We start from the raw sequence: 72,089 nt of genomic DNA on the forward strand, positions 1-72,089 counted from the left end.
TAGCAGAAAATATAGAACAATAATTAAAAAGAAACAATCATGGAAAAGGACCAAATATCAACCCCTAAGTGAATCTGTTCCCAATCTTTCCTTGATTTTTACATCCTTTATGTCCTTTACTGTAAAAATAAAGATTGTTGGGGCCCATCTTGCATCTCTTCCTAGAATTGCTGCTACTTGACACATGCGTGATTGGCTTCAAGGTTACTTCTTAGAGCCATGCAGGCCCTGAGGGCCTGCAGTCCCAATGGGGTGGCACCAAGCACTCCTTGGCTTCTGAAGGTGGTATTCCTACTGATGATGAGCAGATCACTGACTGGGCTGGAGAGGGAGGTGTTGATGGCTGCAAAGAAGAAATTGGACCCATACAATATACTTCCCTCAAAGACAGCTTCAGGCACCAAGGAAGACCCTAACTTAGTCCCATCCATCACCAACAAGGGAATTGTGGGTTGCATCTGTGCAGAGGACAAGAGTGCTGTCATCTGGTCTGGCTGCACAAAGGCGACACTCAGCAATCCCCAAATTGTGGAACCCAATACAAGCTGGTTCCCCACCAGTTTGCCTACTGAGCCTCTGCACTCTCTCACTCAGAATATGCTGTAAAGTTTCTCCTTTCCAATAAATTCTAGCCATTTCAGTGGCTCCCCGGCTTAAAAAAAAAAAGATTGTTTTTATTCTGTTATGTAAGAACAACATATTCAGCTGCATTCTATTTTCCATCTTTCAAAATCATGTACTATTGATTAAAATTTTGTCTTTTTTATTTTCAAATCCCACATTCTACTTGTCTCTTCTTTTTAGTCAGTAAGCATGCTGTGCTCTAATATCCCTTATTAAGACATAAAACCTCATAGTTAACTAGATGTCTTTAGCTTTTTCATTAATTTATTATATCACATATATTACCCTGAAATTTTCAATCTGGATAACATTTGCACCACTTCTCAAAACTTCTTAAAATTTTCAGTGACCACTGTCTTGCTGCATCCTGGTACCAATTTGCTTAAGCACCCATCAGCATTTGGCACATATCATCACTCCATCATTTTAACACCCCCAAGACACTTTTCTAGTTAGTATTCACTTTTAATTGAAATTCTACCTTACATAACCATTTTTAACCAACTATAAATATTTTACTTATTTTCAAAATATCTTCCTTGTTCTTTTTGTCTTCCTTAGATTCTCTTTCAGAATGTAAGAGGAATGATGCATCATATTCACTCCATGGCTTCATTTATCATCAATACATCAACCCTACTCTTGGCATTGAGCCTTCTTAATGCCTCCTCTCATATCAGAGAGATATCTACCTATCTCATGGGTTTGTCCACTCAATCTGTATATAACTTTACCTCTGAAAAATCACAAAACTCTTTCTTGTTTCTCAGAACTGTAAGGGCATCACTGTTTACCAATTGGTCAAGTAGAATTTATTAATCAAGAGTTTATTTTGCCTCCCCTTATCTCTCTTTGAAATTTTAGAGAAATTTACCCTATAATAACAGTATTTTCATCATTGGGAAACAAAGATGGAGGAGAGTCAAACATATTCCCCTTTTCCCTCACTATTATAGAATATACTACAGGAATTTCTCTTTGCAACCTATTGCAGAAGGTTTTCTAGATGCATGTACAAATTTATAGCATCTTTCTTATGTTTTTTCTGAGATCCTCCTAAAAAGCATTTAATGTTATAGCATATCCACTTCCCAGGGAATCATATCTTTTCTCACCTCAGTTCAATTTGCATCATCTGCATTGAAATTGTACTTCCAAAGTAAAGCACTAAACTGTTAGAGTCTGTAAACAAGTCAGGATGGCGAATGTTAGAGTCTGTAAACAAGTCAGGATGGTGCCTGGAAAATGTTAGAGTCTGTAAACAAGTCTGGATGGTGCCTGGCAAAATGCCAGAGGGAGTGGTTTGAGAAGTAACAAAAGCGAGCCATTAAGTGTGGAGATTCCTGATTGGTTGACTGTTGTATCTAGTTTATGCTAATTAAGATAAACTGTGTAAAATGTATAAATACCTCTGTTGTCCTGCAATAAACGGCTTCCACTCCTGCTGTATCAACGTACACAAGTTGTTCGTCACCCCCCAGTTATTTTGCTGCAGCCGGACTGTGGCACTAAACCATTCCATCTTTCTCAGATTTTATTTTCAAAAGAATTGGGGATAAGACATCTCCATATCTCCCATTTTCTTAAACATTATTCTTTGGCTTCCCATGTAAATGAATCTATCCAATTTTATCTCTTGCAACCCACATCACTGCTTGAACCCCTTACCTTTGCTTGTGAAGGATTTTTCAAGGGCTTTCTTACAGCCTATTATGTTTTCAACATTCTCCTCTTTGAAGTGTTTCCAAAAATCTTGTTAGAATGTTATCGATAAACTTCCAAGTTGATTTTGCCCATTTCTCTGTATTAAATTTTTCAAATGCTCCTATTGTGTTTAGAATAAAGTCTAAGCAATGGAGAGCTTTACTCAACCATAGACAAGAATGATATCAAATTATTTTCTGGTAAATGGATGGAACTGGAGAACATCATGCTAAGTGAAATAAGCCATACTTGGAAAGCCAGATGTTGAATATTTTCTCTATATGCAGAAACTAGAAAGAAATAAGGAAATAAATATCATGGATTCCATGAAAATAGAGGGGTGATCTGCAGAGTAGAGGAAGGGAATGGAGGGTGGGGAGAGATGGGAAAAGGGAGGAATTGGGAAATTAAATTGACCAAATTATGCTATGTACATATATGAATAAACCACAATGAGTTCCACATTTATGTATATCTATAAAGCAACAATTAAGGGAAAAATAAATAAATGGAACAAACACAATTATAGTAGGAGAATGGGAGCAAGCCTGGTGGGGTGGGGGGGAAGTCTCATTATAGAAGGCTGAAATGGAGTGAATTATATTTTATGTGTATATAAATATGTCAAAATCAACCCCTATCATGTATAATTATAATGCTATAATACATTATGAAATAATTTAAAAACAAAGCAAAACAACAATAACAAAAACTCAAAACCATTTTAAAACTGTTTATGGCAAGACCTTGTTCAACCTTGCCTCTTCCAGCTTTATGTCCTTCTTTCTTACCATTCTTTCTTTTTACCATTATAGTTAAGCTTCATTGATCTCTCATAGGTTCCTGCAAAATAGCATTATCTGAAGATGTTCTCTGCTTCAAAACTTTCTTCTTTTACCAGAGCATTTTTCTCACCTCCTCTCCTAGTTAATGCCACACCTAACTTTTATATATTTATTCGTAGATGATTTCCACAGTGTTGCCTTCCTTAATATGCCTTTTACAATTTCCACTGGTTTTATAAGAGGATTATTGAGCCTCATGAGTTTTCAAGCTCACAGAAGAGTTCTCTTGGCATGTACATCAGTCTTCCCTTCTTATTGGAATATTTGACTTTAATACTATCTTGAATTATCTTTTATATGTAGTTTGGAAGAATACTAATAGCCAATGTTACCTTCTCTGATTCCACCAGCTTTAAGAAGACATAGTCATTTTCTCAATTGTTCTTACTTCCATTCAATCAAGAAAATTCTAGCCAGGCATGGAAGTGCACACCTGTAATCCTAATGACACTATAGACTGAGGCAGGACAATTTCAAGTTAAGCCAGCCTCAGCAACTTAACAAGACCCTACTTCAAAATAAAATAAATAAAAAGTGCTAGGGATTTGGCTTACTGGGTAAGAGCCTCTGGGTTTCATCCCTAGTACCAAAGCGGTGGGGAGGAGGGGGGAAAGAAAAAAGAAAAATTAAAAAAAAATAAAATAAAAAGTATTTCTCTTTTCCTATCAGCAGCCAGCATAAGTATTTTGGTTTAATGTTTTTCTGCTTTCTGAGAGATTAAACAATCTCTTGTTAAATATGGTAGGTTCAGAGAAAAAAAACTTCTAATCTTTATTCATCAATTACTTGTATGGTATCTATAGATTAGATTTATGGTGATTTAAAAATAGTCTATTTCTTGTCAATATCGTGGCATCAAGAAATACTGAAACATTCATTAGAGTGCCTTCAACTTTATAGTTCTTAAAGATTCAGATAAAGAAAGTGCATATGAAATGAGTTAATATGTTATGAAACTGACAAAGAAGTACAGAAGCAAGCAAGTGAAAGATTTAAAACAGCTTTGGATTGGAACAGCAGTCCTTAGGTGGTCTAATTCGAGCAGAACATCGCCACAAGGCATAGGACCCCGGCATTGTTAGAAACCTCTCAAGTCATCTGCCATTTTGTCAGATGGAGAGCTTCCCCACCTCGTAGACGAAGCTCATCACAGCCTTGACAACGTTGGGTTCCACATCATTAGTTTCCATTTGATTCTATAGCAACAAAATAAGAGAAAATTAATTATAGTAGATGCTGGAAACCAAATAATGGAATTAAAATCCCAGCATTCTCATTTAATGGCCAAGAAACAAATTACACTATTACAGCAGAACAGCTTTTTTAACCTCCTGTGCTGGTTTCTGTATTTTGTACAAATGTGGATCTTATACTCTGAAATAAACAACTTTCTTAAACATGAATTCTAGGACATTACATTGGAGAGTTTAGTCAGTGATTCCCTCCAGTATGTGTACCTTCATGAAGAAACCACTTCCACATTTCTGGGGGAAAACTACTTACCTCCTTCTGTTTGCTTAGTAAACGGAGTAACCCCTTTACTTCAAAAATCATCTTTTCAATGGACTCAAGCTGGTGAGACAGACTGGAAAACACTGGCACCATCAGACAATTATACATTCCATTCCAATTTCACTCTAAGGCTGATTGAAACAGGGAATTGTAAACGGATCTCATTTTAAATGGAGCTGATCCAAATTGCTGGCTCAGAATAAGGTCAAAATCAGAAAGAGTGTGAAAGAGAAAGGCGGTAGGTAAATAACATAAAGAATCTCTGTTATCCTAATCCTTCCACCATAATTATGAAACTGCAAAATGACAACTCTTGCAAGAAAGTACTTTACATAAATGACTTGTTTTCATTCCCTATCCTTCATTTGCTAATAACAGTCTACATTAAGAAACTGCATTATAAGCTTTATTAGCAATTTGAATTCAAGGGTATGCTAAATTGCAAATAATATACTCAACAACAATTTCAAGCCTACCATACTTTCTTCTAGTTTTATCTTTGATAGAAAGGGTAACATTTTCCAAATGACAAAAATATTAATATTTTTTATTTTCCTTACATATGTGGTATGGTGGTGATTTCCTTCAATTTGTTCTTGAAACTCTGAAGAATGCCTATATATTCTAGCACCGCCCTGAGAGGGTTCCAGGGGAGATGGTCATGGATATTTATAGTGTGCATTTCTTTGACAAGATATTTTTACCTGGTATGTGGCCTATTATCTAAATCCCCAACCTGTTACCAGGTGATCCTCACATGGGAAACTGGTTTATAATAGCAGGTGCCTTTGGAGCTCCTTTTTTATTTGTTTCTAGTTTATTGATAACACTATAATGACTCTTCAGAATAATCCTACCTGGGAGAAGAGTTAGGGTGAGGTGTGTCACTCAGGTGAGAGAGCAGAGGAAGCAGCACATCCAAACACATGAAATAACAGAAGCATTTTCTTAACAATATTTTCTTTTCAAATTTTATTGTAAATTGAAAATGTGTAATTGTATATACTTATAAGGTAAATGTATTAGCTATGAAAATTAGTTGAAATAATTAAATTAAGCTAATAAACATATCCATTGCCTCAAATATTTTTTTGTTAAGAACATTTGAAATGTACTGTCAGTGATTTTGCAATGTAATGATATACTGTTGTTAAATGTTTTAAACACACTGTGCAATATATTTCAAAACAAAACAATACTCCTCCTGAGATTCCATACTATTTGACCACCATTTTCCTCATTCCTTCCACCCCAGCTTCTCCATACAACATTCTAATGCCTTCAGAAACATTTTCATTGCTTATAGATTCCAGAGAGAATAGAACAGTATGTCTCACAAGGCCAAGGGGAAGCGTGGAGCTGTCCAGAATATGCATTCACATGTTGAGGAAAAGCAGGAGACAGAGACAGAGATCTGAGGGCCAAAGTCTGTACTGGGATCTTGGGTATTAGCCAAGCAGCTTTCCTGAGGGAGTTCTGACTGGTGGGTTAGGAGCAAGCAGCAGAAGCTCAGTGGAGTCATGCTGTGACCAGAGGTGGCCACTGCCATATCTCTCAGTCCACAAAGGACATGGGTGTCAGTGAGAAAATCAATTAGCTTGTTTCTAACTATTCCACAGGGAAATCATCATCATCAGGCACTTACATAAGGAAATTTCTGGATCCATCACCCTGAAGAACCTAGAGGAGGTAGAAGCTGCCTCATGAGTAGCTGACCCTTATTTCTTATATGAAGAAGTCTGCTTTATATTCAAAATGGATTCTGAGACAACATAGAATTATAAGAATTCAATTATATAGAGAAGATAAGGTGTAATTTGGATGCTCTAATGTAAAGCATTTTTATAAAGCCTTGAAAAATACTTTTAATTTCTAGAAGTCTCTTATTTGCCATTTCCTATCACATTTGAACTACTCGATTTCTTTTGTTTCACTGTATGATTTACCTTCCAGATGTGAACCTATTTGTATATAACTTACAGAATTTCATCATATTGGAATAAATAAATCTGTTTCCCTGCAACTTCCTGAAGAGATATTTTTTTTTTCTATTGAAGATCAGCTATCAAGTGTTTCCTTCTCTTTCTTCATCCATGTATTAAAATTCAACCTGCTTTCTTTGCTTAGTATTTCACAGACAAAGAAAAACATAAGAATTACTTTATGCATTGATCATGATTATTGCATTGTTATTTACACTATGAGTAATTCTGAGATGTGTTTTAACTAAGCTCAAGAATCAAGTGGCCTCATATCAATAGGAATGAATATAAAGCCAAGTATTGACAGGTAAGCATTGTATTGTAAAGATTAGAGTGTGTGAAAACTGACTGAAAATATCTAAAACAGAGAAATCATGAGTAAGTTACCTTGTTATAAGAAAAAATAGATAGCATATATAATTAAAGGAAACTGGGGCTGGGAATATTTGAAAATTGAGATCAATGTCCAAAGGAATATGGAATAGGCATTATTTTCAAATGTCATATCCATTAAGCAACTTTATCTTCATGATAAACCTATATAGTAGGTACACTTATTCAGAATTGTTAAATAATCTATCAGTTGTCACTTATGACCTATATTTTATCACTGTGTTCTCACTAAACAATAATATGATTGGAAAATAGTCTTATAGAAGAGCATTTCAAGTGTTTCCCCATTAATATTTTGACTCCTTTTTCCTTCAAGATGTACAAAAATGACCATGGCATACTAGATAGAGCTTTAAGTTTACATATTGTCCATTGCTTTTGTTGCTTTTTAGGGGTAATCTACTTCCAAGTAAGAAAGTAACTTAGGCAGAATAAAACAGACCTGGGAAAATTAGCATCTGGGAAAAATATTATATATAATTCTTTGGAAATACACACTCTGTCATATGATTAATGGTATTTCCTGATGAATTCCAGGTGACTTACATTCATTTGGACTATATGATTTTTATTAATAAAACAAGCCAATGACTACATATTTCCTTTCATCCAAACTAAGCTCCCCCCAAATAAAATCATGGCTGGTATTCCTGTCTTGATGGAGAACACACCAAATTTTAATATATGTAAATAGAGCCAGGGAAAATACATTCTCAACAAACTATTTAGATCAATTAGAAATGTAATATTTCTGACCTAATATCTAAATTCTTTTCATGAAGGGTTTAAGGGTTTTGATTTAGAAATTTAACCCAGAGTTTAAATGATGTGATCTACTCTACTAAAATAGAATGAAATTTCTAAGTGATACCATGACACTGCTCAGTGTGAACAGCAATGATGTATGTTCATATGTTGAATATTTCCTCTCAATGGGAAGAAGAGAGCAAGGTCCATAAGAAAGAGATTCCAGGAGAAATGGAGGCTTAGGCCTAGCACCACATAATGTGAGATTACACTCCTATGTGGAAACATAGACAGAGAAGAGAAGGTCTTTGGAGGTATAACTGCCTACATAATCTTACCAACAGTTAACCTAACTCTATCAATACCTTTAAGATTTTCAAAAAGCAAAAGTAAAATGTTTTCATATAAATAGTTCTCTTCGCCTTCACACTAAAATTTAATGGTAGTTTAATAATATTATTTTTCTTGTTTTCCCATTAAAGAAACAGAAATTGTGTTTAAATTATTGGTCTATTTTTTATTAGTTTTTTATTTTGTTTCTTTGTTATTGAGTCATAGGGTTTCTTATATATTTTGGAGAGTAACCCCTGATTAGATGTAAATCTTTCACAAATATTTTCTCCTATTCCATAAATTCTTTTTTCACTATTTTTATTATTTCTTTTGTTGTACAGTAGATTTCTAGTTTCCCTTTTCCCATTTTTTTTTGTTGCCTGTGCTTTGGACACACATTTTTTTTTTCTCTTTGCATAGAAAATATACAAATGGTCAACAGATATATGAAATATGCTTAATATCATCAATTATCAAATAAATGCAAATCAACATTATAATGAGTACAATGAGAAAAAACCTGACACCTGTTATGATGACTATTCTCTATTATACTCTCTCTTTCTCTTAGTATATATAAATATGTATATGCATTTTGAGGGCTGAAATCAAGTCAAGATGGTGCCTCGCATTTTGCCAGGAGGAGTGGTTTGTGAAGCAATGCCAGCGAGCCATTAAGATGATGAGGATTCCTTATTGGCTGACTGCTGTATCTAGATGATGTTAATTGAGTCAAGCTGTGTGTAATTAGTTAAGTATATATACTTCTGCTGTCTGGCAGAGAAGCGGCTCCTGCTATCTCGGGTGCCTGCTACTTTGAGTTTTCGCTCAGTTCCTGCCGAGTTCACTCGCAATAAAGTAGTCCCCGCTTGAACCTTCAAGTTGCTTGTCACCTCCCGGCTATTTAGCCCAGCTGGACTACGACACGTGCATATATGTATATATAGTATATATCAGTGTATTACTTTTATGTATATATAATATTTGCAATATATAATGTATATTTATATTTTACATGTATAAATACACTAAATATAAATATGTGTGTGTGTGTGCACACAAGAGCATGCTCACTCTCTTCCTTCCCCTTCCCTTCTTTTCTATTCTCAGAAGAGACCATAGAGTTCACCCCTAATGCTAACCCACCATGTAAGGACACAGAAAGAAGACAGCTGCCTAAGTTAGGATGGGAGCCCTTGTGAGGAAATTAATCAGCTGAAAACCTTAATTTTTGACTCTAGGATGCAGGACTGTGAGAAGCAATTTTTTTTTTTAAGTTACCCCAGTCTCTAGTATTCTGTTATAGCACCTTGAGCTAAGATTGCCTGGGTACAAAATTTGTGAGAATCATTGCAAAATGAAAATGGAAGGCTCCTTGCTCAAAAAGCAAAGAGAATGTACTATACTAATACTATATACTAAAATATAAAATATTTTTGTTTTCTTTTGATGCTTCTCTGCCAAATTGTCAAGGTTGTGTTTTATTTGCTAAATAATATTCTAATGGAAGAAAATGCAGAATTTTAAATTAATACCATAAATTTTATTGTTCATATTTATATGTTGTGAAATACTAGTTATAAATATAAATATAAGAGCACTTAACTTGTATATGGAATCATGTATGCAGTCCATTCTAAGTGCTCTGCAAAACTATTTTCATTTTACTTTTTGGTTAGCACATTTTACCCTAATACTCTACTTTCAGCTGAAACAAAAAAAAAAAAAAAGGAGTCCAATGGATTGACCTATTTTTCTCTTTCCTTATGTTATCATTTTCAACATGAATGATTAGCTAGGGTAAAGTAACATGGATAAGAAAGGACATTACAGGGTTTATTGGACATCCATGTTTCTCAAAATGCTATTGTCTTCTATCTTCAAAATTGCTTCTGGATCAAATGAAAATTATGATCTTCCAGGATTTTCTATGTTTCTGGTTATACAATCATAGGCTTAACACAGTTAGTGCTTGCTCTGAGTTTGATTAACTCCCATACAGTGTGCTCCACTGAAATTTTATGATCATGGGATATCCCAAAGACTACTTATGGATGGATCAGTAAAGAATGGCAGAAACAAACACACTGTTTGTAGCTCTTGTGCTCATGTTCCATCATTAGGCTTCCCTTATAAAATAGAACTTCATTGAAAACTATCAGATGCCACCAGCAGAGTATTAACCCAAGCATGGGGCTTTTCTGAACCATGGACCTCTGTATAATTGAAAGCCTATGACACACACTCTGCTTGCAGCTGTTTCATTCCTTCACTTGAGTATGGTTTGGTATGAACATTAATCTCATTAGGAGCTTCCAAGTCTCATCTACAAGAAAATTCTCACTGTCTTGACAAATCTGGTACATTGCAAACTGTTTAAATTCATCTCTGGCGCAAGTGTTACATTGAAATTCCAAAAAGACATTTTAAAAAAGAATCTTTCATTTTTCTAAAAGATTGAGAAGACAAGAAGATTTCTGATTAGATTTAGTTCAGTGTTGAGCATTACAGTCTCAAAAAACTTGATACAAATCTTGTGAAATTGCATACATTATTGAATTTCCTTAATTTTGGCAAAATGTAGATAATGCACCAAATTTATTTGGTTCCTGTAAGAATTATTTCTCAGCATCTGTAAATTACCTAGCACAGTGTTTAGAATATAGCAAAATTTAAATAATCATCTTCATTATTATTATTTAAAATCAACCTGAGGATTTTTCAATACAAGCCAAGCTTTTTCCTCCCGTCTAAATGACAAACAAGGACCATTGAAAATGATGAGATAGGTGTGGGGAAAAAAATCTCATAGGAATTTAACTAAATCATTGAAATCAAATTTGCAAAGGATTCAACCATAGATTTAACACAGCTGAAATGAACATTAGTAAACTATCAGAGTTGAATACATCACACAGAATAGAGACCACAGTAAGACACATTTCCTGTGAAGGCACACTGGATTTGCCATCTGTTTAATTTCTTCTGCTCAATTTTCCCTTACTCCACACACATAATGCTTTAAAAAACAAAGTGTCCTTTTGTTTTATTTTTAGACACTTGCAGATTTCTGACACTGGTCTTTTTCTCCATCTTAATCATTTTTATCCTCCCATTGTAATAGTCTCTTACTGTTCCTTATATTAATTCTTTTGAATAAAATTTTCATCTTGCATATTCTTTCCCTTGTTGTCTAACTTCATTTTAGTGGTTGTAAGTGGGCACTTCACAGGGGTTTTTCCTCCATCAAGAATGTTTGTGTCCCTCTTTTTTCATCTAAATGGTTTTTCCTCAACAAGCAATCTCAGTTAAAATATAATTTCCTTAGGGAAAGTTAACCCTATGTGGCAAATGAGATCCAATTTCCCTTTTATGAATTCTCAAAGCAAATAAGAATTTTATCCTTCTGTCATGAATCTTATAATATTATTTTAACTGTTTGTCTAGCTTATTAATGTCATCTGTCTCCACCAGACCACTACCTTCAACATTAACGACAACTTCCATGAGACAGGGATAATTGCTACTTTTTATTTTACTCCTGAAATTTATTTGCATTTCCTGAAATATAATAGATCTTCAACAAATGAGTTGATTGTATTAAGAAAATAAAGTGTAAAAGAAAATCAGAGAAATAAAGATTCAGAGGAATAAAGACACATTGTCAAAGCTGCCATTTTAACAAAAGCAATTGTTTAAATAAATGAATGCTAAACAAGAAAAATATACGATAGAGACTAAAATAAGTTTATAAGGAAAACATATTGAATTATAATGTAACAAAAATACTCTTTTAAACAAAATCTGTAGAGAATTTTTTCCAGAACTTACTAAAACAATATTTTATTCATATACAAGTGAAGGCTTTGCATATTTTTTAAAATCCCAGAAAAGCACAGTGTCCCTATAATAGCATCTTACTAATATGGTTGAATGTACCAATGAGTTTTTTTAATATTTTTGATTATAAATCACCATATATCACTTTTGTTCTTGATATGCAGCTAAATATGTTAAACCCTGGATATACATAATACACAGCTACTAGAATTTTATAGCAGATAAACACAGTTATACCACAGTATTAAGAATCTTCATTTGGTGTTTCTACCATATATGCATATATCAAAAGATGTACTATAAACACACACTATTTTTGTCAATTTAAAGTTTATTTTTAAAATTAATGTATTAATAATTTATATTGAAGTTTTCTAGCAGGGTTGTTTAAGGTGTATCATCATAGACATTCATGTCCCCACAACCACACACAGCATACAGAATCATTGTGTTACTCCAAAACTATATTTTTTTCTGTCCCTGAATTCAGTGCCTTCCTCCACCCTCAAAATCCTGGGTTGCTGTAGTTGTGCCTTTTCTGTATTCATATGGCTTGTGGGGTTTTGGCACTGACTTCATTCCTTCATCATGGTGTCTTTGATATGTTGGTGTTGTCAAATGTTCCAAATGTCTTATTTTTATTGTATTACTATGTTTATACTTGAGCATTCAGCTATTTTGGAGAATTTTGGATCATTTCCTGGTTTTTTTAGTTTACAAATAGAGTTGTTGTAAGCACTCACATACAGGTTGTTGTGTGAACATAATTTCTCATCTCTTAGAGTAAATACTTAGCAATATCATTTTCATTTTCCCTGATGAGGATACTTTAATGTTGGTAGAAAATGTTTAAAAAAATCTTTCAGAGTTGATGGTCCATTTTATTCCTATTGGCAATGTAGGATAGTTTGGGTTGCTCTGCATTCGGGTTAACATGTAGTACTGTATTGATTATTTTTTAATCATTTTAATAGATGTGTAGTAATATCTTACCACAGTGCTAATTTGTGTTTCCTTGAAGGCTAATGAGGTTTAAATCTATTCATGTGCTTTTTTGCCATCTGTATTCTCTTTGATTAAGTATCATTTAAGGTTTTTACTTATTTTTAAAATTGTATTGTTTGCTTCTTACTGTTATGTTGAGAATTTTTTTTCACATTAATTCCCAAATATGCAATACTACAATCACAAATAAGTTAAAAAGTTAAAATGCATTATTCCTTTCATTCTTCAAGTAAATTGTATTGTAAATTTGGTTTCTGGCTTCATAAATTAATACATTCCAAATACTAATTTAATTACTGTCTTTAAGGAAATGCTAAACGGGAATTTGTAATATGTTTTTTAAAAAGTCATCAATTCTCCAAGCTCTTAATCCGTGAAAGAAGATGGAAGACTGTCCTCTTATAAGTCCAAAAAGTTTCCAGTTGCTTAGAGAGAACTTTATAGCCTGTCTATGGACAAATTCATGAGTTTAAAGTAGATCAAGGTATATACTTTGATCAATAAATTGTGGCAACATTGGACAGCATTGTACCTTCTGTCTAGAACACAAATATAAATGTATATTGGTTGCAAATAAAATAATTTTCCCATTTTAAAAATTGTTTGAAAATAGAATTCTAATGGCAGCATCATATTTTTATGCTTATATGATTTATGTATATAAATCCTATTACTCAAGCATTAAAGTTATTCCCAGTTATTTTGCTTGTTTGTTATTTTAAATAATAATATAATAAACATTAAATGAATAAAATTGTGCAAATCTTATTTTGTTTTTCCATATATACTCAAAAGTAGAATCACCTTGACAGAAAGGAAATTCATCTAAATAATCTGCCACTACACAGTAAAATAGAGTATTTCAGTGAAGCTATCTTATATATCATTTGTCCTTCTTTCAAGTCTCATGAATAATTAATTTCCGTTAGGAGATCAAGGATAACGGAGATGGGTAAGATATCCAGTTCTTTACTTTCTGATAGAAACAGACATTTTGAGCTTCTTTACTTACTCTACAAATCCCTTTAACCAGTAAATGTCATTGTCTACTTCAGAGGCAGTTTAGAAACTGCTTAGTAAGATTTAGTGATAGCCTAAAATGGATTTGACTCTCTCCCGTAAGAAAAAACGTAAATACAATAAATAATTGCTCTAATGCTAAAGGACAAATGCTATGTCCAATGCTCTGTTCTTCTGAGACAGTGGGACTGCAATTAGGAATGGCTATTGGATTATTTTAGATAATCCAACAGAGGTACAAATGGCACTCTAGAACAGAGTTTGTATATACATGTTTCTTGATATTACCTCAAAACCTTGTTTTAGTTTGTTCCCACACACAAAAAAAAAACTGTCATTGTTGGACTGCAGGACCTGTAATTGATGCCTATGACTCTTTGATATTTGTTTCTGATAAGTACATAACATTTTTTCATATTCTTTCCTCATATTGAAAGTTCTTAGGTTGTAACAGAAAAATGTTATCTACATGGGTTAATTACTTAGATAAGTGCCCAATTTATTAGAAACTACATCTGAAAGCTGAGATCAGACTTGAAAGTTTCAGTATGCTTGTTTGACTGAGGTATTTGAGCTTCCACCTTGTCCAACATTGGTTGTAAATCTTGTCCAGAGCAGATTATACTATTTCAGCTCTTAACTCTATTAGTTCCTTTTGGAACACAGAAGTGCAAAGGCAAGCACAATTTTTTTTTAATTAAAATGTCTGCTGGACATTTTCAAACCTTCAAAAAGGTTCGTGTCAGCTTCTACTCTATAAATGTGCAAGTCTACTTTTTGATCATTTTGTTGGCAGCTGTTTTTTCACCTGTAATTCAGCATATGATTTCAGAAGCACCTGGTATCCCTAAATCTATCTGGAGATTCCTGATGTATGCAAACAGATGTCTATCTGATATCTTCCCTGATGGGTGTGTATTATGAAGAGATGTATTGTTGTTGTCTGGTTTGGATATATCCATTCTGTACATCACTATGGAGAAACACATATAATTGAAATAGGCACCTGAATACCACTAATACTCTTGTTTTCTGAACTCAGTGTTAAATGCAAACATTAAAATATCAGCATACATAATGGGGAAAGAAATATATTTAAATATATGCATCCAATACATTACCACATAAGAGAATCACTTATTTCACAATGGCAGGCTCCAATTTACATTAGTTACTTCGAGTTTTAGACTGACTCTTCATCTTGTTGGTGTGCTGGGAGAGAGTCTGTAAAAATTACAACTATGTTTAACATTATTGCTAGTGTGACTGACTTGTAGGAGTCTGTTCACTGTTCTAGAAGTCATGGTTCAATGTATTTGTTATGTGCTGGAGGAATGAGAGATACCTGCATTAAAAATAATGCCATTTCTCTAAGCCTGGCTGTATTTGATAAGCTCTTCATTTTCAGGAATCTGTCATCCCTCACCCCAGTGTAGCTCTAGACTTTCTCTGTGTTGGTTAATTAGGCATTACCTATGGAATTTGTTTTTAAAATGTCACATCCTCAGATGTTTTGAAGTAGTAAAATTCAGGTAGGACCAAGAAATGTGTCAGTTTTATAAGATACAAAGTTGATTCTGACTTTTAAAGAAATTAAAACTGAGGAGAAAGCCCATGTTAAAAAACAATTTAATTTAGAATTTCTTGTAGTAGTGAAACAACTGAAGTGTACTTCTGCTTTTAATTCTATCCAAATCCAATGGTTTTCTCCCTGTTTAGGATAGTCATCAACCTGAGAGCCTTCACCTCAGCATGATCCAATGCTCCCTAGAATGTGTGTCTTTGATATGGCACATCGAGTCACTTGCTATTGGACTTCCGCCTCCCTGAGATTCCTCTTTCCCCAACAACATCTCTTTCCTTCTGCCATTCTCAGATGAAGGCTATTTTTATAACCATGTTCTCCAATTCTTGAGACAGGAAGACTAAATGGAGCCAACAAGTGCTTCTTTGTTTGTTTATTTCCAGTGGTAATCTCAGGCCATCGTTCATCTACGGTCACTCACTATCCCTAGTATTTGAAACATTCTCAGAAAAAGTTGTTGTATGCCACTGATAAGTATTGATAATGGTTGAAAGCAAACATGTTGATACATTGACGAGTAATATCTATCGTAATTAGTATATACTTTACTAATTTGCTGATAATGATCTTGTGAGTGTACTCTAGCCAAATGTGCACTTTTATAAACACATTAAAGTCTAAGACCGATTACTTATCTCTTTGACTGGTTACCCATTGCTAGATATATAAAATTTGTCTAGCATAGTTTTCTTTTCACAAAGTCAAGTTTAGTTGATTAACTGATGTTTATCTAGGTTGATACAAATTGACTGCTTCAGATATTCTCTAATAACCTCATGGTATCAAAATGAACATGTCTTTTTGGTTATTGAAGTCAACATTTTCTCCCCTTTAAAAATATGACAGTAAATTATGCCTTCTTCCGGTTTTCATGTACATTTGTCCCTTACTATTTTGTGTTGAAAATAGAATGATAGTTTAATAAATCCATCTGGGAATTTAGCAAATTACTCGGGATGAATGCTGATTGCTCGTCTGATTTAAATGAGCTTGTTTTCTTTAATGAAGAATCTCTGTCTTCTTTTTGGTTCAGTCCCCGTCTCCTTTGTTATTGGAAGAAATCTCTGTGATACATAATCACAATTGAACTTATTCATAGCAGTTTTAATTTAAAAGATTAAGTGACTGTTGCTAGAGAAAGAAAGAAAAGGAGGTAGAAGAAGAGAAATAGGAGGAGGAGCAGAAGCAAGAAATAGGGGAGAGGAGAAATGAGGAAAACAACACCTGTGCTCCTTTGAACTCTTTAATAAGTACCTCAGAATCCAAAATAAACTACACATGATAAAAGATTTGTTTCCATAATATACTACTGGCAAAAACCATTAGAAATCAAAGTGTGTTCTAGGATGTGCTTTATCCTCACTGAGATATATGAGTTTGACAGTGGCTAGAGAGTGAGTGATGAGATTTTCTGGGAATCCACCATGTGCCTGGCACTGCACTGTGTTTCTTGTGCCATCTGTACAGTGACACAGCAATTTTGGCCCCATTCTTCCATTTTATGATTAAAGAAAAGAAGGTTGAAAAAGGTTTTGCAAATTGACGAGCTATGTTTGAGATTTGAAATCAGATGGAGTGTATTATCATCTTATTTTCTCACATTCTCTCCCTTGCCAGACAACTTTACTGTTATTTTTTTGTGTGTGTGTGTGCATATTTACTCATTGAAGTATAATTTATACACAGTAGAAGGCACATATCTAATGTGTTCAGCAGGATGAATTATGACCTTTTACACATCTGAGTAACAGCCATCCCCAAACAAGATAGATGCCATTTCTATCACACCAGAAAATCCCTTGGTGCTCTTTTTGAGTCATCAATTTCACATTTTTAGGAAGTAACTACATTTGGGTTTCTGTGTTCATAGATTAATTTGGTCTGTTATTATATTTTATTTATACATTATGAAAATATGAATGTCCTTGTCTGCCTTTTTTTGAAACATAATGGTTTCGAGATTTATCAATGTGTTTTCCTTATTAAACATTTATATCTTTTTTAGCTGAATTTTAAGTCGTTTTATGAATATGACATTCTCTTATGATCATTTTTTTCCATTTGTGAGTAAATATAAGAAGAAGAATTGTTGGGCTATTCAAGTCCATGTTTTGCTTTATAATAAATTAGCAAATAGGTTTCCAAGGTAGAGGTTAACATTTTACACTCTCACCCACACAAGTGCATGTAGAGGAGTTTGCAGTATGGGAGAACTCCAAAGCTATGCACCATACATTTCCCGTATTTAGCATGCCTCATTCTGGAACAGAGGAATGTACACAATTTATTCTGACAGGTACACAGTTCTCTTTTGTGTAGGGAGAATAGAGGGTCTACTCCCAAATGTAAGAACTTAGATATAGGTGAGATAAAATTAATACCCTTGGGAAGGAAGCAGTGAGCTTCAGGGAAAAGAAGACAAGCTATTCTGCATTCATCACTTTAGACTCTGAAGAACAAAGAGTTCTTGGGAGAATTGAGACATGAGCTCCACAGCAAGTCAAGTCCATTTTTCAGAAGGCCCAACAAGTGTTGAGAAATCCAGGAATAATTTCCTTTCAATGCCAATCTACAAATTCAACACAATCCTAATCAAATATCCAGCAGTCAATGAAGACATTGAGAAGTTAATTCTAAAATGTTTAAAAGAATGGGAATCCCCAAAATTATTTTGGGAAAAATGACCAAGATTAAAGGAGTTTGCATGCATGTAACTCTCAGTAGAGCTAAAATAATCAAGGCAAGATGATATTATTGGAATATAAATATCTAAATGAATAGTACAGAATAATGAATCAAAATAGACTCATATGGTATTTCAACTTCAATAAAAATGACAAGGTTTTATTTTTGAATTGGAAGGAAGAGATTATTTTAAAAATATGGGTGGGAACAGCACAATAACTGTTTTGTTTTGTTTTGTTTTGTTTTTAGTTTTGTTTTGGGGGTACCTTGGAGCAAAACCAGGACTTCACACATGCCAGGTAAGTACCCTTCCACTGAGCAACACTCCCTGCCCTACAACTGAATATCCAGACAAAAAAACAGCAAAAAATATCTCTTTGCTTTTTTAACTTTTCTCATTTCAAATTGTTATTTTTAGATCTACATTTCAGTAGAGTGTATTTTGACATATTATACATACATAGAGTATAACTTATTCCATTAGGATACCATTTTTGTGGTTGTGCATGATGTGGAGTTACAAGGGTTGTGTATTTATATATAAAGATAGGAGAGTTATGTCTGATTAATTCTACTGTCTTCCTATTCCAATCTCCCCTCCATTCCCTTCATTCTCCTTTTTCTTATCTGGTGAAATTCTATTATTCCCCTCCATATCTTACTTTGTTCTGGGTTAGCATTCACATATCACAGAGAACATGTGGCTTTTGTTTTCTGGGGGTGTTGTCTTATTTCACTTAGAAATATATTCCATCCATTTGCTGGCAAATGCCATAATTGTGTTCTTTATGGCTGAGTAATATTCCATTGTGTATATATACATTTTTTTATTCATCAGTTGTAAGGCATCTACATTGTTTCCATAGCTTGGCTATTGTGAATTGAACTGTTGTAAACATTGATATGGTTGTATCACTATAATATGCTGATTTCAATCCTTTGGGTATAAAGGAGTGGGATAACAGAGTTAAATGGTGATTCCATTCAAAGTTTTCTAAGGAAGCTCCATACAGCTTTCCATAGTGATTGTACCAATTTGCAATTCTCCACATCCTTGCCCACATTTATCATTACTTTTATTCTTGATAATTGCCATTCTGACTGAAGTGAGATAATATCTCAGTGTAGTTTTAATTTGTATCTTTTTAATTGCTAAAGATGTTAAACATTTTTTTCGTATATTTTTTGACCATTTGTATTTCTTCTTCCGTGCAGTGTCTGTTTAGTTATTTGAACATTTATTTATTTAGTTACTTGTTTTTTTTTTGTTTGTTTGTTTGTTTTTGTTTTGGTATTAGGTTTTTTGAGTTCTTTGTATATCCTGGAGATTAATGCTCTGAAGTGCTGATGATAAAGATTTTCTGCTGTTCGGTAGGCTCTCTGTTTACATTTTTTTAAAAATATTTATTTATTTATTTATTTTAGTTTTAGGCGGACACAACATCTTTGTTTGTATGTGGTGCTTTTCCTTGATGTGAAGAAGCTTTTTAGTTTGATAGCATTCAATTTATTGATTCTTGATTTTACTTCCTGCACTTTAGGAGTCTTATTTAGGAAGTCGGTTCCTAGGCAACATGGTGAAGATTGGGCCTACTTTTTCTTCTAGAAGATAAGGGGTCTCTGGTCTAATATCTAGGTCCTTGATCTGCTTTGAGTTGAGTGTTGTGAAGGGTGAGAGATAGGGGTTCAATTTTATTCTACTACATATGGATTTCCTGTTTTCACGGCACCATTGTTGAAGAGGCTATCTTTTCTCCAATGTATGTTTATGGCACCTATGTCTAAAGAGTATGAGATAACTGTATATATGTGAGTATATCTCTGTGTCATCTATTCCCTTGGTCTTCATGTATGTTTTCTTTTTGATACTAAACAGATATTCACACCAAACCTAATCGAAAACATTAAAATATCTAAATTTCTACTGGAAAACTAAGAAAAATAGACTAGCCTTGAATCCTTTTAAACAGGTAAATTGCTTGAAAATAGGAAAAAAAATACAAATCATAAAAGAAACAAATTATAAAATGGGACATCAAAATTTAATATTCCATTCTCTAAAAGGCACACTTAAGAAAATGAAAAAGCAAGCCATAGATCAGGAAAAAATACCCGCAGAGCACATATCTGGGAATGAACTTTAAAAGAAACCTATGTCCTTTATCACTTTACCAGCTTTCTCATTATTAGGGCAAGAGTGATGGTTTCTTAGAGAGTTCTACATCCTAATTGAATGCAGAATTTAAACTTTATTTCAGATAAGGGCATTGAAAATGTTTTGCCTTTAGCCTATACAATGCTGTTCAAGTGGAGGAAACAGGATCTAGTTGCTATAGTTTGGATATAGTTTAAATATGTTCCCACAATTTCATATACTGGAAGCATGGGTCCAATTCTAGCAATACAATGAGGCAGTGGAAGAGATAGGGTCAAGTGGATTATAACTAGGTAATGGTGGCACCATCCTCTGAAGAAATCAGTTTTGGTCTATGGAGTGAGATTGTTTTCCAGAGCAGGTTGTTATAAAGTGAGACTATATGTATACTTCTCCCCTTCTGCAGGCACCAATTCTCTTTCTGTTTCTCCATCACGGTGTAATGCAGCCAGTCTATTCTCAACAGGATGATGGCATTATGCTGTTTGGATCCTCCAGCCACAAGAATTTTCAAGCCAAATACACCTCTTTACAAATTAGGTAGTTTCAAGTATTTTGTTATAGCAACACAGACTGAGTGTTAAAATAATGATTTTATTATTTGCACATTTACTAACTTGGGAGTCAAAGTTGAAGATCACCGGGAAATTCTAGCATAAGATCATTTTTAAGATACATGAAAAAACTCATTCTTGTTTAAATTTTGGAAAAAATCTCTTTGAAAATGTATTTTTTAAGTATGTTTTTTTTTAAATTCAGCTCCCTTAACATAAACATCTATGTTTACATTTTTTCTCATCTTCCTACATTTTTAAAAATCTAATAGTGTGTGTGTGTGTGTGTGTGTGTGTGTGTCTGTGAGTGTGTAATGATATACAAAAAACTAAGATATCTTTCTACTTCCTATTTCCTAGTAATTTAGTTTTGTAATATAAAACAATACTAGAACAAGTTCTAAAAGTGGTATATCTAACAATTTTACACTGGGGATATTAGGAAAGAGAATTATGGTAGGTTACAAAAAAAGTAATTTTAGAAAATTTACAAAAGCACATTATAAATTCATTCTATAACTTTTGTTCCAGAGAGCCCTTACTCATGTAGATCATACATGTCATTATTAATATCACCGAGCCTACATTTAAAAATATTTGAGAAAAACTGGTCTATTCACTCTTGTAACCATTTTTTTTTCTTCAAATAAATAGTTTAAATAGTTACCACATAAAAACAATAAGAGACTTTTAAACTAAGTACCATTGGACACTGCTGGGAGTGCTTGTCCACCTTCCTCTATTAGATGTGAATAACTTTTAAGATTTAAACATAGACCCAGGAAGAGCTCTTTATATGAAAGAAATCAAAACTAGCAACTAGGATCATCACCCTCAGGAATTTTGAAGCTCAGATAATTAGTTTACTACAGCTGTTGAATTTCATATTTTTGAAGGCAATGGCACTGATAACAGCTGCAAAACATTCACTAGTTAAATTAATTAGCTACTGGAATGTGAGTGGTAGAACAAAGACATCATCTTGACCATCCTAGTTGTGCTATCAGGCAAACCAGGGATCCTAAGGCCTTGTAAAGACAAGTGGGGCAGAATGGTTTTAATTAGGTGGTGAACATATTCTGCTTATAATATAGTCTATAAATAAGGAAAATATTTAAAAACTTTAACCAGAGAAGGTAGCACATTTAGGAACCTACAGTGGTTCTCATTCTGGTTATCATCTTCCTCTTGTGAGTTTGTGTCTATATTGATATTTCTGTCAATGTTATATAATATTTAGTTCTTTTGGGAAACCATGCCATTTGAAGCATATTTGGGATGTGAGAAGTGATAGAGTTGAGAAAGTCAGGAGAAAATTAAACCTTTTATTTTAAAGTTTTTTTTACTAAACTAAAATAAGATGTTTTATTTAAACTAATCTTAAATGATGAATTATTTGAAATTTTATAAAAGCAATATATTTAATGCAGTTTGGGTGACTTTTGGGGTAAGATGATCTTTAACAGCTTTGATGACTCTCATAATGCCTATGTATTATGCAGCAGAGAAAATCCAAATTAAAGACACATTTCTTCTGATTTCTTCCTAGCTCATGATAATCCCTGAGTCCAGTAGGATGAGTCTGACCATCTCCTTGTGTCTTCTGTGAGTAAGGGTTTATAACAATGCATTGCTCTAGACCCTCTTTCTTATGCAGAGCTGTTTTTTTTTTTTAATTCCTTTCTCTCAGAGTCCAAAAACTTATTGTAGACAACTACAATTCCTGCTCTCCTGACTTCAATCTACAATTTCACTTCATCAAATATAAATGCTGAATGAACTACATAGTTTTCTGTATGCTGAACAAACAAGGGTTTGGGAAGTCCAAGAATCCTAGGATCTCAAAGTAAGTCTTGCATTGTTGAGGATGGTAGGAGGACACTGCTGCAACTGTGGTCCTGGATTCTGGTCTGAGCAGAGATGTCACATTAATCAGAACCAATCCCATAGTATATAGTTGGTTGGCATCAAAAGTGAAATGGCTATTATCCTTCTTTACAGGTGATGAAACTAGAGATAGAAAGGGGAAAACGTGACTTATTCAAGGTCCCATGATTATTTTGAGGCCTCACTTTAAGGAAAATGTTAAACTAAGTGAATGTTTTAGCTCACATTCCATATTCTAAGAATATTGTTTTTCACATACCCTTAAATATACTTTCAGATTCCATCTATTTTCAGGTCTGTGCATTATTTGTGAGCCAGATGTGTAGTTAAAAGTTATTTTGGGGCATATTATGTATGTTTCAGTTAGAACTGATCTAGACGATGCCTGTTTTCGTGTTGTGAGAATTTTTCTTCTATATTTGTACAGTGCACAACAACTTTTCCTTTTTAAAGTGGGATCCCACTGATCTTAGAGTGTGCCTGATATCCATCGTTTACTCTCATGCATTAAGGAAGGAGATTGCCCTTCACAGAACAAACAGGTGACATGAGATGAGTTACATCACTCTGAGTTAGCTGTCACCTAAAATTGAGAGCCACTAAAGAACTAAATTGGTTAGGTGGTCAGAGGGTGAGAACAGAGGTGAACAGATGAGAATACAAACAGTCAGAAAACATTAAGATTGTATTGGCATATTGATGTTAACATATTCGAGAATAAAGAAACTTTGAAATTCTGTCTCTGTCTCTCAAAGACACTCTCAATTTATTTGGTAAGCTTATCTCATTTAGAAAAATTCTAACCACTAACTGTAATAGCATTGAGTTTTTGTGACCTCTGGCTCATGGGTACTGTTAGTGTTCCAATATTTTGCAGGCATTCCATTTAGAAATGATTACAATATTCTCCCAGGTCTATGTTTCTGAAAGTATTACAAATATAATTTACCAAAAATAATACTTTTATCTTTATTAATGTATTTGTATAGAATGCAATGAGTTTCCAAGAATTGTTAATAACTGACAAAATGTTGTGGTAAGAGTCAATATATTTAGCATAAGGCTCTTTTAGAAGTAATGTACACATCCAAATAAAAATCAAACTGAATTTAAAATAGTTTTTTTTTCATAGTATTTTAAGATTTTAAATAATATCTTTCTTAAGATATAATTTACATAATGTTATAAAAAAGGCTAAAGATAAACAGGCAAGGAAATTTTATTAAGGACCAGTGCAGCAAGAAAGATATTTCAAATAAGATTTTCTGAAGAAAAAGAGGGGAGTGTTAAAGTGCTGAGATGAATTAGTTGTAAAGTTCTAGAGGACATGATGGAGAAACTTGGTCCTCATGATTAGTTCATCCATTAATTGCTTATCAGGGTACCCTATGCTACCCACAGAGACTGGTAGAGGGGCACTATGTTTCTTGATGATGACATTTCAAAGACATGGCTCTCAGATCCTTGAGAAGGACACTCCTGGGGTGTGAAACTATCAAGAGGTCCAGGGAAAATCTACATCTCAAAAAGTTCAGAGATAGAATTTACTGCTGAATTTTTTCTAAAGTAAGTGCTCTAACAGCAGAGAGCATAGGACTAGTGTCAGGATCAAACCTATCTAAAGTTTTGTCATAATGAAGTGAATATCATTAAGTGCATCTTGGTCGGGATCTCTTAGTATCAAATACATAATGACAGGAAAGGGAAATATGATTAAGTGATTATGGTAAAAATCATGTTAATGTGTGTATTGGCTAATAATCATACCTTTACATGATCTGAGATCCAGTATATATTCAGTCTACAAGGAAACATACACACACACACACACACACACACACACACACACACGAAGACTCACATGATGCTTTTAAAAATTCACCTGCCTGTCCTAAAGCTCATTGCATCCTGGTTGGGAACTGCTAAACAGAAGCTTTGCCCTCTGCCATGCACTTTAAGATGAGGCTGAATTCACAGGTATTCTGTGGGCTGTTGAAACAACCTTAGTTATATTGAGGAATAGCATGTTCCTAATTAAACTTCATCCTAACTATTGTAAATATTGAAGGAAGGGGAATTCCACTTTAGATCTGGTGTGTGTGTGTGTGTGTGTGTTACTAGAAATTGAACTGAACTTAGGGGGTCTGTATACCACTGAGCTATATCCCCAGTCGTTTTTATTTTTTACTTTGAGGCAGGGTTTTCCTAACTTGTCAAGGCTGCCCTCTAACTTGCATTTGCAGTCCTCTTCCCTCAGCTTCCTGAAAGGTAGATGCTACAGTTGTATGTCACCAGATATGACTTAAGGTCTATTTTTAATATGCAAGGTGTTTCTGTCTATTTTACAAAAGCTAAAGAATAGATCGGACAGATTATTATTTTGTGAATTAAGAAGGCTTTTTGAAAATTGTAAAAATGACTCCTTTCCCTGAGTTTGAAATATTCTTACTGTATTTCAACTATTTAGATTTGAAAGCCATTAGTTCTTACTAGGAAAAGTAAGTTCCAAGAAAAATAAGACAAAACTACCACAAAACTGAAAAATAATTATTTAAAATAATTTGTTTTAAAATAATTTTGCTATCTTAGCAAGATGAGGAAATAAATAAATCCCTGTGTATTTATAGACATTGTGTGATATAATAATAGAGAGAACTTAAAATATTAAATTTAAAGTTTAAAATGGAATATGAGTGTTTGGCAATTCAGTAATTTTGGAATCACTGTCTCAAATCTATCACATTGTCCACAATTCTTATAGAAATCTTATGTTCATGTGCCACCAAATCATCTTTATTATGGCTTGAACACATATTCATTTTATAATTGATATTTGGCATTATATATTGAAAATGCAAGATTCTCCAAAATTACTTAGAGCTATGTCTGCATGGATAATAAAGAATGCTTAATACAGGGGAGGAAAAAGAACCTCTCTCAGATTCTGGTAAAATTCAAATTAATATTTTCATATCCTAGTGGATATTCTATCTGTACTAGCTACACAAAAGGGTCAACTCCATTCTTCAATTTATTCTTGATGAACTCATCTTCATGGGAGACAAAATTTGTCTGATTCTCACTCTTCAGTTATATCTAAATCATGTTTTTCTGTCAGCACAGCTCATGGTAGAAGTTAGTAGCTATCCTGATGTATCAGACAGTAAGTGAATCAGGATACAGCAGAGGAAGAAGGTGAAGTCTATGGCAGGTACAGCATTGACCCCAGCTGATTGCTGTGGGAGTTTGGGATCTGGAAGGTCCCTTCAGGGTTTTACCGGGTAGACAGGGTTTCCAGCCTGTGGGCTCTCATAGGAACCAGCTTTCAGATGCAGACTTTCTGTAGAGAAGGAGCATAACTTTAAGGAATCCACTCCCCCCGCAACCCCCCGCCCCCAGTATATTCCAACTCCTGCAGAGTGATTGAACTGTGAATTTTCAGTAACCAACACTTTCAGTAACTGGGAGAATGAGTTACTCATCCTGATGAAAGGATAGAACTGTTGAATCAGGCCATCCACAGCAGATTTTCTCTCAGCATACAACTAAGCTATCTAGTGATCTTCAATATTGAACCTTATCTTTTATAACTTTAGAAAGATAGGCTTGGGCAGAAACTGTTTTTTCCTTGAATTAGAAATGACTTTAACAGGTGGAAATTATTTTAAACCAACATTTCTTGCTAAGAGACAGCATTTTTCTTTGAAAAGAGCTCTATATTCAGAGCCAGAAAACTAGCCTAAATTCTTTTGCTTATGTGTGTCTGTCTGCAGATGTATAAGAAATACATTTCTAAAAATCCAGACCTAATGAGATAAATAAGATTAAAATAACAGGTAGCTGCTTATGTTAATCAACTTACCAACCAACCAACTCAACAAGTGAAATGCAAATGCAATAGTTCTTTGATACAACAAAGTAATCAATAATGAAAACACTCGGACCAAAATAATTAACAGTTTCAGCAAAAATCCCATAATGTATCTAGATAAAGCTAAAATTATGCAAGACCTATAGGAAGATAACTATAAAACATTTTGAAGGACATGAAAAAAATCTCAGTAAGTGAAAAAGCATCTTATGTTCCTACATAGTATGTTGTAAAGATGCCAACACTTGTGAGCTGGGGATTTATCTCAGTTGGTAGAGTGCTCGCCTTACATGCCCAAAGCCTTGAGTTCAATCCCCAGTACCACCAAGAAAAAAAAGTGTGTTGTAAAGATATCAATACTTTGTAAAACTATATAAACCAAAGTTTCTGCCTCTATTTGCATCACAAGAAATCATCCAAACAGAATTTTACCAATTGTGAATGTTTAACTTTGGGATCTACTTATTAACAATACAGATATGAGCATATGTCTGCATATGATGAAGAAACCATTGCAATGAGAATTATTCCAAAGAGACAGCTGAGAGTTGAAAGTTATTCTTCTAACAGAAAATTGAGTGAGAAATGCTAAATCTCTGCTTGACAAAATAGAAAGAGAAAATAGTCATTTCAAAGGTAAAGAAAACATCATAAGGAGAGTGATTATTAATTTTAGAACTGATTTTTAGTTAGGCTGTTTCTTACATATGTAACTCTATGACCCACTCTGGTGTGAATATTCACAGGTATTTACATATTTATATAAAGTACATTCATAATATTTGGAGAAATGGCAGTATTGAGAAATCTAGATAATCTATGCATTATATATAACACCAATGAAACTCTTACCCCAATTTTGAAGATATCAAGATTGCCATTTCTCAAATGACAAGGTTTCCTTTTGGGTTGCATGGCAATGGGCTTACTTGGATCTGTCACTTTCTGTTTTCCCAATCAAGGGGGCTTCACATGGTCTCTCATTCTCTAAGTGTCAGCCCTTGTACTATGATGATGTATCTTGCATGCTGTTTGTGATTTTTTCTTTGTCTAATTATCTGACATAAAAATTCAGACAATTTCTAGCCCTTACATCTGACTACTATCTAAGAAGCTATAGGAAACGGGAAAATATGAGAATTGTTCCACTGCTGGAAGGCAGAACCACAGTACATATGGCTGCATTCAGGCACAGGTACCTCTCTGCAGGATGGAAGATACATGTCTTTTCCTTATGCACTTCTTCTTCAAATCTTTCCTAATAATATCATACTTCTCTGTGTTCAATATTTTATATTAAATAAACTATAATTTGTCCAAATAAAAAGCCTAATAGAATAGCTATTTTTTAACATGGTGGACTTTATTATTATTAAGTGAAAAATACTTCCCATATAAGAAAATTTCATCTTTGAAATAAGATATTCTATAAATACAAAATTTATCATTAGTTTTGTGAGTTCATTATGCACTTAATAGTTCGAATAATCACTATCAGTCAAGCTCATGTAAGCACGTACTCCTACAGAGCTCATAAACATTCACACTCACTCTCATATACATACCACTGCATTTACACAAAGAGTCACACACACTCACATACCCACAAAATAAAATTCTTAATTTCTATTAAATCTAGTTGAAAAGAAGCAAAGAAGTTTAAAATCTCTGAGGTAAGGGCATTTTTTTTTGTAACTAAAATCTTAGCACTAAATGATTATGTTACTGCATAAATCAAGTTTGTTTTAAAGAACATTTAGTGAAGAGGCCACTACCTTTTAAAAACACACTAGATTCATTTATGAACATCCAATTATCTATTTGTCTTTTAAACTTCTCAAATTAAAAATAAAGAAAAACAAAGTCACTGGGAGTAGAACCTTGCTTGTCATCCATGGACTATACAAATTAGACACAAAAGATCGTTTCAAAAATACCAGAGCTCTCCAAAGCATTCCATCACAAAAATATTTAGAAATCAGCAGCGATTTAAATCAATCATCTTCCCCTGTAATGCTGATGAAGGAATTGTATGCTCTGTTTTCATGACAAACACATCATTAGTGTACATACATTTAAACTGATGATTTCATTCAGTGGAAGGGACATTAGGGTTAGAGTTATATAAAAAATCAAATCACATTTGATGTTTCCCAAATATCATGCTTTCTGTGGCCTAATCAAGATTTCATCAAATGTTTTATTAAGCTCTGTCATAGGAGCCCAGCTGAAGCTGGATGATCCCTTATTATTAAGCAAAAGTAAATTGCGTTCATTTTTGGACTGAATTTCAATGAAATGATTCCTAAAATACTTGGGAAATATGCAGAGGTCACTGGTAATACCTCGGAAATGCTGCAGTGCATTCATGTGGCAGCAGAACTGAAATAAATGATGAAGTTTAAAAGTGGTAGTTCAGCAAAAGAAACAGAACTATTATACATACACAGGCATCTTATTGTTAACATGATTATTAGGCAAGGATGGATGAAGACTTAGGTTTATTACAGTTTGGAATTTATTATATTTTTCCATGTCACCAAGAAAAATCAAAAAATAGTGGACTGGCCAAGTTTCATTACAAATATAAATATCTGATTTTTAGGGCAAATCCAGCTACTGTTATACTATGAGAAACAGCTTGAAATTCAAAATATGTTACAACATCAAAATATATCATATTGATGTCAAAAAGACATAATTTGAACGAAATCATTCTGAATTCTTTAAAGTCTGTATAAAATCCCGAAAGTCAGGATCGTACCTCATACCCCAGGGGGTAAAGTCTTACCAGGAAATCTTTCTTGTCCTTTTTATTCTTACATTATGCTAATTTTACTTCATCAGTAATAAAGTACATGTCCCTAGATACTTTCATAAGAAGTATGCATATCACCTGGGGAAAGATGCCCTCCCACCTAATTTCAGTGGATAGAAATAGGAACCCCACATGAACACTAACTTATCATCAATAACTAGAAAGCAGGATAGGGTCCTGAAAACCAAATACACAATTACAAGATTACTAACAGGAGCTCTGGGTCAGACAGATGGACAAGTAGACAATTAACAAAGAATATGTGTATCACATGAATGTCCTGGAGATGGCTTCTGCTATAGAGGCACGCTCTATAATCAGATGGTTTAGATGACCCACTGGGTGAATGTAAGCCTTTCTTCCAAGTCACTCCCATATTTTATTAATTAGCAAATGCCTTGGCTACAAGAGTAGATGACATAAAGGGCTGCAGAAGCTTGGAATTCCTCTCATCAGAGCTAGTCTTTGCATATGTATTGCTAAGTGCTTGTCCTTCCACAGGAAAGGTGAACACTGAGCTGTCCTAGGGAATCATCATCAGAAAGATTCATCAATCTGATGGCAAAATGCTTACATTGAATTATTCCTATCATGCAGGGGGGAGTGTTCTGTTTTATTACTCATTGTAATAGAGACACAGTACAAGTGTGGAGTTGCCTTTCTTAACAATAATTTTGTCAGAAAATATCTGCAGGATTTTAGAAGGTCTTAAAAAACACTTTGGTGTTGGTCATAACATTGCTCTGACAAACTCATTTCACAGCAAAAAAAAAAAAAAAAAAGTGTGACAATAGAATCACACCCATAAAATTGATTGGTAGTACTAAATATCATGGATCTCAAAATCAATTGTTTTTACAGAATCATGTACTTGAGACTTATTTACAGTGATGCCTGGGACCTAACACCTTGTAAACTTGAGTTACTCATCTATAAGACACACCTACACTTTATATCATGACCAATATGCTATATAATTTCTCCAAGAGCCAGTATTTTTGTCTAAGACCCAAAAGGATAGAAGTAGTAGATTTACTTTTGCTTTCTCACTAAAGTATATGAAAGTCAAATTACAGAAGTCTGTTTTTCGTCTCATTTCTCTCCCCTTGGGTTCAATGGCCCTACTGCCTAAAGAGGGGAAAACATCTTTCAAAAAATCCAGCCACAATTCCACTAAATTTTAAGATGACCATTTCCCTGGCTGATTAGGTCTTCCCATACCAGTGTATCAACGGGCATAGAAAGGCCTCAATCTACTGTCTCTGGTGATTGATCATAATTACATAGGGGAAAATGGGTTGACATTACATCAAAGATTCATGAGAACCATGTCCAGGGTGACTTCTAGAGCTCAGGTTCAATAATGCACATCAATGAAAAAAAAATGCTTTTTCTTGCTATGTAGTCAGTGAGTGGAGCTGCTGTGCATATTTTACTTTGTGTTTTGTCTTCCTGCTAGCTTGGGCAAGAATGGTAAGTTGTAATTAAGGTTTTATGTAGGAATATTACTTAACTGACATCATCCTTGTGGAAAAGTTGGTTATCCTCTGTACTGAGATTCGACAGATTTTTCTTCTGAGCAAAACAAGAAAGGAGACTCAGTCACAAAAAAAATGGTAACCTCTACCTGAATTATTTGGTCATCTGGGTAGTCTCAGAAACATTAAAGTGAATGATCAGAGTATAAATTTCTTCATTTTATATAAGTATCTTTTTAATATGTGAATAATTTAAGATACATGTCAAAGTAATTATACAGGATAAAAGTGAAATTGAATTACTCAATGTTACAATAAGTTTAGGGTAAAGTCTAACTTACTTACTTATTTAAATTGTTTATTTATTTATTTTTTCAGTATTGTGGTTTGAACCCAGGGGTCTTCTATCACTGACCCTTTTCATTTTTCATTTCAGGAGAGAGTTTACAATGTTGCCCAGGTTGGCTTGGAATTTCTGATCCTCCTGGGTCAGGTACCTAAGTTGCTGGGGTTACAGGTGAGATCCACTATTTCCAGATTATTTATTTATTTATGGCAGTGTGGGAGATCAAACCCAGAGTTTTGTGCATGCTAGTCAAGGACTCCACCATTGAGCTACATCTCTACACTTCCAGACCTAATATTATTCTATGTTGTTCCTTGGAAGACCATTGTTAAACACTTAAGTAGCCACTTAACTTTTTGATCTCTCTCCACATTTTTTGGGGGCAGTATAATTATATATAATGATGATTTTTGGTTACATATTCATAAATGCACCCCATATAACAATAAAATTTTAACCATATCATTTTCCTCAACTTTTCTCCCCTTTGTCCCCTCCTCCCATCCCTCTTTTCTTTACTGATCTTTCTTTGATTTTCATGAGATACCCATGCCCTCCCCACCAAATTTTCCTTTCTATTTTCCTCTCTAGCTTCTCCATATGACAGAAAACATATGTACCTTTACCTTCTGGGTTTGGCTTATTTCACTTTACATAATTGTCTCTAATTCCATCTATTAATGCAAATGACATAATTCCATTTTTCTTTGTGACTGAATACAACTCCATTGTGTAAATATACCACATTTTCTTTATCCATTCATCTGTTGATGAACACTTAGACTTGTTCCATAGATTGGCTATTACAAGTTGTGCTTCTATAAACATGAATATGCATACACTAGTGTAGAATGATGAGTATAATTCTTTAGGATAAATATTTAGGAGTCGTATAGTTGAGTGGTATGATGGATCCAGGCCTAGTCTTTTGAGGAAGCTCTACACTGATTTACAGGGTGATTGTATTGATTTACAAACCCACCAACAGTGTAAAAGTGTTCTTTTTTCTCTACATCCTCCCCAGCAATGTGGTAAACTTGAGGACTGCAATTTTGACTTGGGTGAGATGAAATCTTAGTGTAGTTTTGATTTGCATTTCCCTAATTGCTAATGATGTTGAAATTAAAAAAAATAATTGTTGAACATTTGTATTTATTCTTTTTGAGAAATGTCCATTTAATTCATTTGCCATTTATTAATTCAATTATTTGATTTTGTGGTATAAGTTTTTTTAGTTCTTTATATATTCTAGATATTAATCCTTGGTCAGAAGAGTAGCTAACAAAGATATTTTTTTTCCATTCTGTAGGTTTTTTTCTTTACATTCCTAATTGTTCCCTTTGCTGTGCAGAAGTTTTTTAATTTGCTGCCACCCATTTATTAACTTTATGCTATATTAATTAATAATATTAAAATAATGGCTATGTATGAGACTTGTGTATAAGTGATAAAGTGTTTAAAGATTTCTCAATTATATATGAAAAGTGTATGAAAGAGAGAAATTGGATCTAAATTGAGCATTCATCTTAAAGCAATGGTAAATGCAGCAGGCAAGACATGTATCTCTGCATTCAAGTCTGTTCTGCAAATTTACACTTTGGGACTCTGAAGTCATTGTATACATTTCATTATGGGCACCTCAAAATGAAGGGATATTACTGTCCTTTTTTGTAGTACAGAATAAGGATCATGGATATTTGGGATAAAATGTTGTAGAAGATACTCTAATTTCCATGGCTGGTAAATAACATGCTAGTGTTTTCCTAAACAGAGAAATCAATCTGGCCTACTATTTTAGAAATAGTGGGGAAAATTTTCAGACTTAAATAATAGTTACATAGACCATAAATTGTTAAATGTTAGAGTCTGTAAACAAGTCTGGATGGCGCCTGGCAAAATGCCAGAGGGAGTGGTTTGTGAAGTAACACCAGCGAGCCATTAAGTGTGGAGATTCCTTATTGGTTGACTGCTGTATCGAGTTTATGTTAATTAAGATAAGCTGTGTGGAATGTATATATATATATCCCTCCTGTCCTACAATAAACGGCTCCCATTCCTGCTGTATCAATCTACACAAGTTGCTCATCACCCGTCCCCTCCCCCCCCGATTATTTTGCTGCAGCTGGACTGCAGCAATAAATAGTTAATTTTCATCACTGTCACTGGTCAGTCAACTGGTCTTAATACAGCATTTGTAGTTATATTACATAATTTACCAAGGATTTTAAATTTAAACTCTGGCCCACATAAAAAGTTCTAGAAATTGTGAAGCTACGTAAAAATTTCTGTAGTATATTATTTAAATTGTAACAATAAACTCCATTGTTATTACATCTCACCCCAAATTTTCATTATACTCTGCTTTCTAATACTATAAACTATAGAAACTGTATTGATTTCATATTCTGTCTGTTTCGGACACTGCTACTGTGACATTTTTGTGATGTTTTCAATATTTCAACCATTATGTTCAGCTGAGTATATACAATTCATTATGTTCTTATGGCAGTTTCATATACATTCATGTAGTGTGCTTTATCAAATACAGGGAATCGAAGTATAGCATCAGATTTATTATTAGCACCACTCTATGAGAATTAGCCTACTACAGATGATTTATGCACCAAATAAAAAGAAATATGAAGTGGATTGAGAACCATGAACTATATCAATGACTATGCTCATTTATTCATTAAATAATATCTTTAAAATTCCCATTGCAACTCCTTCCATTTAAAATTTGACTTTAAATGAAAAATATTCAATGTCATATAGAAATCAAAGGCAGATAATTTTTAGTTTTGACAGAAGCAGTTTTCAACATGTCACTTAAAATCTTGAATCATAATGAAGAGTTTCTAAATGAACTGTTTGTTTATATTTTCAGGAATCATGCAATCAATTGGAAGGAAAGATTGACAATATAAATTGTAGGAACAAATTATAGAAAATTACTTAATGTTTCCAGTGTCTTTCAATTTTTAAAAACTTTTCTGTAGGACATCTATGTATCTATTGGATTCATTTTAAAAGATAAAGCTTCACAAATCATTGATTTTTGTCCCTTTTTAAAAATAATCTTTTGTTCTAAGGATTTCAGAGATGAAAAATCAGATTACGGCTGGCATTATATTTTCTTGGGTATGTTTTAGGGTCAATGTCTGTACATGGAGACTTTTTTTGAGAGTCAATGATTTATTGAACCAATGTATGTTTTCAGCAAATTGGTGTAACATCGTGTTTTAAAGAATCGGTTTGGTTTATGTAGCTACTTTAAAATTCATCATATAATACTAAAGTAAATATTCTCGATTCTTTAAGTGCTTTTATTTACAAAAAATCAATGTCACTTATATGGGCAGATTTTCAGCTTTTGTCATATTTCTGATATTTACTTTTGTATGTATTTAAAAAATAAAGCAATTACTTGAAAATACATTTCATATGCTATTTGGTTATGGGTCCCCCTCACCCTTGAGTGGAAGTTAGGTTGCTCAAAATACACAATATTCTGATAATAACTTCCTGAATCAAGAAACTGTAGCTATCAAATAAAACTTATTGACTCAAAAACAAAACATTAACATTTAATTTGCTGACTCCTTATCTCTCTTTAGTTCCTAAGATATACTCTTTTCTCCTATCAGGTGACTATTCTCAAGAAAATTGTTATTCTAGCCTGAATCAATTTCTCCTTATTCCTTTCTTTTACCCAAAATGGTCTGCATGCTCACTGCCAATATTTCAGATTTCATCAGTGAAGCTTCCTCATAGAACCATCTTTTCAATAAAGCTTGCAACAGTATAAATTCTTAAAAGTGTCAGAGAAATGACTACCATCTAACTATTGACTTACACTTGACTTTGGCCAGGAATTTTAACTTCTACATGTTAACTACAGTATCCTTTAGAATCTCCAAATATGGGATATTCAGGTTCACAGCACTGCAGCTTAGGGTCCACTCTCTCGAGAACAATGAGAAGCTTGGGTATTTACTCACCAATTACTCTTGGGCTTAATCAAAAATAAATTAACACACTGCACCTTCCTCACCTTCCTCAGTCTGAGTATACTCCTCTGATTAGGGAATCCCTCAGGCAAAGAACTAACAACTGCTAAAAATAAGAAACTATCAAGCAGCCTGCAAACCTGATGTGGGCTGGCCTCTCACATGGATATTCTGAAGTAGTTTTTATCCATTCTTCTAAAATTATTAGGGATAAAACATATTTAGAATCAAATGAACCAAAATAATTTCAAATTTCCTTCTAATACTTGTGGCCTTTGTTCTTATGATATTAACAAACTTAGTCACTGAATTTATAGGATTGTTGTTTTTGCCCTCTGCATATAAACCTGATTCATGATTTGACAGAAGTAGCTACTGCTGTGAATCTTCTCTAAATCCCTGAAACTATTCTTCCTCTTTCCTACTTGATTTTTCTAAACTGAAAATACGTAAGTTGATAGCATAACTTGCAGCACTTTAAGCTGAAATATCATCACTTTCTGGGCTTTCTTAGAATGAATATCCACCTGAATTGAATTTCAAGCAGTCACTTGAGGTGGGAGCATGGAGTGTGATTCTCTTCTTAGCTGAACTGCTACCAAAGTGACCTTCAATAAACTCATCAACCTTTTTATTCATTAGTTTCTCCTTTGTCAAACTGAGTGGCTAAAATATATAGTTAACAATTGTGCATGACTACAGAGAAGAGCAATGAAAAATGATTACCCTAAAAAACTTAGGTTTTCCATAGAAACATGTGTATGTAAAATTTTTAATTGTTTTTAATGTTTTCTTTGCGATTTAGCTTGAATGACTGATGCACAGGTATTTTGTAAGTTTGGGTTTGTTGCTTACTTTAGCCTCATCCAAGATGGTTTAACAAAATATATTGGGTTTTATATCTTTCCACCTAATGGAAGCAGATAGTTACATGGCTGGTTTCACCTAATGGAGAGATTTATTGTCATGCTGAAGTGAAAATGTGATAAATGTATTTCCTAATTCAGCCTTTTCCCAATCTGCATATCTCACATTTCAATCAAACCCAAATGACTGCCAAGCAATAATTTTATGCACTCGAATTATATCAAAAGGGTAGAAATATAAATATTAAGATCAAATATGAGTAAAATGGTTCTTATTAATTCTGGGAGCCAATTCTTGACTCTTCATTATTGCATTGAAATTTTTAAAATAAAAGAAACTGCCAATTCTTTCAAAGAAGAAATCTGACATATATCAACTCTAAATAAGGAAGTTGACTCATACTTTATTTTTAAAATAAGGAGAGAGATTATATAGGTTCAAGTATTATTAATTTATTGCATTACTTCTTTTACACATTTTACCATACCTTAAATAAATCATCAATTAACATTGCTCAATACTCAGACTATTGATTCTCTATTAAAAAATTATTTTATGATGGGGAAGTCTGAACAAGAAGTAAGGTAGTGTCACTAGTATAACAAGGAAGGATGAGGTTGGCATATCCATTGTAGACATAAAGGAAGAATCTATGTCTCCCATTATTAATTAAAATACATTGATAAACTATAGAATGCTGTTACTTAAGAAAAATTGTTTAGGGAATTAGGAAGTTGGATATTTTCTGAGTTCTATTAATAGCTGTTTTCTGGGGTTACTTCCTTATTATATCAGACAGTGCTCTCCAGGGAAATAAAATTATCAGAAAATAAATAGAGGTAGATACATAGAAAGATATTTATTATAAGAAATTATATCATGTAATTTTAGAGGAAGAGGGATCTCATAATTGCTATCTGCAAGCTGAAGGCCCAGGAAAGCTAGCAGAATACTTGAAGTTTGACCCCAAATTCCTGAGAACTATAATGTTGGGGGAAGATGATGGTTGTATAAGTCCAGTCAGAGAATCAGCAAAACTTATGTTGGAGGAAAGGAGAAGATGGATAGTATACCATAAACAGTGAGAGTAAATTGGCCCTCCTCTCCCTTTTTTGTTCTATTTAGTTCATCAAAAGATGTATTAAATGGATGAATATCCATTCACATTGGCAATCTTTACTAAGTCTACCACCTAAAGAATAATCACTCCTGGAAACATCTTCACAGATGGACACAGAAATTATATTCTACCACCAATTTGGGCATCACTTTTTCTGTCAGGTTGGTAACAAAAATAGTCATCACATTGATCCTGAAAATAAGGTTGAGCTTAAATGGTCTATGAGGTTTATGCCAGCACTAAGATACTGTGATTCTTCCATATTGTTGTTCATTGGCTATAGCAAATTTGTGATCGTACTCCTTGTAACTTAGCCCTGTGAAGTTCTAAATCTGTCTATATTTATGAAGAGGATAGAATGAGTGAAAATATGTTCTTTTGTGGGCTTCTTTTGGTTGACTATTTAAATCTGTACAAAAGATATGCAGTTTTTCTCACCAGTAAAGTAGGTATTCTCAAAGGGTATCAAAAAACAATGGAATTCTGGGACTTAACATGTCCCAGGTCACTCTTTCAAATCCTAAAAATATCAGAAATAAAACAAATACAACATTTGTTTTGAGATGTTTATGGCCAAAACGAATTACTTTATATCATATTTGACCATTTGTAGTTCTGTTTTAAGATGTTTTCCTCCAAATAGGGTTCAATAGCATTGTTTTGGTAGATATATTTGTGTTTGTTCCCAGAAAAGAAATCTAGATGACCCAATGTGTGAAGTTAGTTGTTAATATAAAGTAAAAGTTTAAAATTATTTTCAAATGATGACAGGAATTAACTTATTTGACTTTTGTGAATACATTTATAAGTTCATAAAGTTATTTGAAAATTTTTAGCTTTATTTGAGTTATATAAACACTGAAATAAACAGAATATGATATAAAATATAAGATATAAAATTTTCAAATCTCTTAGCAATCAAAATTCAAAAATAATCCAAATTCACAAAATCATATCATTTCTTACAATACCACCATGATATCAACAATCATAACATCATATGTTGTTTTCCATTTAAACAATTGGATGAACTAAATTGGTGTCAAGTAAGCTTGGAAAACAAGATGAAAGATTAAGAGAAAAATGAGTCAAGAAATGTTATATAAAGTCAAGTATACTTTTAAAAAATGCCACAAGAATGGGAATCAGATTCTTTTTAAATTTTAAAATAAATAAGGCCATTATCAAATAAAAACTAAATATTTTAATTCGAAGAAAACACATGAGAAAACATGTAAACTTATCTCTTTAGTCCCCTTTTATTTTGTTAATTGAAATATAAACACTGAGAAGTTCTGAAATGTGTAAATAATGAAAAGTGCTAATTTGGCAAAGTCAGTGAGGAGTTTTTAGCCATTTTATAAGCAAGCTCTCATTTCTCACCAGTTTATTGTTTACTTGACCATTTATACAACTGGACTCAGGTCCATGAACACAAAAGAAAAATCAACCAAAAGAAAGATCTACCTAATATGATACTAAAGATTAGTTTAAACTATTAAGTGTGAGAATAGGAGAGAAATCCAGAAATTATGAATTAAAAGAAAACAATTTTACCTTCTACTTCAGGACTAGCAAAATACAAGGAAAAAATTCTTAAGAGTAATTGAATTGTATTTCTTCATTTAAAATCTCAAATTATTCAGAGAGTGATGCTAAGAAATTTCAAAAAGTTTAAATTTATATAATAGATCCTCATTCATATGGGTACGTATGTAAGTCTCATTCTAAACTTAATACATAAAATGATAAAATAATTTTCAAAATATAAATTAGGATTTAAAGATTGTGTGAAATTTAATAAATTGTTTACAGATTCCTTGAAAAATGTCTAATTTGATGACATAAGCTGATACTAAAAATTAAAATTGGAAAAAAAAACTGAGAAGACTAAATTTTCTTTTCATCTCCTAATCTATACTGGAGAATAGACAAAAGGAAATGGTTATTGCTCTCTTGGGTTTCTGAAGTAAACAATGCTTTCCTAAACTTTGGTCCAAAATTTGAACTCTATGATTATGACTAAGAGAAACACCATGGGATAGAGGCAGAATAGATATGCACAGTTCTCAATATACTCAGAATTATATGAGGATGGCTAGCCTAAAACAAATAGTTTCTGGAATAAAGGTTTTTGGGTTTTGATTTTACACAAACTATAAATTGAAATAATTGTAGTAAACTAGCATTGTTACTTTGTATGTACCCTTAAAAGGAACCCTACTAGCTTTGCTTGAATCTAGTTATGCATTTTAGAATATGTCATTGTTTGCATTACCATGAGTCTCCAAGAATGCCCAGACTGTTGATTTAGTATTCATCTGACTAGTAGGACAAGTATGATAACAATTTTGATAACTTATAATTACTTAGCTGTCCAGCATTGTGAATTTCAATCCACTACTGCAGAATATCCTGAGCATGTGGGGTTCTAATATAAAGCTGGTAGGAAAAAAAAAAAAAAAACAAACTTCCAAACATTCTGAAAAAAAATAAAGAAAGTTTAGAAGTTTCTTAAAAGATCACATGTATACTTATGATATGTCTGTAACTGTAAGTTAACTTATTTTTTACCTAGAGAAATTAATTAATATACTGATAGAAATATGCAAACATGAATTTTAACCGCAGTTTCATTTGTTACTTCCTCCAAATTGAGATAAGTCAAATGGCCTTTAAGAGGTGAGTAATCACATGGAATAGAACAGAACAATAAAAAATGGATTGCTGATTATAAGCAAAAAAATGCAGGAATCTCAAAAACATTGTATAAGCTAAATGTATTGGCACAAAAGTTTATTTACTCTTTGAGTTGATTAATTTCAAAATCCAGATGGAATAAAGAGAAAACAAACATGTCTGTGGCTAGTGATCTTGGAAGGATTTGCTGCAAACAGAGCAGTGAATTCTCTGAGGCTGGAAATTATATTGTATATCTACATTCGATCAAGCTTGCAGGATATGTACCTTTGTTGAAGTTAATGGGAAAGTTCTTAACTTAAAAAAAAAAAAAAAATATATATATATATGTATATATATATATATATATATATATATACATATATATATATATACATATATATATATATATATTAGATGTAAATATACCACCACAAATATGATTTGAAAAAATGGGACTTAAAACAATTTTATGCAATTTTCTTTTAAAAAAGAGAAATGTGACTGTACTAATGTGTAGTATTCATTGAAACTAATGATCCTGAAATTTGCAGATCATACTAACTGAAATCATATATTATTAACCATATTTGCAAAAGAAAAGATAACTAGTGTAACCACAAACAAGATTTCCTCACCATTTTAATGTTCCAAGGAAATAGGTTCACAAATTCAACATATCTTAAAAATTTTGATTATTTAATTTATCTAAAATTAATATACAACATATTAATATACAAGTTATTGTGTAAATAGGAGGGTAAAATCTACACAATAAATCTATGAAATGATTCTGTTGCATACTTTCTTTGGCCTCTTGATCCTTGCAATCTCCCACTATTTGTGTAATCTTAAAGCCACAAATTTTTATTCATTTTGTTTATAATAAAAAAGTCATTAATATACACTTTTTTGTTTTCTGTTGTATGATGCCAACAAGTTATTCGACAATAATTACTAAGATTCATGTTGTATTCCTAAATATTAGACACAATTCTCTTGCTTCAAAATATTATTTTAGATAGAAATAGTTTGTTGAATGCCAATCAACATTCTGTGAAATTTTGAACAAAAAGTACACATCAGATTCACTACAGAACTTCTTTTGAGGGACAGTGTTAAATCACACTGCTCTTATTTCTGACAGTAAAAGTTCTAAATTTCATGAGTTCAAAAATCAGGCTACCAAACATTCTTATATAAAAAGGATACTTAGTCTATGCATATAAAACACACACACACACACACACACACACAATTTAAGACTGCTCAAAAGCTCAGATAATTGAATCCTGATATGGTTTAATATTACTATGTTGAAGTCCAAGATGTAATATATTTGGAGGTGGAGTCTTTTGGAAGGAATTAGATCTTAGGACCAGAGCCCTAATGAATGCCAACCGAGCCCTTATTAAAAAAAAAAAAAAAAAAAAAAAGCTTAGGAGAGACACCTTGCTCCTTCCGCTAAGTAAGGGCACAGCACTAAAGAAATGTTTGTGAAGTAGGAAACAAGCCCTTAATACACACAAAATCTTTCAGCCCCTTGACTTTGAATTTTCCAGCCTCCAAAGTATAAGAAATGAATTTCTGCTGTTTAGCTACTTAATAATATATAATAATACTTAGATTATTGTATTTTGTTATGGCAGCCTTAATGAACTGAGACACATAATTATCACATTGTAGCCTGTCTGAAAATTAGGATATGTCTTTTAACTGATGCTATCTCATAGTAACTGAAGATAGGTGATAATAATGATGAAGCACACAAAGTGAATAGAGCACAGTACATGATGACTAAACTAGGGAAGAAATGAATATGTATATACCTATACACTTATATGTAATCTATAATATCATATATTTTTATATAGGAATATATCATAAGATAGATTAAAAAGCACAAAATAAATATGAGATAAATGCATAATATTGAAAGTGTATTTTCTTAAAATCATATAATTCTAAGTATATATAAACTGAAAATATCTCAAATATATATTGAAATGATAATATTAAAATAACAACTTAGAAATCAACAAATAAATCACAATGTCACAATGGGAGGAATTAGAAATATCTCTTCAAGAATTTCCTGTGAAAATAGGGAACATTAATAGGGATATAGAAGAACTGAGCAGCAAACTTAGCAAGCTTTATCTAAGGTTGATTAGAATGTTGCATTAAAATTATGTGGTCAGGGGCTGGGGTTGTGGCTCAGTGGTAGAGATCTTACCTGGTATGTGTGAGGCAGTGGATTTGATCCTCAACACAACATATAAATAAAACAATAAATAAATGATAAGATCCATCAACTACTGAAAAAAATTTTAAAAAATATAGAGGTCAAATTTTTCTTGTGCACACATGGAATATTTATAAACATTTATGTCTTCAATCTGCATTATATATGCTGTATTTTGATATGAAACATATGTTAAAAATAATATATTAAAAATCCCTCTAAATTTAAAACTTTAAATAGCAAATATCTGAATAACTCATAGTAAAGGATAAGAAGAAGAAAAAGAAAAGTAGCAATTTTAAATAAAATGAAGTAAAAATAAAATAGGACAATTAGATTATTAACAATTTATCTAAATTAGAATTTTTGGTAACATGTAGCTTTAAGTGCTAATATATGGAACAGCAAGAATAACAGCTAAGTGGGCAATCTGAGTAGTTAGACAACAATAAGACAAATTAAGACTGGAAAAAACAATGATAAGAGAACAAAAATTAAGGAATAACAATTTATCATTAGAAGGAATAGAACTAGGTATCTAGTATTAGGCATTGTCTTATTGTCTATTATTTTCACTACAATCATTTTTTTCTGGTGATAATATACATCTACCATACTGGGTCTTCATTTATTTATTACTGATGGAATTAAGTTGACACCCTTTTAAATCATATTTCTTTCCATACCAATTGGATTGCCTTTTTTTTCATTGGTAGAGATTCTTTATTTCTGGATAAGTGCCTTTTAGTGTGTGTATGCACACATACATATTACATATAAAATACACACATATTTTTCATATCACCCTCTTAATTGTATTGAAGATAAATTCTTAATTTTGTCATAATCTTTTTTGTCATTACTTTATTATTGTGGAAGTTGTTTTGTTAAATTTATTTTGCCTACTGAAAGATCCTACAGATATTCTCTTTGTTTTCCTCTGTGACTTTTATTGCTTTCATATCCAGATTTACCTTTGCAATCTACCTGGAATTACTTATGCATCGCATGTGATAGTATATCAAAACTTTTTTTCTGTTTATAAACTCAGTTTTCACATTACCATTTAATGATATGGACATCATTTTTGCCCTTTTCCATTTGCCTCCCCTCTTGTCAATAACACATCATCATAATTTCTTTTGTGGTAGATTTTGGTATCTCAGAGTGTAAGACCTTTAAGTTTGTTCTGCATGATTACCTTGCTATTCTTAGTTCTTTTTTACTCTCCATTCACATATTTAACTCAATTTGCCAACTTCCCCAAGATATTGCTAGAATTCTGATGAAAATTCAGTTAATCCACTAGAATAATTTTCACAGTATTAACAAATCTCTATTATTTAGCCTTCCCTTCTAAACACTATTATTTATTTTTCAGTCATTTTAGTTTGTTTTATTTTGATCTAAATGATATTCTTATAGGATTCATACAAGTTGTACACATTCCTTATATTTATTACTAGTGTAAGAAGCTATTAAAAACCATAAAATATTTTGTAGCAATATGGTGCATTAGATACGTTTGGGTTTTATATATTACATATCCAGTGACCAGATTACTACCCTTATTAATTGTAAATGTATCTATAGTTTTTATTAGAATTTATTTGTATACAGTCATTCTATATGCAAATAATTAGTTGATATCTTCCTTAAAATATTTAACATGTTTTAATGTTTTATTGAACTGACTGGAATATTCAGTAGACCTGCTGAACAGAATTATAATGAAGGTCATTTTAATTTCATTCCTCATAATAGGAAAAATGTTGTTAATGTTAATAGTTCACAAATACATATGTTCTATATTGTAAAATTTTTATAAACATCCTTTCAAGAAAAAGTTATTATCTACTACAGCCTGCAGAGATGTTAATTCAGAAAACCAGCGAGGAGTTATGGGGAATTAGAAAAGACAAACAGACACACAGAGAGAGGAAGGTGAGACCAGATGGGACATTACTTTCTGATAGAGAGTAATCACACAGAGCTAGCTCAGCACATTTATTATATAAGTTTTAACATCAAAATCATTTTCTGTAAGACTTTTTTTTCAAAGCAAGCAGACTGAAGGATGAAGCTCTGGATAGGCAATTATAATTATACTTATTGAGCTCATAATTCTCTACCACCAGCAGCTGGTATCTGAATTCAAGGTCAAGACTGATAGTGCCATGGTATACACAGAACCTCCTTTGAGAAAGTGTCACCATAGCAACTGAGGAGTCTCAACTTGTACCTTTGCATAAGGAGTTCCCAGAACAGGAACACTCCTGTTGAAGAATAGTCAGGGATCATAATTTAAATCATCACTCTCAACAATTGCCATCATGGTAATTATAAGTTTTTAGCATGAATGAGTTTTGAATTTCATCAAATGTTTGCTCATTACATACCAACATTTCCCCACCGTGTTAATTTGGTATTTTTTCTTTGAATCTACTAAGCAATGTCTTTGGTATAGGGAGTGATGGATCCTTCTCCATTCTTAATATTTTATATTTTGTGTGTTCTCTATTTCTCTCTCTTGAGGACTCTTGTGATTACACAGATCCCATCCAAATGATCTGGGATAATCTCTTCATCTAAAAATACTGAATTTAATTACTTCTGTAAAATCTTTTTTTTCTTTTATGTAAGGCAATAGATTTTTAAAAAAAATATGGGAAGTGAGGCATAAATATCCTGGGGCCATGATTTTGCTCACTACATGGATCTTGCTATATATATATATATATTTTTTTTTTTTTTAATTTGCCTTAATTAGTTATACATGATGGTAGAATACATGCTGACACATCATACACACATGGAGTATAAATTCTTCTGGTTATACATGATGTGAAATTACACCAGTTGTGTAGTCATATACGCACATAGAGACAATATCTGATTCATTCTACTATCCTTCCTACCCCCATAACTCCTTACTACCCTTTACTCCCCTCTGCTTAATCCAAAGTACCTCATTCTTCCATAGCTTCCCCTTATTGTGAATTAGCCTTCTCATATTAGAGAAAACATTTGGCCTTTGGTTTATTGGAATTGGTTTATTTCATTTAGATATTCTCCAGCTCCATCCATTTGCCTGCAAATACTATAATTTCATTCTTCTTTAAGGCTTAGTAACATTCCATTGTGTATATATACCACATTTTCTTTATCCATTCATCTATTGAAGGACATCTAGGTTGGTTCCTTGGTTGGCCATTGTGAATTGAGCTGCTGTGAACATTGATGTGGCTGCATCACTCTAGTATGCTAATTTTAAGTCCTAGAAGTGTAGCTGGGTCAAATAGTGGTTCTATCCAAGTTTTCTAAGAAATCTTCATGTGGCTTTTCATAATGGTTGCACTAATTTGCAGTCCCACAGGCAATGTAAGAGTGTACGTTTTTCTCTACATCCTTGTCAACACTTATTGTTTCTTGTATTCTTGAAAATTGCCATTCTGACTCGAGTGAGATGAAATCTTAGAATAGTTTGATTTTCATTTCTCTAATCACTAGAGATGAACATCTTTATATATATATATATTTGTTGATCAATTGTATTTCTTATTCTTTGAAGTGTCTGTTCAGTTCCTTACCCCATTTATTGATTTGGTTATTTGGGTTTTTGGTATTGAGTTTTTGAGCTTGTTGTGTATCCTGGAGATATAATACTGATCTTCTCCCACCTGTAGGCTCTATCTTCACTTTATTGATTGTATCCTTTGCTGAGAAGCGGCTTTTTATTTTGGATCCTTCCAATTTATTTATTCTTGATTTTACTTCTTGTGCTTTGGGAGCTTGGTTAAGGAAGTCAATTCCTAAGCAAACATGGTGAAGATAATATCTTAAATGCTTTAGTTTTTAAAGTATAGTATATTTACTGAATTTACCTCTTTTTCCTTAATTTACTAAGAACAATGTGGTTAAAAGCTCTGATTATGACTTTACTTTTAGTGCCATAATTTGAACTTTATATGGTGTAAGTCTATATAATTAGTAAACATAAATCTCATTTTATGATAGTTTTACTTTTGCCTCTGATGAGAACATATGTAGACGTAACAATACTTTAAGTCCTATAATTTACACATTACTTTTATGCTATCAATTTTCAGATTATTATTTACCCACTAGTGCATAATTAATTTAAACAGTTCTCATTCCTTCAGTTCTGCTCATCTGCATTTCATTTCTAGTGCTCTTTAATTCTTCTTAGCTATGATTCTTGCTCAAGAATTATTGTCATCTATCAAGAAATTCCTTTGGTGTATTTTTAAAGTTTTTGTCTCATGATGATAAAATCTCTGTATTTGTCTGAATATGTCCTCACTTTAATTTCATATTTGGAGGATTTTTTTCTATGGATTAAGAGTTTAAAATAGACAATTTCATTTCAATAACTTGAAAGTACTTATTGGCTCTATTTAATGTTATTAAATTCCTGTTAACAATATATGCCAATATAAAACACTCACTAAGAACTATAATGTGTGCTTTTAAATTTATTGTTTTTGTCTGGGTTTCAGATATTTTTAAGATACACGTATATCTAATTTTCTTTTTAGTAATTCTGACAATTTTCTCTCACTAATTTTATTTTGTATTTGTGTTCTATATCTTCTATTATTGCTCTTATATTTTTCACTTTTCCCCTTTTTTGAAACTAAAATAATTTACATTATAAGTCACTTTTCTAGGTCTCATATGTGTCACATTCTTTTATAATAATATTTCTCTATATGCTTCATTCTATATATTTTCTTACTGCATACTTTTCCTGAAACAAACAAACAAAAACGTCTTTTCTGCTGTGCCCAATTGCTTTTAAGATTCTTTCTTATTTTTTTATTATTTTTTGTCATTTTATACTTTATTGGTCCTACTTCATTATTTTATAAATATTTTCAAAAATCCACACCTTGCTAACTCTTTCATTTTACATATTAATAACAGTTTTAGTTTTTATTTTTTTTTTACCTAACAACTTCAAACACTATCATTTTAACTTCTGTTTTATTGTCTCTCTTTTCTCTTCATTTTCAGTTATGGCAAGTTTTTGATCAAATGTTGGACACTGTCAAAAAGAACAAAAAGATTAAAAATAAGGAAACTCTGATAATATCCAATTTTTTTTTTCTTAGCAGGCAAGTAAAATAAGGGAAAAGAGTTTGTTTGGGAATATAATATTTCAGTGCTAGATTTCAGGATTTGTTAGGACTGTATTTTCTAGTTCACACTAAATATTAGAATATGCTTTCAGATATCTCAAATACAGGCCTCAGGTGTTCTCCAGAGCCTCTCCTGTTTAGAAATGTATGGATTTAAATTTTGTATGTTTTCTCTCCTAATAATGATGCATGTCATAGAAAAGAGAGTTATTTAGATTTCCATATCTTAATAGTCCAGCGGCAAAATGCAAATTGGCAAAGAAGATCTCAAGCTCTTACATGATTTTCCTACTTTCATGGAGATTTGTCTCTAATATTCTATCAGAAAAGATGCTCCCAATTGCCTTTCAATAGTTATTTGGATATGATGTCCAGATATCGAATTTGTTTTGAATGGGAGGGTTCACCTAATACATGCTACAGGACATAACCACAAGTTGCAGTCTCCTATCTTTATGGTCCATAATGTTGCTAAAGAAAAGCTGTAATGATGTGTAAGAAGCAATTTGTTATTTTCCTTACCCAGTGATATGTGTTCATTTTTTCCCAAATAGAGCAGACTCATGCCATTGTTAACATTTCCCAACAGTGAGTGAACAGAACTGCTATTTAGGACATGGAAAAAACAACAATAACAAAATCCTGCACATATCACTGTTGCCTAGCTGTACAGATAAAACAGAAAATATGAATTTTTGCAATGACTCTTAAGTAAATAAAACTTTTCTAAACAATATATATTAAATAAATATATGATTAAAAAAATAAATCACTTGTCAGTAGTCTTTGCAAGTGGCACCAACAGAGAAAATCAAGTTAAAAAAAGCATTATTAATATTATTATTGATAAAGAAAAGTAAATCAAGTAAAGACTAAGGATGCAGTTAGTGTTAGGAGTGATGTGAACCTGAATTTCAAATTCTGTCAGAAATTTCTCTCAGCTTCTCTTATCTTTCTCAGAAGAATCCTGAAAGATATCATTCTTGGAATATATATATTGCATATATATATATATATATATATATATATATATATATATATGCAAATTTCCATTACTTAATACCTGAGATAATTAACTTAAAACCAGGAAAGGTATAGTTAATAGGTTTTGAGGTTTCAGTGCATGTTTTGTTGGCATCATTGTTTGAGGGTACCTTAAATGGCTTGGAGCACATGGTAGAATAAGGAGCTCACCTCCACCTCATGTAGCCAGGAAGCAAAACAAGAGAAAGAGGAAGTGGTTTGGGTCCTTTATCCCCTTCCAGGTCATACCCAATGACCTCATTTCTTTCAGCTAATATCCTCTTTTAAAAAGTTTCACCACTTCCCAATAGTGCCAGGATTGGGGCTATTTTAGCACATACGCACTTTGTAGGCATTTAACATCTAAACTATAGAACATGCTCAACACTGAAGCAATCACACTTAAGAGGAAATCAGAATATTTTAGGAAGAAAGCAGCTCACTTGGTAGATATAAAGCATGTGTATTCAATGCTCTATATCTGCCAAATGAGCTGCTTTTAGTGGATGGCCAGTGTACAAGTTATCAAAAGATATCTGTTCATCAAAACATCATCTACAATTAGTATGTAAAATTATAGCAATTTTAATTAAATCAAGATCATATGACATTACTCAATTAAAATATATTGAAAATTTTACTAAAATGTTTATCATATAATATAAAGAAATGACAACAATTAGATTAAAAAATAATAATAAATAAAATTTATTTGTTATTATTTTTTAATCTAATCCTTTTTTAGGTCATCCAAGAATTGATTTTGTGATCATTACTACTTAGAGTTTTATCATTGTTTTCTATAGTGTATATGCTTACATACTTTTAATGCTTATTATTTTCTTTTACAATGGATATTTTTAATAATGCTATATATTAATACTCATGGAAGTAATCAACATAGAATTCATTTTTAATCAAAGCCAATTTGGTTTTTGTACTTTTTTTGATTGAATTGTTTCTCTTATGGACATATTATTAAAACACAAACAAGTTGATTGTGCTAGAAGGAAGTAGCTTTGAACATAGGTATGGATTACTTAGGTTAAACACAGAGCACATGAGCAATATAGATTCTGAAGTCACTAAAATACCTATGCAGATACAAATTAGTCATATAGTTATGTATAATAAATCATAAGGCTTCTCTTTCCCATGAACATTAATACACTCAGTGTCCCTAAATTTGTCATAGTTTAAATGCAAATAATTTTGCTTCATAAGAAAGACAAATCTACATTGATAAAAGATAAAACTCTTTTAAAAGCAGAGCATAAATTGAGGGGGAAAATGGGAATGTGTAAACAACAACAATAAAAATTTTATAAATGTGAAAATACTTTGAAAATATCAGGACAAATTCTAAATAATTAAATTCATGCTTGATTATAATATTATTAATTTAAGACATCTATTCTTTCTACCAAAAGTCAAACTTATATTCCAAAATATAATGGGTATTTTGATAAAATTATTGAAACTCACAGGAATTTGCTATGCAATTATAATAGACAAAATTTAAATTTAGCAGTGGTATTGACAGAAGAGGAAATAGTAATAAATTTATTCTTTGCATAAAATAAAAATTAAAGACTCAAATATATAAAACATTAAATGTGTCTGAGTAAAAAAAATCATATAATGTAGTAATAATACACATCTAAAACTTTTCCTTCTGGGGGAATTTCCAATATTATTTTAAACAAGGAATATTTTGTTTAGTATATGTACTGAACAGTTATGTATCAAAATGAAACAAGTCAAGACTGTCTTACTACTAAACATTCCCAGAGGAGATTATATGGCAAAAGCATTTTGGTTTACTTACTTTTATATTTTTACAAAACATTCTTCACTGATCTGCTTCTGTGTCCTGGAGAACCACCCCCAAAATACCTGTTCTATTTTAAACAGTGCAATACAAGCTTCATTATAGGCAAAAATAATCCCCTTTAACCTTCAAAAGTACTTCATCACATACAACTGCATCAAGGTTCAGACTACATATTGTAATATTTATAAAGATGATGGTGATGTTAATTATGATAACATTATGGAGTGTTTATTATGTGCCAAGCTCATTCTTAAATGCTTAACATTCATTACCTATTATTCACAATAGACCTATAAAATACTGCAGCTATAGCATATTAAGTATCTTGCCTAACATTACTTTACCAATCATAGGGAGAAGTTGAGGTTTCTTGCAGCCTTGCCAGGGCCTAGACACATTGTGAAACATTTCACAATTTGATTCCTATAATATTTACTATTTATAGTTAAAAAATTAATTATTCATCAAAGAATATGTAAAAGTAAAGCACAGGATATTTAAGAGAACTCATACTTGGTTTTCTGATATCCCAACAGTAAAAATTAAAACACTTTTTCTGAATATGTAATGTTACCAAACATGAACAACTAGATATTAAACAGAGAGCAATGATAACTATATGAATTCAGTAATCATCTTAAGAAAACATTACTAAACTGAATCTATTATATGAAATATTGTTCTCAGTAATTTTTCAATGAATCAAATCAGATTTAACCTATTAACTATTTTTTTTTAATTTTGTGAGTTTTAGAATGACTACATAATATTATAAATAACTTCACAAGTTTGAATGAAATCTTCAAATGCATCTCCATTCCCATTACATTTGAATTAATAAAATTATAAATGTAATGTACTACATTAAGTTTTAGAATTGTATGACTGAAATTGTTTCAGGCTAGTACCATCCTCCAAAGCACTTTATTGTCTGTTCTTGAGCATCCAAATATGTCACCTCAATATGAAACCAATAGTAAATGCTGGTTCTCAGAATCATTTAAAAAATTTCATATTAGTTTTTGACATTCGTACTTTGACCAAGACAGAATCAAATAATGTCTACATTCTTATTATTATTGACCAAAGTTATTACTTCACATAATATCCACAGATGTCATGAAAGGGTTCAGCTTCATGAATTTTCAGCCTGACCTAGGTTATCTTCCACCTTCTGGAGATGTACAGAATATTTTGAGACTATATATGAGACTCTGATGTGAAATGGTAAGGTATAAGAGAGTACTCCACAACAAAAGTAATACAACAGAATAAAAATAATATATTTGCACATTAAATGTAAACTCATATTGTCAAAAATTAGTGTATATACGTTGAGATTTAATTCCTTCATATGTTGATACTTTCTCACAGGTATGTTGCCAAAAGTTCTAAAAAAAAAAATTTACTTTCCTCTTTGTCATGATTGTCAAAACATAAAAGAGATATTTTCTAGGCAGAGATGATATTTTTTTCTACAAAATTTTCTTTATGAACAAAGGAGTTAATCATATTTCAGAGGCACAATAATTTGAGAATTTTTTTTTGACTAACCTACATTTACTTCCATAGAAACTAGCACAAAATGGAATATCACAAGATACTTTTGTCAGGTGAAGTTTTGCATAAAAGTTTTACATAAAAACTTTTAAAGAATTGTTTTCTGCCCAGTATGGTGGAAGAAATGACCAAAGTCATGGCACAAATTTTATGAATAAAATCTTCACCTTGAGTGTTGAAACCTGCCTAGAGATAGAGAAATGTTTGGGCAAATATATCTTTGCATGTGAAAGCCATGAATATCAGGAGATATTATAAATATGTTATAATCCACTAAAACTTACTACTGAGAGTTAAAAGGGTGAGTGTCACTATGATTTTTTTAATGTGTCTATTAAGTCTTTCCATGATAAGCTTTTGTTCTGTGTCCATAGTCTCCCTTTTCTTTCCCAGAAGGACAGGATGAAAAAAAAAAAAATCCAGTAAATTAATATAATTAAATTGTTAAGGATTTACCTTTAAAAGCCTACTTGAAATATAACTGTTTGCTGCTGTTATTTATGATAGAAAATTAAAAATTAATTTATTATTTTTTCATTTTGAATTTATTTGAAATATATATTATTTGAACTTAAAAATGAAATTCACACTAATGGGAAAACTTAGCATACTGTTTGGTTGGAATTTCAGGAATCAATGTGGCAAAGCCTTGACTAATACTTCCGGTCCTGATTGCTCTGCATTGCCTATGCTCCATCTGGAATCTGCTCTTGAAACTGGTCAGAAAACCCAATTAACAGGAAGGATTTTCTCTCTCCTATATTCTGAAACAAGAATATTCCTCTACTTAATGACATGAGCAGGAAAGTTCTGAGTTATAAAAATGTAAATGTTCTACTGGCATATCAATAACGTTTATACTTAAATGTGAATTATACCTAGAAGCAAATGCACCTATTTCATATGGGATCAAAATCAGTGTTCAGAGGAAGTGACTTACAGTTTATTTCAAAGATCATGAATTACCACAAAAAAATAAGTGAAGAGAAAAAGAATTTAGGATTAGATCATTGTAGCATTACAGTGAATTTTAGGAACAGAGTTAAGTTTTTCAAATAGACTTCATGTTTAATGCATGGCAGTCATATTTACTTTATAAAATACTTTTTTATTTCTCTTATAATGACAAATTTGCTTTACCTCTTGGCCAGAAGTGTTATGCTTCATCCCAAAAGTGATTCTATCCCAGCAGACTGTACAGTTCAAATTGAAATTTTAAAACACAGTGTAAATCAGCCTGCTACTGGCATGCTCTAGAGGAACGAAGTTAGTTTTGTATAAATAAGGTAAAATCTTTGTGTTGTTTCCAAATATGTATAAATGACTTTAACAAAAACATGTACAGGAAATTACTATAATTAATAAACTGTATAATTTCCCATATATATTATAATTAGCAACATTGCAAAAGATTCTATATTATTTTTTATGCAATATTTTATTGAAATTGGAGGAAAAAAATATTGCCTAACTCATTTATTCAATAAAAAAATCATATTTTGTGTTACTTTTGATGTGATTTATTGTGCTTTGATAGGTAACAGATGCAAACAGTTGGATAATTTCATAAACTGGGTTAAATGGCCCAGTCATACTTTATATTATAAAGTCATGAGGATTGGGAGACTGAGGAAAGAGGACTACAAGTTCAAAGCCAGCCTCAGCAAAAGCAAGGTGCTAAGCAACTCATTGAAACCCTGTCTATAAATAAAATACAAAAATAAGGCTGAGGAAATGGGTCAGTAGTCAAGTGTCCTGAGTCCATTTCCTGGGACATCCCTCCCACACCAAGTAGTAATGGGGAAAATCTTAAGAATCTCCCAAATTTGCACTATGCAAAACCAGAACTAAGACTCCTTATATTATTGCTGATGTCCATGATATTAATAAGAAACCAGGGCTATTAATTATAGGACTTTTCTATTTTTTAAAAACTGTACTAATTCTAAAATCACCTTATAAGAAAGACATATGGTATTTTAATTTTTAAATTTAAAATTTTAATTTCAGAAAATTGATTTATTTAGGATTTACAAACTCAAAAATGAGTTTGTCACAGTCCTAAAAACAATGAATAGGAAGCCAGAATTCGAGGCAATGTTTGAGTGCTTGCAAGGGGTGTGCTTTTTTGACTATAATAAATGAAACAGTGATTATTTATGTTTGACCAAAGACATACTCAGTCACAACACTCACTTTTGGAGGGAATGTGTGTTTTTTCAGTAGTATGTAGTAAAGTGAAAAGAATATCAAAGTTCTTTTGAAGCTGACAAACTTTATGCAGCACCATATTAGCATTTTCTCATGTCTGTATTTTAATAGAGATGCTCTTAGTTAACAAATATGTCATTGGCACATATGTATTTTTTCCTGGCCTGATGTTTATATTGTTTCTGGGAACTAGCCTTGCATTAAACATCAACTTTTGCATAATTTTCATAAAATGGGGTTATTGGTTGTGTAAACTGTGGTGTGAGTGGTATGGTTTTTGTAAAGAAAAAAAATTAAAATATTTTTAGTTATACATGCACACAATACCTTTATTTTGTTTATTTATATTTTTGTGGTGCTAAGGATCCAACGGCCTTACATGGGTGAGGCAAGCACTCTGCCACCGAGCCACAACCCCAGTCCAAGAAAAAAAATCTTTAAAGTTGTATTTAACATTATTTTTGGCAATTATTTATTGAGCACCTATTAATTGGCTGACACAAATTTGTAGTGATAGGCACTGAATACCATAATGATTTACTGTCCTCATTTGTAATTAAGCAGGGATTCATGTTAGATTATCAGAAAACTTATTTCAGTGACTTCAGAGATTTAGGTTTGATCTAAAGAACCAATTAATTTGACTCTTGCCTAAACAAGGGATGCTTCCCTTTAGAGATTTTTTTCTAATCATGGCATGAACTTATTTGACATTGTATTACTTTGCCACATCAAGAATGAGAATATAGGGAGACGTGCTATCAAAAGCTGTTAAAAGAGCTGAGGATGCTGGAATTTTCAAATAACTCAGTGGAAAATAATTGGGGTTTCATGCCTTGAATTCCCACAGGGCCAAGATAATAAACAATGGTTTGAGTTTATATTTAGAAGATTCTGGTTGGTGTATAGTTGAAGTAATAATAACAATTTCCTAACTACTATTAAAATTAAATAATCTGTATTTTCTCTAAGTGTGGTTTTAGCAAACAGTTGCCTTGATGAAAATGTAATTGGCCAACTCAAAGAAACTATTTAGACATCAATTTATCTTTTTAATTCTTTTTCAAGGCTACATTTGGAAAATATATTAGCCGCCTAAAAAATTATCTGAGTTCTCATAATGTTCCTTAAATCAGGGCAAGTATTTCCAAAATGATAATATTTTTATTAAACTGTAAGAAATATTTTACAAACAAAAATTTTGCAAGCTCTAATATGTCTAGTAGATTACTAAAACTCAAAACATATCTGTACTTTAGCCCTTTAATCAGGCATGCTGAGAATGTCTCTTGTTGAGTTAGAGAGAAAAATAAGTCACATGGTTGCTCAGCATCCACTACAAAGACAGGAAGAAGTGAAAATTGAAGAGTTAAGAATTAACAAAACTCTTTATTATGATTGAATATGAGGAGTCCCCCCAATCCCCATGTGTTAGGTAATACAGGAATGTTCAGAGGTGAAATGAGTAGATTATAGGAGTTTCAACCTCCTTGGAGGATGCATCCACTTGATGGATTAATAACTTGAATTATCACAGTAACTGTAGGTGGGTGAGGCAGGCTAGTAGAAGCAGGTCAATGAGGACATCCCCTTGGGGATTATATCTTCCCTGTGGCTTTCCTCTCTCTTTTTCTTCACATCCTCTCTCTTTCCTCTTGGCTGCCATAAGCTAAGCAGCTTTCCTCCTTCATGTTCTTGTGCCATAATGTTCTGCCTCCCCTAAGGCCCAGAGCAATGGATTTGGCAAACCAAAGACTGAAGGCTCTGAAACTCTTGAGATAAAATAAACATTTTCTCCTCTAAGTTGATTTTGTTTGGGATTTAGTCACATGTACAAAAATCTGACTAATATGCCTGGTCTTTGTTAGAGGTATTTTTACAAGATATTTTTAATAGTTAATTGAGACATCTGGAAAAAGTATATGAGTTAATAAAAAATATAGTTTATAACTTGTACTGTGTGTGTGTGTGTGCAGCTCTTTCAAGGATTGCGTGTTTGCATGTTAGGTAAAATGAAGTGTTGTGGCAAAGAGGAAGCAATTACATAGTCATGATGATAGAGGAAACCCAAAAATCTATGGAGAATTGAGAGCAAATATAGGGACTACATTGTTGTGGCAAGGACGGTGACTTAAGAGCTGAGTCAGGAAGAATCATTTAGCATTAATCAGATGAAGAAAGAAAGAGTGGTCTGAGACATTTTTTGAGATAGGTTCTGTAAAACTCGGAGGAATTTAGAAAAAAAATGTGTAAAATATAACTTGAAACATATTAAGCTAGGGCAGGAATGAGGAGGAGATTTTTGATTCACTAAATATATGATCTTTGCTCCATAAACTATGTAGGAACAACTGATAAGCTTTTATGCAAAAGGGAGCAAACATTCAAGTATTTCCGGGTAATGGTGTATCAACTTCTACTTTTTGCATTTACTCTTAGATTCAGTTATTAGGACATACTAACGAAGTTGTTGTATGTCATTTTATCAGTCTCCATCAGTACTTTCTTAGATATGTTTAAGTTTGCCAGGCTAATTTCATAATGCAAATTCTTAGATCATAATAAGTATTCAAAGATCTTTTGAGACAGCTGAGGACCATATCAGAGACTAGTCACTTGAAGACAAAGTAGGTCACCTATTTTGCTCATTCATGCGGCTGCCCCTATTTTCAAAACTTACTCTAAGATTGTGGGAAAATGTCTGACAGATTCCTAAAGTTAATTCATATTATTATTGAGTCTTAAACATTAAAGGCCATTTAGCATCTCAATTATCATAAAGGAAAATGAGAAGGAACAATAGAAATAAAAATTGGAGACAGTAGAGTTGAAATGCTCTGTATTCATTGCATTGGAAAAATTTCTGGATTAGGTCAAAAGAGAGTAATATCATTCCTTTCGGTTGTTAAATGAATATGGAATAAACTAGAGAAAGGCTCTCTAAACACCATAGTTTACAGGACTGGTTCCTGTGAACTGAAGGAGAGTGCTTTTAATATAACGTTGGCATGTGCTGCAGCTATGAAGGCCAGTGGTTTTAATTTTGTTAAATTTTAGGACTTTTTTTTAAAAAAAAATATTTAACAGATAATCAAGATATCTGGAAAATATGAGTTAATTAATGTATTTTATAATATGCTCAAAGACATAACAGGAGAATGCATTTAAGCTTCTTTAAGAAAATGTGATTTTTTTAAATTCAATTTGTGTGTCAAGCAAGCATTGGAAAATAGTACACACAAGATTGAAAATAAATATAGTGAATTAATTCTCTCACAGCACAGTCGTGAGATAAAACATTCAATTCATAAAAACAGTCACTAATTCTTTAAAAACAATGACACTTATTTGAACACCAGTTTGAGCAAACATAAAAAAATTCATAAAGAAAAGATATTTGCACAAATAGCCTAAAATGAAGGTAGAATAACTATGAATTCATGTGTTTACAGGTATATGCATGTGCATATTCGTGCATATATCAGATTTTGGCAATTCTTTTAAAATCAAATTTTTATGTAAAATGTTTCTGTTAGTAAAGAAAACATTTACTTAAAATGTATCTGTTGTAATGAAGTAAGTTTTAATTTAATTATATTTTAATTACATTGTAAAGATTAGGTGGGGGAGCAGAGGCTGGATTGTGCTTCCCAAAATTCATATTTTGATATTTTGATGTCCCATAACCTAGTATCTCAGAATGTGACAAAGAATAATATTTAGAGAGAGAGCCTTTAAGAAATAATTAAGTAAAATGGCAGCATACCACATGGGCCCTAACCAAATATGACCTGTGTCCTTGTAACAGATTAGAACACACAGAAAGAAGAATATGTGAAGAACCGGGGAAAAGACAGCTGTCTTCAAGCCAAGCAGCGAGGACCTCAGAAAGAAATGAATGTGCCAACACCTTCATCTTGGATTGTTAAAAAAAAAATTTGTTTGATTTATAAGGTTCCCAGTCAGTAGCACTTAATTGTAGCACTCATAGCAAACAAATATACCATGTAAAATATATTTGTCAACTTCGTTATCATATAGGGTTGGTTGGAATGTGCTGTAAATTTAACACACATAATGGAATTGAGAGCTTTGGAGTAATGGAACTCCACAAACGTGAAGATGATGCATAGACTATTTGGCAAATATATTGTTTCTCCATATCTAAGGTTTCCTTCTCCATGGACTCAATCAACTTTAAACTAACAATAGTAAAAAAAAAAAATTTAAAAAAATGTTTTCTCCCTACTGAACATGCACCGACATTTTTGGTGTCATTATTCCCTAAATAATACAGTATACCAAATTTATATATAGCATTTATATTGTATTAGATATTATAGTAATGTAGAGATGAGTCAAAATACAGATGCTCATTCATTTAAGATATGATTACATCTGATAAACCTATTATAAGATGAAAATTTCACAAGTCAAAAATTCATGTGATACACCTACTCTGATAAACAACAAAGCTTAACCTAACCTATCTTAAAAGCATTCAGAACACTTGCATTACTCTACAGTCAAGTAAAATAATCAAGCATAAAGCTATTTTATGACAAAGTGTTGGATATCTCATGTGATTTACTGAATAGTGTAGTGAAAATGAAAACTAGAATGGTTGTATAGGTCTGCTTTCACTCATTTTTAAATTGGAAAAATCATTAAATCAAACCCAATATCAAGGGCCATATGAATGAAATTATGTGCCCAGGCATATGCAAATACTGCACTACTATAGGGACTTGAGCTTCCATGGATTTGGATACTCAAGGGGGTCCTAGAATCATTTCACAATGGATAATGGGGACCATTTGTAATACAGTCAAAATTATGAGATTTGAGCTAGAATATAATTGCAAAAGGAGTCTTTGATGGTATCCTTATTGACACAAGCTGATTATGCTGAACTAACTAATTTGGCTGTGGGTAAGATTGGACTCATTTATTTCCATTTAGCTATTCAGAAATGTCACCTTTTTTAGAATGATAATTTCTTCTTCACAATATTTTTATGAATGTAAATACCTTCAAATTTTTTTTTTTTTTGGTCAAGAGATCTTCATTTATTTGTATGCAGTGCTGAGAATCGAACCATGTGCCTCACACATGCCAGGCAACTGCTCTACAACTGAGCCACGACCCCAGCCCCAGATGTAAATACCTTTTAAAATAGTTCCCATCTTTGTTCTGTAGTTCTATTGCCAAACAGGTATATTTGTAGTTGAGGGATAGAGAAGAACAATATTAATGAAATAACCATGCTGTAGCCATGGTTATTAGACTAAGGAAAATGCTATCAAAATATTTTGTCACTTATTTGTCATAAAAAATGAAAGGTGAGTAAAAATTAAACTTATCAAATACTAATATGAGATCAGCATTTCATGAAGTCTTAGAAATTAAATTTCATGTTCTTATTTTTTGGTATATGGCCTATAGGAATTCGACTTAACATAAAAATCATTAACTTCCTAGAAAACAAAACAAAACAAAAACAAAAACATACATACAAAATACAACTTCATGACTTTTGATTTTTATTTTAATTTTTCAAAGGTTTTGTAAAAAACAAAAGCAAATTAAATATCTTGTACTCACCAGTACACAGTAGGATATTTCTTAAAGTTAGTAAAAATCTCATTTTGCTAGTAAATTGAACATACTTTAAATGCATTAAAGGTTCTCACTAAAGAAAGCATATCACAAACATAATGAAACTTACCACCCATTCTGAACATTTGAATTTTACATACTCAAAGTGGGACACATCTGTATTTCTATTAATCATTCATTAAATGTAAAATGATTCCTATGCTGGTGACAACAGGAACACCTACGGGGTAACTGTTTGAAGTTTGAGGCTTTCCTGATTTCACTCCTGTGCTTCCATGTCTCCTAGGAAAGGAAGTCATAATTACCCAAATGATGGTACATTCTGTCAATTTCTCATTCATTAAGGAATTGATAAACAGTAATAAAAAAGGCTGTTAGGCAAAAAGTACACACAAAATATTGCCATGTCAAAAGTGAGTGGAAACTCCTTTAATCTAATTCCTAAAATAAAGAAGTGGAAATTCAGGCCCCTTCAAGGTCATAAATATACTCACTGGTTAGAGTGTTGTGGCGTAGTAGTCAGGTCAATGAACAATGCCTAGGATCTAAAAAATAAAAAGTAAAGAACCTGTGGAGGGTGGAAGAAGCTCGCAAGAATTCTTACCTCTGTGATGCTTGGGAACTCCCTGGAAATTTGGCAGTTATTAGCTGTGAGTTGCATTTTAAAGAGGACATTTTTATAACGAGAAAAAATTTTAAAAATAACAGAAATTTAATCTTAGGCTAAGCCTTTGCTCCTTAGCCTTGCTCTGGCAACACAAAGCTAGATCACCTACTGCCAAATCCCTCTGTCCAGCAGCATTGACCATGAGGGGCTTACCACAGAACAATGCATTCCACCCTTGAATCCTGGCCCCCTCCTTTACAACTGACCCCCTCCATTTTATTCAGTACTCAATCTCTGCCCAAGGCCACTTTTGATAAATGAAAGTGTGGTGTCTGGAGATGGCCCAGGCTGGATGTAAAACAGAGATTCAATTTGATCAACTTGGTTTTCCCCCAACTGCATATCACCAAATGCCACCTGATCTACTCAGTTTTATAACTCTCTCTCTCTCTCTCTCTCTCTCTCTCTCTCTCTCTCTCAACTTGGAAGGATTTTTGAAAATTCTTACATGTGTAGCCCTGGGGATTATATCATTTATCTGGCTCAGAGGTGTGTGTAGGCTAGTCAGTGTTGCTTATTCTGACAATACAGTCTCTTGAACTCTATATATACAAATTACATAAAAAGGCACTTGGACTTCATTATTTCCCATATTTTCAACCCTGAATATTTATTTTGGTCTTAATTTCACATTTATTTAATCATGTTAGTGGGATTTTGGAAAAGAGTGTGGTAAACAAACATATGGACTCAAATCTCTCCACTGCTTTTAGGATAAAATTCAAATGCACAGGCAGGGTTTACTAAGCTCTTCTTGCTGTGCTTGCTTCTCATCTACCTCTGAAATTCACCTTTCGTGCTAATTTCCTTCAGTCCCTCAAATGTTACCAGGTCCTCTAGCACCTTAGGTCTTTGAACCTGTGACTATCCTTGCCAACAAAAACATTGATTTTGTTTATCATCAAAGTTCTAAAACCCATTTCAAAAAATGTCTGTTTAAGTAATGATCTTTACATTGCATACTTGTAAAACATTTTATAGATTTAAAGAAAAAAATAAACCCAGTGTCATTACTTTTGTTAGCATATTTTTGATTTTGTGAAAAGCAAAATTACAAAAAGTTTCTAGCCACATATGTAGCTTATATTCTCAAAATATATTTTTCTCTTTACCAAACTATAATGTATGCTAAAGTATAAAATATTTTGTGAAACATGGCTTTCTACATTTCTCTCTCTCTCTCTCTCTCTCTCTCTCTCTCTCTCTCTCTCTCTCTTTCTTTCTTTCTTTCTTTTTTGGTGGTTCTGGGGATTGAACCCAGGGCTTTGGGCATGCAAAGGAAAGCAATCTACAAACTGAGCTATATCTCCAGTGCAAGTAAAATGTACTTTTAAAATTACACATGAAGATCAATTATATGATCAATTATCCTGGAGGGAGGTTCATCTGGGGCCCACTCTAAGGGAAATTAATTCCTTACTCTGTAGTATATATTTTACATAATATATTCGTTCATCTGATAGTCCTTTAACACAAACTGTAAGACATGTATTCCCTTGTACATGTATTTTGCCTAATGATATATGGTTAATTTACATTGTAGAAACCCTTTCTCACCTTATCTGTGCCATGGTATTGAATATATTTTTGTCTGTGTGTTTATTTTGCTGGCCCCAATTCAATCCCTCACATCAATCTTATAAAATGTATACATTAACTGTATACATATTTTAATGATTATAAATGGAGGACATTGATATAATGAGTTATTGCAAATTTGATTATTTTACTGATGTTAGAAGGGGATGATACTCAGTTGAACTAATGTATATATTTCATACCTGTATTACTTTTTCATAATTTCTATTGGAGCAAAAGAAGAGATTGTAAAAATACACTTGGTTTGGGTTTCAAAGAGGTTTTGCTATGTTAAAGAATGTATACTTTATTTTTTTAATGACTGAATATTTTTAAGAACTGAGACAAGCTTTTGTCATTTGTATATGCATGTTTGATAGTCACCTATACAGAAATATGACCCAAGATCCATATTAAGTGTGGTGAGCCGCTTCTGCCGTTTCTGCAGACTATGGTCGCCATTACGAGATGGCTCTGGCTCCGCTGTGGTATGTGACAAACAACTCCTTATCTGAGAGAGTGGCACATGATTTTTCACCACCCTGTGAGAAAGCTCCACGCGGCAGCTTTGCATTGGGGCTTGGGATGCTTTATTAAGGCTGGGAGGGCATCCGGGAAAGAGAGAAGAAGAAAGAATAATAAATATCAAGGGACCTGAATAAACTGCTGAGAGAAGATTCCTGAGTTGCGTCTTCCTTGCGGGCAAGGGGTCGCGACAAGTGGTGCCGAAACCCGGGAACCAGAACTTTCAGCAGTCAGGGGTGGTGCACCGGTTAGTCCCAGGTAAGTGGGATCCGCGACCAAAGCGGGGTTAGTCCCAGGTAAGTGGGATCCGCGACCAAAGCGGGGCAGCTCCTCTGTAAAGAGAGAGCATTACATTTTATTGCAGCTGCACTGTGTACTTTTGCTTCTACTTTCGCTTTTGTTTTTTGTGCTTCCTTTGTTGTTGTGTCATGGGTGCCGCATCTTCAAGTCCGCTTCTCCTGGCCCTAGATGGCCTGTTACGTTCCAAGGGCCTGGAAGTGAAACATAGTACTTTACAGAGATTTTTACAGAAGATAGATATCGCTGCACCGTGGTTTGCATTTTCGGGCAGCCTTACTGTACCTAGTTGGGATAAATTAGGCAAAGATCTTGACTTTGCTTGTGAGCAAGGCACCTTAGAGGGTGGTGTTATACCACTTTGGAAGTTAGTTAGAGGATGTATAACAGATGGTAAATGCCAAGAGGCTGTGTGTGAGGGTCAGGCTGTTCTTGAGCAACTACATGAGGGAAAATCTGAAGGGTCACATAGTGAAGTGGCAGAGAGTATCAAAAGTAACAGTAGTGAGAAGGCAAAAGAGCCTGAAGATAAAAATAGGAGAAGGCTCTATCCAGACTTGACCGAATTCAGAACGCCTGAGAACACAAGCAACTCAGAGAGTTCTGAGGACCTTGATATATTGTTACAACAACTACATAAGATAAAAATGAAAAAGAAGAAAAAGGAGACACAAGGCGCGCATGCCTACTGTAAGAAGGGGGAGGGATCTAATATTGGTCAACAGAATTCTGAGGAGGAGGAGGTTGAAAATTTAGAAGAAGATATGATGCCTGTTGCCCCACCCCCGTATGTGGGGGGGAGCCAAGGTTCCGGGAGATCTTTTCATGCGCAAGTTTGGAGGACAGTTAATACAGATATGGGACTTGCGTACCCGGTGTTTCAGGACAATAACAGGGGAAGATATCATGAGCCTTTAGACTTTAAGATAGTTAAAACCTTGGCAGAATCCGTCCACACTTATGGCATAGATGCCGCTTTCACTCTCACTCAGGTGGAGGGACTTACTAGATTTTGTATGACTCCCTCAGATTGGGCTAGTCTAGTCCGCGCTTGTGTTTCCCCAGGGAAATATTAGGAGTCCAAAGTTGGCTGTTTAATGTTTCTGGCATTACCCAAGACTCGGAGTGAGGTAGGAGGCTTAAAATTTTTGCAAATAATTCACAATTATCTAATGCTACATTACCCTCCGCAGCAGTCTGTCTCCAATCTCCGTTCCTGTTTCTTTTGGCTAATGTTACATTACAGGGGATGCTTAATTGTTCTAATGTTACTTGCTACTTGTCTGAGTGTTGGAATGGCTCCTGGACTATGGCAGTGATTATGAAAATTCCAACTTTTGTCCCAATCCCAGTCACTGCGAACCCAGATAAATTCCCCATTGTTGAACTACTTAGAGTCCGTAGAGATTTTGGAATTATGGCAGCTATAGTGACAGCTGTGGCAGTGTCTGCTGCTGCAGCAGTTACAGCTGGAGTAGCCATGGCCAGTCAAGTACAAACTGCTGCCACTATTAATCAAGTTGTTCAACAAACTTCCACCATACTTGAATCCCAAAATTCAATTAATCAACATATTTTGTCAGGGATTTTAGCTGCCAACCAAAGGATAGATTTACTCCAAGCTCAGGTAGAAGAATTGGCTGACTTGGTGCTTTTGGGTTGTGTTGACCAACGTGCACATTTATGTATAACCTCTGTCAGATTTAATGATTCCAGAAATGCCTCCCGCATCATTGGCGAATATTTGGCCGGAAATTGGTCCATGGCAGCGGAAGACATGATCCAGTCTCAACTAACTCAGATTGCTGTTTTGAATAGTACCCGCGTTGAACCAGTGACTTTGGGTCAATTCACCGATTGGATATCTTCTGCTTTTTCCTTCTTCAAAGAGTGGGTGGGAGTAGGCATTTTTGGTGCAATGTGTTGCTTCAGTATTATACTTTGTTTGTGGTTTCTCTGTCGCCTTAAAACTCGCCATGCACAAGAAAAGGCTATGATCATACAAGCTCTTGCAGCTTTAGAAAATGGCAACTCACCTCAAGTCTGGCTTGCGCATCTTAAACAGTAAACCTTTGTCATGGTCGTTGCACCCCAAGTTATTATAACATTGCACTGGGATCGACATGACTTTCCTTGTTATTCTCTTAGTGTTGGAAAGCCCTTGCACTCTGCCGGTCTTGCTGCCATTGCACGCAGATGGGTTTTCACACTAGTGCTTTTCTATCGCTTTAAAGTCCGTGCCTTTCTTTCAGGGTGCTGTCAACTTGTTTGTCATTAATACAGCCACAGTTCAGCCTCAGCTATCCCCCTTCGTCCACCATCGTCACGATACAGGATGCGAGGCAAGGCACTGCACTTGAGTGATCCTTGACGTGGACCTCAAGGAGAGCATGTCCTATTGCATGCGGGTTAGACGCGTCCACGCCCCGCCCCACGAAAAAAGGCGTCGGCTGATATGGCCTCGGATCTGGGGAAGGGCCCTCCTTAGGACTGAGCCATACTATGCAGCCACTTCTGCACAGTGGGATAGGACCTCTACTCTCGCCTGTATTGTTTTAATAAAACAGAAAGGGGGAACTGTGGTGAGCCGCTTCTGCCGTTTCTGCAGACTATGGTCGCCATTACGAGATGGCGCTGGCTCCGCTGTGGTATGTGACAAACAACTCCTTATCTGAGAGAGTTGGCACATGATTTTTCACCACCCTGTGAGAAAGCTCCACGCGGCAGCTTTGCATTGGGGCTTGGGATGCTTTATTAAGGCTGGGAGGGCATCCGGGAAAGAGAGAAGAAGAAAGAATAATAAATATCAAGGGACCTGAATAAACTGCTGAGAGAAGATTCCTGAGTTGCGTCTTCCTTGCGGGCAAGGGGTCGCGACAATTAAGTATATAACCTAGCACATAGATAGCACATGCATTTGTTCCTCAATATCCATGTGCAGATTTGTATCAGAACCCTTCTTTACAATTATACCAAAATCTAGGTTGCTCAAATACCATGAAATGGTGTGGCTTTTGAATACAACTCATGCACATTTTCCCATTTACTCTATCTCTAGATACCTTATAATACCTAATAAAATGTAAATGATTTGTGTTGTTCTAGTTTTTGGTTCAGAGAATAATAACCAAAAAAATGTCTAAACATGTTTGTAAAGGCACAATTTTTTTGGTTTTCAAATATTTTTAGCCCATGGCAGATTGAATCCAATGACACAGAATTTATTGATAAATAAAGATTGAACATACAACTGAATAAATATAAATATATAGAGAGAGGAATAGAGAGAGATATATTACATATATGTATATTACTATATATGCCATTACAGACATAAAAATGATTAAATGCTATTTAAAGTTCAAAGTTATGTTAATAATTTAATAATCAAAATGATCCTATGAATTGGGTGTATGTTTTTTTTCCCATTTTACTGATTAAAGAGAGAGAGAGAGAGAGAGAGAGAGAGAGAGAGAGAGAGAGATGCTACAGCTGGTTAGTTCCATAGATAATCTGGTTACACAACCATCATTCTTTATTTTACTCCACAATTTACTTCTATTATTTTATTCATAATGTTTTAAAGAATTTTCAATAAAACTGACAGACTTAACAACATACTATATTACTTGGGATTTGTATTTGATGCACTTTCATGGAGTCATTGACTCACAAAGGACTAAAATATAATGTCCACTTATTTTTACTAGGCTACCAGGGCCCTATGATCTGGGTATTAAAGGTAAGGATCTTTCAATTCACTTCTGTTTGCATCTCTGTACCAGTTACTTCTAGAATGGCATGTTATCCTTATTCTTAACTTCAGACTGTTCTGTGGCCTGCCTGAAATATGTGAATTTTTCAGATTTATTCATAAATACTTCTATAAAGCATTTACTGACCTTCAAGATTGAGTTGATGCCTTTCTCCTTTGTGCCCCAAGAACCTTGTAAAGAATATTATCATAGTGCCTATTACATTTTATTGCACGTATCCTTTTTCATGCATCTGCCTCTGTCAATTTTACTGTGAATAAATGAGGGCCAGATCTCTGTCTTATTATTCCTTTGTACAGTTCCTAACATATATTGGTAGGCAATTCATTTAGGCAATTGCCTAAATGAATACATGTGTGATTTATATGTCTGGAGCTTTATCACTGAGACATAGTGGAGTGTTCCAATATACAAAGTATGGATTATTGATGATGCTTGTCTTATTTTGGTTGAAAAGGTTTGACCTTAATGATTTTATTTATGCCAGCAGAGCAAAAGCAGATCTGTAGTCCCTTATTTTTGGAAAGGTTCTTTCAACAGGAAAAAATGACAAGGTAATAATTGTTACCTGCTTTTAACATTATGGACTCATAGCATATTGACAGTCCTATCACTGCTTCACTAATCACTCTTCTCTACTGGAAACTCACACTACCAGGAGAAAGGCAGAAGGATTTTGTAATCCATGCCAGTTCTCATTGTTTTATAATCTGAGGCAAGGGCAGAATAGTAAAGCAATATTCCTTAGAGTCAAGGAACTGACTCAGATCTGCTAAAGGAGTGCATTAGTCTTGCTCCAGCTAAATTCAATTAGAACCCCTGTGTGAAGTTCTAACTATTATAGAATTTTCTTCCCTCCAAATTAACTTCTTGTAGATTGTTTCTTCTAACAAGGTGAAATAAGTCCATTCCAATTTACTCAGAAAACTCAGGTATTAAACAACAACAACAACAAATTATCACTCCAAAAGATTCTAATATAAAATTTCTAAAGAGCAAATTTCTTATTTGGAAAATGTTAAAGGAGTTTTAGCATAACAGAAACAGTGTAAAATATGTGGACCTTTTATTTCTTTATCAAAAGCTAACATAAAACTGAAGATGTAGATTTCATGGCATTGTAAAATTTCCAAAATTATTTGCCCACACAGAAATGTGGTAAGTGAAGTATATAGGAAAATTTTCAACTTAAATATATTCTGTCATCCTAAATCCTGATGATTATTAAAAGTATATGTTATAGAAAAACTTGTTTTTTAATTGTAATTCATGAGATTTTGAACTAACAGTAAATCTACAACAATAACTTCTAAATGTTGGAATTGCCATATTCATATAAAAATAAATGATTATTACATTCTTTTGTTAGTGAAATGCCTATTACTTTTCCTTTTGTTCGTGAAATGCCTATACTTTTGAAGTTTATGTTCCATTTGCTATCAGAGAATATTAAAGCCTATGAATACTGTGTGGACTATAATAATAACAGTTGCAATAACATAATCATCTCAGATTATTTTAAATATTTTATTAGTGAATTATACTTACGTATAATAGTGAAATACATTTTGATATATTCATAAATGCATATAACATAATTTGCTTCATTTAAATTCCCAGTATTTTCCCTTTTCCATTCCTCCTCCCTCCCCTGAAATCCTTCTTCCACTGGTCTTCCTTCTATTTGTTATTTATTAAAATGGTATATTACAATTATACATTAAAATGGACTTCACTATGCACATAGCATGGTTTGGTCAATTTCCTTTCTCATCCCCCTTCCCTTCTCCTTATTCCCCTTCCTCTACTCCACTGTGCTGCTTTCTGTTTTCATAAAATTCCTTCCTTTCTTTTTTTTTGTTTTTTTAAAGAGAGAGTAGAGAGAGAGAGAGAGAATTTTAATATTTATTTTTTAGTTATCGGCGGATACAACATCTTTGTTTGTATGTGGTGCTGAGGATCGAACCCGGGCCACACGCATGCCAGGGGAGCGCACTACCGCTTGAGCCACATCCCCAGCCCCTCCTTCCTTTCTTACTAGCTTCCATATAAAAGACCAAAATTCAACCCTTGACTTTCTGAGTGTGGTATATTTCACTTGGCGTGATATCCTCTATATGGCTGAATAAATCTCCAGTGGGTGTATGTACCAAATTTTCTTTGTCCATTTGTCAGAATATTTTTAAAGTCCTTACTCCCATTTCAAAATGGTACAGAATAGAGGACCCATTTCAATTTAATAAACATTTGAATCTAACCCATTGCCTTCCTTTGACCATTGTCATAGTTTCAATGTATCATTAATCATTGAGAGAATAATTTATAGTGGTTTGCCTCCTGCCTTTACTTCACAGTTGATTAATATCTGGCTTCTGCCTGTCACAGACACTTAGAGTAATTGAGACCAACATCAACAATTTCTACATAATTGTTACCTACAATCCAGTTTGATTTGTTCTTTTTTTTGTAATTCACTTTTTCCTTAGCTATATGATATTGCCAGTTCCTATCTTGAGGCAGGACAGGATGGGTCATGTAGCAGTAACATATGAACCCTGAAATCTCAGTGCATTAACCAAGTCAAATTTCTATTTGCTTAGGCCAGTTTCAACATGGACTTAGCAGGGAGGTTTGTCCCACTTGGTTACTCCATTTGGGGAATTTTGTTTTAAAGCTTAATTGCTCTTAGAAGAGAGCTAAGAAGGAGATATCCTGGCTCTTAACTGCATCATGTTACTATTGCTCAGAATCTATTGGTCAGAATTATTCCTGTGGTTCCAAATGAAAGTCAAATGATGAAGTTTTGATGACCACCAACTGTCTCTGCTATGTCCTGCTCTTATTCTAGCACATTAGGCACACCTTTCTGCCGCAGTCTGGCTGGGCACAAATCAGGAGCCACTGAAGCAGGAACAAACTTTATTTTTAAACTGCAGGAAAACACTTCACACAGCTCCCGGGGAATCCTCCCGAACGCCATGAGGCTTGTCCAGGAACCCCCAGCCGGAAATATCTCTCCTGGAAATCCCTCCTCCTGCACTTCCCCAACCAATGGAAACTCTCGGAGAATCCCCGGAAATCCCCACGAGAACTCCAAAATAGTGCGAGAACTCAAAAGTTGCAGCAGAGGCGGATAGTAATGCCTCGCCTGTCAATCAATACTGTTGGCAAAATGCCAGGGGCCATACACACTCCGCCGTGGCTCTCAGCACCTTTCCCATCTCCTGGTCATCCTACGTCACCAAGAACCTATTTTTACTATTTTTTCAGACCAATAAGTTTTCCTATAGTTAGTTAATTCTGATAAATCCCACCTATTTATCTCTAATTTTTGCCAGTTGTCTAAGCTTTTGGCATATATTCTCGTGTATCACAGATATAAAACCTTGAAAATGCCACAGGTACCTCAATGTGTTTAAGTTGCAGCCATTTTCTCCCATCTCAAGCATCCCCTTCCTTTGTGAACATCCAGGTACCCAGAGAAACTTGTAAGCCTCATCAACTGCTCTTTTCCTCCCACTGACCACAACTCCATCATTATAACTTCATTCTATGTAAACTTTTAAATTCCACTTCCATGCCATAGAAGGATTATGTTAATGGAAATACAGGAACTATCTTTAAAGTATTAAAAATCAAACTTGAGTGAAAAATTAGGAAGCTGTTCCAGAGACCAGGTAATTTCGGGTAGCTGAAGCATGTAGTTAAAAGTTCCAGTACAATGTCAGTTTTCTGTAGGTTGAAGAAAATCGTTACAGGGCAATTCTTATTGTTTTTTTTTTTTTTTTTAATATGGATTTATGTATTTAAAAACATAATTTTTACAAAGAATGTTAAAATAAAACCCAACAACAATTAACCTATAAAGAGAGAGGTAATATAATGCTTTAAATCTCACATTATGATTAAGTTCTTCTAAAACAAAGACATTTACTATAAATGTTCTTTTTAAAGATGACCTTTCCTTTTCTTCTAATAGGACTAATCAAGTCAGTTGACTGTGGCTATTCCTGCAATATCCAATGAAGAACTTATTAATAGCAAAAAGTTATAAAATGAATTTTAAGAATTTCTTTCTAATTCAAAGTTTAAGACACAAATATATTCACAAACTTATGCTTTTTATCATTGTATGTATACTGCTTATTATTTGGTATATCTTATTCTTTTAAAATTAATAAATTCTGTAAGTTTCAAAATCATCAAGTCTTATATAATTGCATATATAAACAAGTGTGTTGGTGTACATCTTTAATCCCAGTTACTTAGGAGTCTGAGGAAGGAAGATCACAAGCTCCAGGTTGGCCTAGGATCAAGACCATCTCTCAATATAAAAATTTAAAAGGGGCTGGAGATACAGCTCAGTAGTAGAGTGCCTCTGGGCTGTTCAATCACCATACTGCAAAAAACATTGCATACATATTTAAATTTATTCAGTTATTATATCTATAATAGGTAAATTTATGGAATCCCCTGGAAAGTGCCTAAACTTTTCTGAACATAGTATACCCTGAAAATATTACTGTGTTTCCACAAAGAAAATGATAAAGGTTGAAAGTTATCTTTATGACAGAAATTAAGACAATATGTTAAAAACTGATGGAGTCATGACTTTTAGCAAGACAGCTGTCAGTTTACAATCAAAAGGGAAAACATTTATAGGGCTTATTTAATAATAAATGTCAACCCAATTCAGACAGCTGTGATACAAAGTGATTAGTTGTGTTAGCTTTTCATTACTATGACCAGAACACCTGACATAGATAAATTAGATGAGGAAAGATTGATTTTAGCTCATGATTTCAGATGTTTCAGATTATGGTCACCTGACTCCATTGCTTTGGGCCTGAGGTAAGGCAGAATATCATGGCAGAAGTGCAAGATATAGGAAAGCTGCTCAGCTCATGGTAATGGAGGAGAAGGAGGAGAGGAGGGGGAGGAGGGAGAGGAGGGAGAGGGGGAGGAGGAGGAGGAGGGGGAGGGGGAAGAGGGGGAGGAGGAGCAAAGAAAGGAAAAGGGATAAGTTATAGTCCCAAGGCAAACGCCCAGTGATGTATTTCCTCCAAAAGTCTACCTGCACTTCCCAGGAGTCCATTATTAATCCATCAAATGAATTAATCTACTGATGAAATTAGAGGCCTCATGATACAATCATTTCCTAAAAGTCTTGCCTCTGGACATTGCTGCATTGGGACCAGGCCTTAACACATGAGATTTTGAGGGGCATTTCAAATCCAAACATATCACATACACACAAAAACACAATACTGTTTTCTCTTGGTATTGCTGCCAGTTAGTTTGCTTTGTTTTCATAACATCTTAATTTAGACCTAATTAATTTATAATAAGCTGCACTAATTTAAAATATACAGTTTGATTACTTTTGACCTCTTTGTCTCTATAAAACCATCGTTACAATCAATATGTTGATCACATACATCCCTCCAAAATATTCCCTGTGCTTCTTTGTAGTTTCTGCATTCCATTTCCCCAAGTGCCCTCATCAATTCTCAGAAAATCATGACCTGTTTC

Source organism: Marmota flaviventris, chromosome 1 (genome assembly GCF_047511675.1).
Source record: "Marmota flaviventris isolate mMarFla1 chromosome 1, mMarFla1.hap1, whole genome shotgun sequence".
In the NCBI taxonomy this organism is placed as follows: Eukaryota; Metazoa; Chordata; class Mammalia; order Rodentia; family Sciuridae; genus Marmota; species Marmota flaviventris.